General features: G+C 42.1%; 4 protein-coding genes across 5 annotated transcripts; 2 read left to right on the top strand and 2 right to left on the bottom strand.

Moving 5' to 3' along the window:
• Positions 1-262: 262 nt before the first annotated feature.
• On the bottom strand, positions 263-17,300 carry akap10 (A kinase (PRKA) anchor protein 10). Of its 2 annotated transcripts, none has more exons than XM_036525582.1 (15): positions 17,093-17,300; positions 14,992-15,039; positions 13,051-13,236; positions 7,784-8,293; positions 7,282-7,380; positions 6,856-6,940; positions 6,073-6,196; positions 4,848-4,984; positions 4,164-4,308; positions 3,748-3,918; positions 3,457-3,566; positions 2,806-2,888; positions 2,105-2,157; positions 1,719-1,814; positions 263-1,307 (listed from the first exon to the last, which is right to left on the bottom strand). In XM_036525582.1, the coding sequence occupies exons 1-15, from the start codon at positions 17,112-17,114 to the stop codon at positions 1,302-1,304; spliced, it is 1,875 nt and encodes a 624-aa protein (XP_036381475.1). In that variant the 5' UTR covers positions 17,115-17,300; the 3' UTR covers positions 263-1,301. The 2 variants fall into 2 exon arrangements, with proteins under 2 accessions (XP_036381475.1, XP_036381476.1); XM_036525583.1 differs by having other exon boundaries at positions 2,806-2,885.
• A 3,989-nt stretch (positions 17,301-21,289) lies between these two features.
• c3h11orf54 (chromosome 3 C11orf54 homolog) lies at positions 21,290-25,320 on the bottom strand. Its single transcript, XM_036525415.1, has 8 exons — positions 25,118-25,320; positions 24,610-24,708; positions 24,418-24,491; positions 24,176-24,277; positions 23,591-23,767; positions 22,434-22,583; positions 22,150-22,266; positions 21,290-21,585 (listed from the first exon to the last, which is right to left on the bottom strand). The coding sequence occupies exons 1-8, from the start codon at positions 25,182-25,184 to the stop codon at positions 21,412-21,414; spliced, it is 960 nt and encodes a 319-aa protein (XP_036381308.1). The 5' UTR covers positions 25,185-25,320; the 3' UTR covers positions 21,290-21,411.
• An 839-nt stretch (positions 25,321-26,159) lies between these two features.
• pho (phoenix) lies at positions 26,160-34,465 on the top strand. Its single transcript, XM_036523294.1, has 6 exons — positions 26,160-26,553; positions 26,736-27,024; positions 29,767-29,909; positions 30,098-30,149; positions 30,298-32,689; positions 34,392-34,465. The coding sequence occupies exons 1-6, from the start codon at positions 26,399-26,401 to the stop codon at positions 34,463-34,465; spliced, it is 3,105 nt and encodes a 1,034-aa protein (XP_036379187.1). The 5' UTR covers positions 26,160-26,398.
• A 2,608-nt stretch (positions 34,466-37,073) lies between these two features.
• Positions 37,074-44,088, top strand: aspa (aspartoacylase). Its single transcript, XM_036525569.1, has 6 exons — positions 37,074-37,397; positions 39,814-40,009; positions 40,446-40,539; positions 41,924-42,031; positions 43,424-43,533; positions 43,822-44,088. The coding sequence occupies exons 1-6, from the start codon at positions 37,156-37,158 to the stop codon at positions 44,014-44,016; spliced, it is 945 nt and encodes a 314-aa protein (XP_036381462.1). The 5' UTR covers positions 37,074-37,155; the 3' UTR covers positions 44,017-44,088.
• The last annotated feature ends 16,860 nt before the right edge of the window (positions 44,089-60,948 follow it).

The following is a 60,948-nucleotide window of genomic DNA, read 5'->3' as shown; positions in this document are numbered from 1 at the left end:
AGTACTTTCTGCATCTGCGGAAGAATTATATCTGAGTACTTTTAAGTTCTTTAAAAAAACAAATGACACAAGACAGATGACAAACATTTCAATAATATATGTATTTTTAAATCAAACACAATTTAAATATATTATAGATTAAGTACACATATCCATCAGAAAACATAGTAGAGGTACATAGTACCAAAAGTCTTTTCTTTCTGGTTCTTATCCACATCTCAATGTGTTTCAAAATAATGACATTCACTGAGTACACGTTGCCATGAAAAAGTCCTCACTGAGATTTGTATTGACGTTGCTTTGACATATTATACAAAAAATAATCATTAAACAGTGGAAATAACATTAATATATGGGATAAACCAGAAAACTACGACCATATAACATGGAGCCTGGAGTATTACTTGCAGCTCTTGCACTTCAATCCAAGGGAGGTTTCCATTAACTGTTGAAGGACAACTTGCAATCGTATACAGTAACGACATGGACAGAGTGCCAGGCCTTGCTACAGATGATGGGCAGGTCCATTCTGGAGCAGTGATTGGTGGAATTTCCAGTTTTATCACATTCCCATCTGGTCTACTGGACACAGGAAGAGGACAACTTACTTTCACTGTCAAGACTGTTTCACAAAATACACAGGAGGCCAGGGAGAAATGCATTTGTAATTAAAACTGTACACAGCCATTCAGTAATGTGTGCATCTCATCAAAGATGGCCTCTTCAGTTAAAATGAATGTGACCTTTTAGAAGCAATTCTTCTTTAAAACAAACAGGAATGGGAGGGAAAAACAGAATGTGGTCTTCATTGTCACAACTTTGCAAAGTCTCTTTCAGGTCCTGGGCTTCTTCTCAGAATCGGCGGCAGAAAGGTATGGGGTACAGGGGACAGGCTACGGGGTACCAGTGCAGACACTTTAATGCACTGGATTTCAGCACTTCTTCTCGCACCAGTAATCTGTGTCTTTGTCACAGGTAATTTGTTCGCATCAGGTCCAGTTGCTCAAGTGTCTTGTTTGTTTTTCCACTTCATACGTTTAAAAGCCTTCATAGTGTTAGATAATGGGAGTGATGCCACACTCCGCTCACACGCACGCGCGCACGCATTTGCGCACCACACACACACACTCACGCACGCTCGGAGTGTGATGCAGGAAGTCAAGGAATGTCTGTTCTATCTTCATTCACACAGATTGGACACAGGATTAATGCAGTGTGCAGATCCTCTCTGACTCCTCTGGCCCATGATTCCATGGGACACAGCACTTCAGCAAGGAGCATCCTTTGGTTCTTCATGAAGGTCATAGCTGGAGACAAGAGAGAAGCCTTCAGATACTCATGCACAAACACAGCAACAACTACACATCCACAATAACTAAAAGGAAATTGTTCATTTCCTATTTCTGGGTGGCATGTTTGGACAGCTGTGTAAAATAAAGAAAAGCACACACAACAAATAAGTCTCCATCTCATCTTGCACAGGTTTAACGTACCTCTTGACCCAATTACAGCCCCAAGCTAAGACTAAATTTTAAGATTAAACAACGATGACATATTCACGTTTTTGTGACTGGCCAACTGTGAAATTTTGAATCTTTTTTTTTTTTTTTTTAACTAAAGCTGAGCACACTGAGAGATCACACATCTCTTGGCCTGAGGCAGCGGGACACTGTCAGCACTAGCTCCAAATCGCACTGACATTTGTAGAAATGCAATACCTTAGTCGCCTTGTCACCAGGGTTCTCGTAGTGTGCCTGATGCATGACGTCATTCACAATCATCTTGGCAATCTTCCAGGCCATTTCTTCTTGGGCCTGCATAGCACAGAGAGAGAGAGAGAGAGAGAGAGAGAGAGAGAGAGATACTGTAATAACCAAATGAACACAACTGAATGTAGAACTGAAGCAATATACATAAACGTGTTAAACGTATACACATATTACAGTAACGTGATCTAATGTTAAAAATAAAGTTAAAAGGCATGAATGAACGTGACTTGCTCCAACAACTGAGCAAATTATAAATAATTCTGAAAGATGAAAGGAAAACAGCGTTATAGATTAAAATACTGAACAGAGTAAGATCATGTAAGGTCTTAACATACCTCATCTGAATTTCCTTGCACCCATTTCTTCATTGCTTGTGAAAACATGGAACCTGCGAGAGATGGAAGAAGACACACGCGGGGTGAGAATTACCTAATCATGTCCGAGCCCTCTGCTGGCCCCGCACACAGAGTCAACATTAACAGCTTCCTCCCAATTATCACTGCTGTGCTACTTTCTCACTGCGTCTCAAGGAGACACCTTTCTTCTCTTTCTCCTTGAGACCAACAGCTGAAAATACAAAATGGCTCCTCACCAAAGGAACAACCCTCATATCCTGAGTCTGAAGACACACATTTCCATTACATATACTTTGAGGAAAAAAATCACGAGTCCTATTATACCACAGACATTATATTTAATGAGAAGACATTCCTCTTTCTGTTCAAGACACAAAATTCTATCACTCCCACCTGCTGAAGCTACAAGCTTTTGGGCTATCCCAGTGGGCTATCCCAGTGAGAAGTGTGAGAAGTCACAGTTCATAGCTAGCACCCTGGCACAGACAGCAGCCCCCTCTTACCAACCGAAGTCTTACAGACACAGAAGCACAGAGGACAGAGGAAAAGCAGTGTATGTACACCCCAATATTAACTGTAATATTTTGTGCAATACTGATGCGCTGGGCTCATGAATTCTCTATTACTAAATTAAAGCAAATGTGAGTGAGACACAGGGAACATTAACTATTGTGTGTTACCTTTGGATTTCTTCACATCAGGTTCCGGTTCAGCCTCCCTGATAAACTGTCCGAGCTCGTTGACTTTCCCAAATGTCATTCTTCTGAACCAAAGGGAAACATGTTAGCTGTTGGCTAATGGCTGAACACAAACACTCAACCCCTTTTGTACTTGACCGTTGGAGAAGGAGCCCAATTGTCTGCAGTTGGAAATCACGCCACTGGTCTGATAGCGGTCTAGAAAAGGGTCTTTCACTTTAACAGGTCACATGGCACACATTGACCGTTAGAGTTTGTGTAGATATCAAAAGCAAATGCACATGGGACGGGGGGGACGGGGGGGTTGGGTGGTTAGCTGAAACAGGAATAGCTACTGGACTGCCCTTGAGGCCATTCATGAGACACGTGACACAGAGCCAACACGTCCTATTACAGTAGAACAGGGAGCAGCTGAAATGCACCAAACCGACCTCAGAAATCATTAAACACTGGTAGGATTTTACAAAGGAAACCCAAGAAACATACATAATTTCACAGGCTCACACATACATACATACATACACACACGCTGAGCTGGAACAGTTCCCAGAATATGCTCCCCAAAATTGAGTGAGATCTGAGAAGCATTAACATGGTAAGTGAAAGCAGAAGTCATGTAAAAAGAGGACTCACCCAGCATACGGGCGCTGGTAGAGCGACTCCGGGTCCAAGCTGGCAATGTCCACTGTTATCGCCTCGTCAAAGTTTTTCAGGATTTTGACTGCTGCTTTTTTGGTGCCCTGCTGCAAAATGAAAAGAACAATTTGCACACGCTAAGCCACCTCCAAGCCGTAATGGCACCACCCGGCCGGAGAGGAGGAGCTGCTCAGACACACGAGGCTGAACGACACAGGGCCTCAGAAACACACAGTGTCCGCAGGGTAACACAATGGCATTAAAGAGGTGAGGGTCCGGGTGGGTTACCTGGGCTTGCGTCTCTTCAGAGGTGTTAGCGCCGCGGTCGCCGTCCTGAGACAGACCTTGTCCTGGGCCGATCGTGTTCCCGCCGCAAAACTCATCCGCCCGAACAGAATTGATCAAGTCGTTCAGATACTTGTAGTAAAGGTTACTGGAGAGGAAGCCCGGCATGTAAACCTGCGCAGGCATGGGATGGTGAATAGATTAATACCAGCATAGAGAGCAGCCGACTCGTAAAGTAACGTATTTTACTACATAATCGTGTCGCACCATTTAATTCCAGTTTAATTATTCAGTTCCAGACAAGAGTGATGTCAGTTGTAATGTGCTGTAAAATGACATGCAGAAGTGTTCTGTGGAATGCAGGATTCTGGGGGGGGTGGGAGGGTTTACTCTGGCACACGCCCACTGTGGCTGCGTACCTTCTCCATGGTGGTCCACGCCTGCCTCAGTGGAGTGGTGAAACAGTCCGGGAGAGGGCCGCCCTCCCGGCAGATATTGGACTCTATCTCTAACCGCACGGAGTCATCAAAACCCAGTGGGTTTGTGGCTTGGAGAGAGAAATACCTGCAGGGAAACACGATGGGGTCAGGAGCTGAATGAGCCGTGGCGGCAACGTCACATGTATGAGCCCTAAGGATACACACACCCTGCTGTCACTCCCCCTTCTACCACTGCAGGAGAAAGATGGCACACAGATAAAGCATTTTTTCCAGCGCACTGGTGAACGGGCGGCAGTGTAGCATAGTGGTTAAGGAGAAGGACTCGTAACCGAAAGGTTGCCGGTTCGCTGGGACACTGCTGCTGTACCCTTGGGTACAAGGTACTTCACCAACAATTGCCTCAGTAAATATCCAGCTGTATAAACGGATAACATTGTAAAGAACTGTAACCTATGTAAGTCGCTTTGGATAAAAGCGTCTGCCAAATGAATAAATGTAAACAGTGGCATAGGTAACAATCGATGCCAAGGGAAACCCCACACCCTCTGGAGTAGCGCACTGAGTAATCCATTACATGCACGTGTGTCAGTTTACCACAGCCTGCGAAGGCACTGTAAGGAGAGAGCGCAGCACGGGCCAGCTGACGGCAGACAGATGGCTTACTTGTCATACAGGATCATGGCGTCGTTCTGGGCCTCCTGCCCGTCGTACTGGCCCTTCTTAGCAGCGAGCTGATCCTGAAAGTTGTCTGCAGCCAGCCAGAACTGTAGAATGTTCACAGCTTCCTCTTTCTCCATGTACTGCGGATACACACATTACGTCTCACGTGCCACAATGTTCCAATCAGACATGCTGCTAGAGCAAGAACTGCCGAAGCTCTATGCATACCTTTAAAAGCAGGAGACCATTAAAGAAGTGGTTTTACTGCGTAATTATTGATTTTAAGGACAATTTAAGATATAATGCATCATGTCCTTTTGTCTGACACACTGCTATAACTCACGAAGCACGGATTTCATGGCCTAGATCTTAGAAGCATTTACAAGTCTGTCGGCAGTTTATAAGTATGTTTTAGAGTTTAGAAGTTAGTTTTACAATTTTAGGAGAAAATCACAGATCAATGTGAACAATGTGGTGAAATGTTAGCGATTGCAACTGATTATTAAAGAACAAAATTCCCTTGAAAGGCACCCCGCCTTGTGAATCTCCAAACACAGTAATTGTTCCTAGTAAGGACCAGAAAGCACCACTACAGTGAATGGGCCTCAACAGCTAGTAATATCAGCTCTTTTCAGTCTTCAGCAATAGTAAATGATGAATGCCAGGCGAGGAGCCCTATCAAAATGTACACTTGACCAAAACTGTAGGATGTTATTTCACAAAACAGAATACAGTTGGTGAGACATGAAATCCGCTGAATTGCTGAGCTTCCATTTTAACTGCACTTTTGCCGGAAGACCTCACGATTTTTGTCTATTTTCACTTCTGCGTTTCTACAGGGTACTAGGATGCTAGTACCCATTACATGGAAAAAGTCATGAGCAGGCATACAGACACCCTTCATAGCAGAAGGGTTGTTAAAATTTTCAAAGTGAATGCCAAATAATTGACAGGCTTGGCAGGTCTGGTGTTATATCGCTGCACAAGCTGCATGTGGCTGTAGTGACAGAGCTAGCGTAACTTGTTGACATTCAAAACGATTCCAAAACCGCGGTTTATGCGCCAATTCTGTACTCAGCGCCAGGCGTGAAGTCTTTTTCCTTTGATAAATTTGATGTGATATGGTTTGGGCCCAGGTTATGACACAAAGACGGGCTCTGTGAAACACCGTGATAGAGGCCGAACAGCAGGAGCTGCAAGCCAATGCGCGTGTAAACGGCGCCCTCACCTCTGAGAAGTAGAAGAGTGCTGACTCGCAGAAGAGGATGTCGGCCAGGAAAACAGTACCGCTGGTCAACACTTCGATCTGGTACTTACAGAAATGATGGCTCCGTAAAAATTCACTAAAGTGCCTGCGAGAGGAGAACAAGAGGTTTATGGAGTGAAAAAGAGGGTCAGGCCTTTCTTTAAAACACAGCCCCCTCGGGCCAAGGCCCTCCGCACGAGTCATTAGCTCCTTCCAGCTCCTCCATCAATCGGGCGTCCCCAGCAGCTGAGCATCGGACAGCGGGGGATCTCGTGAAACCCGCGCGGGAACTCGCCGTGACAAAGCATTGAGACAAGATAAACGGCCGCTGGGTCCCACGTGACGGAAACCAGCCCTGACTGCACTGATGCTAGCAGATGATGGGGGACTTGGGTGTCCCAGTTTAGCCTGGGATGTCAGAGAGGAAAGGCACCTGGGATCCCTCTACAAGGAGCTGAAATCCTCCGTTGGTGCAGAGCTGGACATGCCGTGCCGATCATTTTTAAATAAACCTTTTTAAGGGTCACCGTCTGGATGTGTGCTAGTTATATCCAACCAGTCACTTTCCCCAGGGGGGCTCCTTTTCAAACACCTATTCACCGTTTCCAGAGAACTGAAGATCGATTTCAAGCTCCAATTACGTATTTGTGCACACGTACAGAATGTGATACACACAAAGTACAACTACAGACAAGGTAAGGCAAACACTCTGAAAACTGTAAGCTAAACTCTGAAATAAACGGGACTCTGAGAGGAAAAACTCACTGTTGTTCCATGATACCGAAGACTACCATCTGTGCTGTGACGAAGCAGTTCGGGTCCACCTGTCCATCTTCCCCACAGATTTTAGCTGTCAAGACAAGCACACATTTAGCTTTACTACATAACCGAGGCTCATCTGCCAAAAACTGGAACTGGTCACAGTCATTGGTTTGGATTAAAGAGGAACAACACATGTATTCCCTACAAAAAATTTATATATTGAGAGTGTATTATTGTACAAAGAGTGTACAAAATTTATTTTTAGCTCAATAAATATATTTATAATATTTATTGTCATTTTGGTATACTGGGATATATTTCTGATTTGTATTAACATAATTAAAGTATGTTTCCAATATATTCTTGGGCTGAACATCATATTTCTCACTATATTGCATATCCGTATGGGATCAGCACTGGGCTCCTTACCCACTATGTCGTTTCTCATAGACTCTGTGATGGGGATGGATCTAGCAGCGTCCGGTGAGATGTACTTGGTGAAAATATTCACCGCATCTCTCTCTATACCTAAGACAGTAGAAGAAAAACTTACATTATATACATACTTTGGTTCTCGCTCCTCAGAATCGTCTGCAAAAAAGCATGCAAAGGCATAAAAGCCACTGAGAAATGAATTTCTTTATTAACTCCACCGATAAGAATATGCTTTCACATACTCTTAGGTTCAAGGAAGCCCTCAGGCTTTAAAGGATTAATATAGCAAACAGGAAAACACCACTTCTCAACATCCCAGTACTATGAAGGGGTGATTTAAAGAGGAAATGGGGTTTATGACCATCACAGTCACCTGACACAGAGGAAATCTGTTGTTAAAAATCAAGACTACCGCTATCATGACCACCCTCTCCAGCTTGCCTACTAATCTAGTCCTCTGTGTGAAGTGTGTCTCTGAGCAAAGCCTGGCACTCACTCTTCATGAGCTTGTCAGACAGCTGTTTGAGTGCGTTGGTGGGCTGGAGTTTGAACGGCGTGCCCGTCTTGGAGGAGGGTTGCCTGGTTGGAGTCTCGGCTCTGGGGGACAGCTGAGGCCCGCCGGGCTCCCTGCGGCCATCCGAGTTCAGGGAGTTGGCGTGGGCTGCCGGCCCCGGGCTGTGAGAGTTTGTGTCGGGGGGGCTGGGGGTGTGCGCGTGCGGAGGAGACTCCGAGGAGTCCTCGCTGTCCGGCCTCCTGGCGGCGGGCGAGGCCGGCTCGGCGAGCGAGCTGTGCTTGACGGAGTTGAGGCTGTGCGCCCGGACGCGGGACCAGCTAGTGGCCCGGAAGCTCTCGGCCTCCAGCCAGAACTTGACAAGGTGGTCGGCCCCCTGCGTCTCCATGAACTGGATGTAGTAGGGCATGGCCACGTTGTCCCTCAGGATCTGCTCCACCGTCTTGGACAGCCGTGACCGCGTCTCCTGAGCCTGGTAGTTAACACTGGAGCGACCTGCAATATGCGTACAGACATTACCATACAGTCAGAAATAACCTGCTCATACGCTTACGATGACAAACGTTCCATTTGTACTTATATGAAAAACAAAAATTTACATTACATTACTGCCACTTAGCAGTCGCTCTTACCCACAGCGACTTACATAGGTCACAATTTTATCCATTTCTACAGCTGGACTGAGGCAGCTGTGGGTTCAGTACCTTGCCCAAGGATACATTGGCACTTCCTCAGCAGGGAATTGAACCACCAACCTTTCGGTTACGAGCCCTGCTCCTTACCACTGCTGCCACACTGCAAAAACATCCCAACTACTTCAAAATGATTATGAATCTGACTGACACCACACTTTATAATGCATAGTGTTTAAGATCGGTTTTCATGTCACATGACTGACTGACTGTCAGTCTGACCCCGCAGTCAGTTGAAAACCTCTGACACTGTTTTATGGAATTATGTATGATATAGAATATGTATATACAATACAGAGCATAATACTATACAATATATAGTGTTATATATTGCAGTAGAATCAATATGGAACAATACAAAACTATGAAAAAAGTAACAGAGCAAAGAGAATTCACTAGTATGGGCAGTGTGTTTAATAGTAAGGAGTGACTAATAGCCAGGGACACTGCTCTGACCCTACCCATATGCAGATCCCACACACTATCTGATGAAACCCATGAATTGACTTAGCATAGTGAACAATCATTTCTCAATGTTTCCGAATAAGCACTAAATCCAAAGTAACCATTTCACTGCAGTTTATGAAATCAAGATGCTTCAAGCATCACCCTGTCATTAAGTGTAGGACTGCATTGTAAAAGGAATTTTGAGCAGACACATTAAGTTATTTGATCAAGTAAATTCCTCAATGTGTGTCCTAAATTACGTTATAGCCCCAGTTATAGCTCCTATTAGGTAAAATGGACAGCTCAAAGTACCTTAGCATGCACAACTCACTTTGGTCTGAATAGTTACTTTAGAAACCTGCTGCAGGAGGTTTCCCCACTCACATCACTGTTCACAACTTTCAAAGAAGTGTTTAACAGCTCATTGTGGTAACACTGAGCGTGTTACTCAAGGCATTTAGAAAACTATTTTCATCCACGCTTGTCTTTTTAAACCATGGTGAGTATTTGTTGCATTGCAGGTTGCACCAACAAGAGCAGAGAAATGTGACACCTAATTGTATAAATTCACGTATATATAAAAGGAGCTATTTCTAATTACAGAAATGTCATACATGATATGTAAATTAAAAAAAGGTTTTTCTTTCACTTCAATAACAATGCTAAATAAAAGACCATTTAGCTCTCTTTACAGGTTTGAAAGACGATGCTGTCAAATACCCCTCTATCTTACACAAAGTTAAAAAGGTGTGTTCAGTGTCCTCACTTCAGGTCCTGTGGGTGTACACGTGGGAGAAATTATGAGCTTGTTCACATTCGGAATTTAATTTCTCACCTAGTTTCTAGCACCTTTTGAGGTGTCACCTTGCACAAAACAAGGTGTGAGGAATTAGTTTGCTTTGGATATTATTTTGGAACGCTGTGGGCAAATGTGACAGTCCTCTTCAAGAGCTTTCCCATATAATCACAGTATTTAATTGTGCATCCAATGGAACTCAATTACTAGGGATAATGTGAAACCTTAGCGAACTCTAGGCACTAGGAAAGCAGGACACAATTAAGGACAATCCGGAAAAATGCAGGCATTTTCACGACAACTGCTTCTGCCACAGGGTTCGGCCAGACGTTCATACCAATGTAGGATGACTGCGTACATCTGCCAGCTCCGATGACGTACAAAAAGGGCAAAGGTGCGTGCTTTGATCTGATAGCTAACACACTGCTTTCACCCAAAGTACCAATGCTAAAACAAAACAAATTTCTCACACCTCATTTCACACCAAGACAATGCATCAGAGAGTGAAAGACGAGCAAACGAATGCCAAATGTTAAAGTGTGTGGAGGAGGTAACCGACACAGCCTCACATGAGCTAGCAGACACAGCCAAATCCATCTGATAAATTAGAAGAGGGCACATTCCTCTCTGCCAAATAACAGGAGCACTTACTATCATTATAGAAGTAAATGGAGAATTTAATTAATCAATTAATTAATTAATTAATACAAAGATGCCAAAAGAAACCTACTCAAGGACCTATAAATGCATTGTTGTAATTTATGTATGAATTCATAGGCATTGATTTCTCTGGTAGTCTTTACCACCAATTAATATGTAAATACATCTCAATTCTCATGCCAGGCACAATCTCTTAAATTCAAAATATGGCATTAAAATGCAATGTCATTCACAGCCTTAGTTTATATGTTGCTATTACTTTTTATATGCAGATTTTCAGAGGCAAATTATCTATGATCCCTTAAACTCAGTTCATAGGTCTGGTTTGGCTTTGTGTGTAATTCAATATACCCTCCCCCACTACTGTTTCTTTACTTCTTATATTGCCCCAGCTGCCCCTTTAGTCTGTCCCATGTAACCATGAGAGTGAACATTTCCTGCTCAGGGTGTAGAGGTTTCTGCAAATATCCACAACACACCCACATGTCAAACGTTCAGCCCACTTCCATTCAAAATTCAAACCGCCCTGATCGTCTGCGTTTCATCCCTTTACACACACCCACGCTCTGCATTCCTCAATGTTCACAACCGTCAGGTCAGACAATAAACTGGAATGTCAACAAATGTATGTGGATAGAAAAAAGCACAAAATTAGCACAATAAAATATAATTGTCACAAGACAGAAGAGTGTCTGATACACACTGCAAGTTCACCCGAGGACATACTTCCAGACTGGAGAGCCCACAACTCCAAACTGAACTCCGACAATCACATCGCCACAAGAGCAGCCACTGCCTAGTACCAAACACAACAGGGCAGAGCATCAGACGCACTGTCTTAGCCAATCCTACCCAGACCAAAAAACAACCCAGCCCAGTCACGGTGGTGTTATCACGTGGGCAGTCGAGTGCAATCCAACGGCTCCGGTACTGGGCCACGACCGCGAGACGATAACAGAGACTACTTGTCCTACGCGTTCCATCACCGGGAACATGTGCGGGCAGGCTGCTACTGGTACTCGCTTAGCGGGCGGTCGGGCTGCGGATGTTGCCTCTCCGTCTGTCTGCGCTGGAGTGACTCTGCCGCATTCCCCGGCATCAATGCTGTAACACAGGTTCCACCGCACGGCTGACTCACCAGAGGGCCTCCTGCCTCTACGGGTACCGCCAACACCTCCACCAGAGTTCATTCTCACACACATACTAAGAGACAGTAGCTAGGTGTGATTTTTTTTCATCTATTTTTACACTTTGGCTGCCTACACCCTGTTTTATAACAAACACACTATATAGACACACACACACACACACACAGATAATACAAATTGAGACAATACAGACAAGTACACATAAAAATATATTATATGCACATATATGTTTGAATTACAGTGGCTCCTGGGAAAAGACAACACCCTGACACATATATGAAACATATAACTAAACTGTGCAGGTCTTATACAAGCAGAAAGAGACAGGAATCAATGGTAAGCTGAGATTTATGGCACATTTCCCCACAGGTGATGGTGTTAGCCAGCGATTACTCTACAGGATGTGCCAGTGGGTAACACATGGCAAAAACTGTCGTCTCAGTGGCGAGTAACAATGTGTCTGTGTGTTACAGGATTAGCACAGATTCTGGAGGCTTTGGGAGAAGTTAAACCTATTTCCACACCACCTCCCATGTGCAGGCCTCTCTGTGTTCTCGTTTTCCCCATTTCAGTTCTGATGCCTGAGCAGACCTCAGTGACAGTCGGTTTAAATTTCATAAGCATCGCAACACACATCAGTCAGTCTGGGGCACAAAAGGACAGACTTGATCTTATTTAATCGGTACCAAATGGAATTTAGGGACTATTGTGTACTAGTAAATTCTGTAACTCTGAGAACCTCCATGTTGGAACACGAAGCACAGGACTGTCTCCTTGTACAGAGAATCACTGCAACCCTGTAGAGCACAGATTCACATAATGCGCACCTAGAACAGATCTCAAAGAAACAAACCCAGGGATAGAATTTGGTTGGACAAAACTTTATCAAACACCTTCATAAGGACTATCTACTTTGAGCATGCTTTAAAGCAAATGGTTTCCATGGTGTTAAATTTCATATGCTTCTTGGCTTTCACATTTATCTAAAATTGCAGATTACACTCTGTCCCCTGAATGTCATTGGGGCCATTGATGTGAAACGTCAACGTCACATCGACACAGTTTATAATTTTATTAGCTGTCGGCCTCTTCTGGGATGATGGCAAGGTAAATTAATTATGGACAAAAGGTATTTTTAATTTTCCATCTTCATTCAGGCCGATGTGTAAGCCACTTCAATGTCACTTCTGGGTATTTATAGTTTTTGCGAATGAATATCACTGCTTTTTAAACTGGGCGACTATCAAACATTGCCCTTGTCACTGCAATTTCAGTCCAGCACCATAGTAGTTGCAAATGATGGTGTATAAACTGTGCTTAAAGATATACAACTTAACTAATGATCACAAGTCTGAGTGTTGATACTGACATTTGTCTTGCCAATAACATTATTATGCCTTGCATAATAAAATTACGGACCTTAAGGTTTTTCCAGAGAGCAACACTACATGCGATGTAAGCAGGACACAGTGCAGGACACAGTGAAGGACAGTCAGTTGAGGCCCATACCTAAGTCCCCAAAGTGTGCAGCCTCCATGTGACTGGGCTGCTTCTTGAGGATGGCAGTGCGTCCTCGGGCGAATGAGTCCATGTTCGCCGAGATGGCGTTGATGGCCACGTGGCTGGGCCCCGCTGCTTCCAGGATGGCATGGTGGTTACGGGGAGCCAGAGAGGGGGAGTGCGACGTCGCTGGAGCTGGGCAGGGCGACAGGGCGGGGGGGGAATCACTTCAACAACAAAAACTCTTCTACATTCTGAATCAGACAAAGAACCATCTGATGAAGCCCACAGCGCCACATGACCAGACCATTTGAGGACTAAGCTGTGAAGCTGCCTGATAAACATACAGTCAAGCATTCCAACAATGTAACAGCTTACATCTCACACAAGCTCTATGCAAAACCAGGTAAATGCAGGACACCCGCCGTCCAGTCATGAACAGAATTAGTCTGAGGCCTTCAGGGTTTTAAGAATCAGCTCAGTAAAGAAGAAAATTACATTAAATTTTGGCCTACATCAAAAAGTCTACAGAGAAAGAAACAGAAGGTCATTGGACAATTTAAAACATTACAAGAGAGAGCAAACACAAACATGCAAGTAAGAAATGCGTGAACAAAAAAAAAAATCAGGCTAATCACACCTTTTAAATGATCTGGGTGTATGTCTGGAGACTGGATACATCCACTCAATTCAAAGAATCAGCTGTGCTTTCAAGGACATACAGTATACCAATACTTGACAACATAGACCAGATACAGCTTCCTCTGGGGCAGGCCTGTTGCTTTTTTCCTTTTACTTTTTCTGTATTATTTCTTAAAATTTCTTCATGTATTCATGTCTGACACCATGCAGTAGCAGACATATATGGCCACAACTTTATCTTAAAACGAATCTGTTTCAGCTGCCGGTGGACGCATTTCCTGGCTCTACTCTGCACCTTCGCTGGGCCATGAAGCTGTGGGAGGAGACATTCAGCAAGCGTTCATTCACCAATAAACTCCACAAAGAAGACCTTGCACCTTGCACTCGACTCCATTATAAATCATATACCTCTCTCACTACTCAATAAATACTGAAACACTTAATGGAAATATAATTAAGTTGTGAAAGCAGTGCTCTTGACATTTTTCCCCACATTTAGGCCTACACCACACTCTTGTTCCTGAGGCTTTTGGATGTTTTGTAGTGTCCACAACGAAAGAACACAAAGACACAGACTCTGAAAGATTTTTTTCTGAAAATTCTACTTGTGTAGAAACTGGTGTCTTCTCCAATACTATACACGTGCATGTCCAAATATGAAAATAATATTTAGGAATCATTAATATGAAGCACATCTCTACAGTTCCTTAAAACATGTACACACCACATCCATGAAACTCCATTACAGTTACACTGACTTTCCTGTTACTGCAACGAAGCAGCTGCAACACAGCTGACTCACAAACATGGCTTTACTTTTTCCTCTGAACTACTACTGTAACAGTTGCTCACCGCCTCCAAGCTGAAAAATGTCAGCAAAATAATGTGAAACCACAAAGCACTGTATAGGAGGCAATGAAAAACCATGTTGGTGCTTTCTGCTATGGGATTCTCCTTTGACGTCAGCCTTCTCGTAGTTTACTGAGATGACATCTGTGAATGCTAGTGTTATACAGGACCATTTGTTAAAGTCAATGATTACATTACATTATTGTCATTTAGCAGACAATCTTATCCAGAGCAACTTACATCAATTACGTTATCCATTTATACAGCTGGATATTTACTGAGGTAACTGTGGGTTAAGTACCTTGCCCAAGGGTAAAGCAACAGTGGCCCAGTGGGGAATAGAAACAGCAACCTTTTGGTTAAGAGTCCTGCTCCTTAACCACTATGCTACACTCTGCCTCCAAAAAGCGATTCCTGTGTCTACCTGCAGTGATGAAATCAACATAATGAATTTCTTACCCCTGGCCCCTTTTGCATCCACTGGTCTCTCGAGTTCCTTGCCTTTTGCTGCAGGAGAAAGAGAAATATATTGCTGTACAATACATAAGAGCTGAAAACATGGCCTTTTGGTCTAGAATCTATCCCAACAGGCTGCACTGATTGTGTGCAGAACATGGGCTTATTTTGCAATGCCAGGGAAAGGTATGATCAGAAAATTACAACTCACAAGCTTTTACAAGCTGACATGTCAAAATAACTTGCACACAAAACTGGTATTCGTTGAGGTGCTCAGACTTAGGTCTGACGGGCGTGGACTGAATGACACTAAGAGTTGGCATTTTTACTAAAAACCTTCAAAAAAGCTATTGTGAAAAATAATGTGAAATAATGTGAAATCATCATCATAAAAAAAAAAAAACATGGACATGCAACCTGTAATGAACCTGTAATATAAACCTGTAATGAACAAAAGCAGTCTCCACAAAACTTGGCTGATAAGATCATTACCTACCCTACATATTTTAATGAGAAGAGACACCTCATTACATAATGTAATAAAAGACCAGACACCGTTATGATGGGCGAAACAGTATCGCAGATCCCTTAACAAAGGAAGGTTCTGGGAGTGACACTCAAATGTCGAAGGAGGGCCAGGGACAGAGGAAACACAAGCAGACCCCTGGGACTGCTGCTTGTTCATCAGGTTACTCAAACTGGCATTGACACCATGCCTGATGATGCTGCCCGAAAGACTAGGCCAAAACATTTTTCTTCTAGCCTGCATGTCATGCCAAATCGCACTTAAGACAACCACCAAAAATTACATCCAGGAGCAGCAAGAGCAACCAACACATATAATCTCATTGTGCTACACACTGATCAATGCACGAACGCACGAAGAGCATAACATAAACGAGGTCATGCCGAGTTGGTACACTAGACGCTGGTCTGCCTGTACTGACATGACCAAGACAGGAATAACACCAGCACTTTTTGTTCACGTTAAAATCTGTGACACATATGCTGATGCAATGAAATATAGATTACAGAATCATTCATAAACTTAATTATACTTGTCCAACCTAACTACCTTAGCCCATCGTGCTAATACATTTTGTTTTCTTCCTAAATGTAGTGTGCACTGAGCTGTTACATTTACCTAACCCACTAGCTCTTCCTGGCACTGGACACAAGTTACAGTGTGATAATGCTGAGGAAAAAAAACTCGAATCTCCCTATACTGCCAAGTTGTTGAACTGCTGTGTGATAGCTATCAAGCTAGCTAGCTAAAAATGAACAGACAGACAGCTAGGCAAACTAGTGACACCCACCTACTGGATTTGGATAAGTGTTCTTGAATGGCACTCTCTAAGAATAGTCACTGAATGTAATTATCAAGCTTAATTTAATTTTCAGGCTAGCTAGGCTAGAAATATGAAGCCTTGCGTTCAAATTTTAAACACTAGGACAGACTAGCTTTAATGCGTCGAACCACAAAACTTTGCTGCGAGGGTAACCGAGGCTATACGCTGCTAGTCTAGCAAAATAACGCTATTTGCGAATGTATTTTGGTGTTTATGTCGTAGCTTGCTAGGTACATCGGGTAAGGATAGCTAGGAAGCCATGTCATGACATTTTGTTCGTCTAGAAATTAGTTAGCTAGGATGTAGCCTGTTGGCTACTAACTTGGGTAGCTAGCTAATCTAGCTAACGTTAGTAACCCTGGCTCATGTCATGAGAGAAATCGCATCCTGCCACCGAGGGTTTGTTTTCAATCTATGGACGAACACAGGACCTAGCTAGTTAGCAAGCTAAGCAGCCATCTGGCTCATTTAATATGCCAAAACGTGCAATACCAATCCAATTTTATCAAATGATACAGCGGTCACTGCACCATTGGATAACGTTATAGAAAGCCTCCGAGGCATTCATTACACACGGGCCCTGCCCTTCATTTTTTTCTTTCGTTACCCATTAAATACAAACATGAAGTCACACCAGTACTCTCAAAGGCCTTCAATTCACACCGTGCTGTCAAACGAGCCCGCATCGGTCACCCTGCGTTTCCTCCAATCTCTCCCGCTATCCCTCCGGCTCCTTTCACACCCCACTTCCTTACCTTTCCTCCTAAAAAACGACATGGCTGATCTAACGCTCTAAATATATCCTCAGCTCAATGACTGCATCCCGCGGAATCCCAAGTCCCCTCATTCATGGATATGTTTTTTCAGCAACCGTGAAAGATGTATGCCAGGGTCTTATACTGTCAAAGCAAAGACTTCCTTCTTCCCCGCTCAGCAAAACGATCAGCCATATTGTCAATACACGCACAGCTCACTTCCGGAATGTTGCAGCAGCATTCTGGGTATCGCTTGCTTTTCGCATCCTTGGATTGGGAAATCCGCACAATGTTGCGAACTGCTGTGATTGCGTCAATGTGAAACCCAATGTGAAAGCCAGTTTAAAAACGCAACATCAGACCCTGTGTCATTCAACAATTTCTCATTACCTTTCAATTTCGTGTTCAGCTAACTACTACATTTTGCGATTTCATCCCACAAACCAGTCATCTGACCCGTAATGTCTCCACATTTTATGTGTGATGTAAATGAACACATACTGTATTTTGCGATTCATTGTGAGAGATATTCTTGCCCATAGTCACTTACAAGCTCTTTGACATTATACTTAAAAGACATCGCAGGAGCGAAAAAACGACAAAAAGGTAAAGTACACACCAACCAGAATAAAAACTTAAGTGACAGTGAAGTCAAATGTCAGTGATCTTATTCATAATCATGCACATATCTCTGTTTCTAGTGTGTGAAACACAAACTGTCCTCTACATGGGCCCAGATAAAAAAGGAAAGCCAAGGCCACTGATGTCATCTTTCTGACAGAACAACGAATTCCGCGGATGAGGTTTTAATTGTTTTCTTTTGCGTCACGTAATAAATTAGTAGAATAGCTTATATTACCTGAACAGTGTTTGTCTCTAATAAAGAACATTTTCTTGAGTGTTTAATTGATTTACAAAATTCCATACATTCTGTGATATCAAAACTTATCACAACGCGCTTGTCCAGCATCCAGCTGCTCTCTCATTCCCAAAGACTGTCAAATAAAATGATTCAGCCGCTGATTTGATGTGACGGTATGGTCCTTTAGTTAAAAAGTAAGTGTAACAAATAATAGTGTTATAAACATAGAAATTGGAAGGTAATGTTTTGAATGAGGCACTGTTATGAATATATATTATGGTTACAGCAACACTAATAAGGACAAATAGATCATTGGACTTAAGGTTCAGTGTTAGTTGTCTATAAAATAAATAATGGAGGGGGTGCACCACTCCTATTGTGCTCGACAGGAAAATAAGCATTACCTACATAATCAAATCACCAGTTCCTTTAAAATCCGATGGGACAGGGTTACAGACCTCATGTCTCCTACTTTTGAGTGGTGGGCGAGGAACAAGGTGGAGGTTCCAAGGGTTACAGCACTGCTGCACAGGCATACAGACAACTCCTGTGGCTATTGTTTAGGCTCCAAGAGATACAAACAGGAAACAGGAAATGTTAGTGGTGGTTTCAATTATTTGAAACATGCTGCCACTGAAAAAAGATAATATCAGCTAGTGTCATTTCAGAGCAATTCTGTGTTTTATATGGAAAAGGGAAGCCTTACTGTAACTCTGTATGCAACTGTGTATAACTTTAAAATATGAGCAAGGTTGTATAAAATAAGGCAAAGCCAAACATCCACTTTCAGTGATTATGTTATGTATTTTCTTATTTAGATCATGGAATTTATGGCTTTCCATTATTGTGTCCCTTTGTATGACAGTACTTACCCTAAAAGCCAGACTTTTATCTCTGTAGTGCTTCTCCAAGCTTTTCCTCAGACACATCATAAGACTGTCCTTTCTGCAGTCTTTCATTCATTATTCTATAAACAAATTGACAGTCCAAATTAATGTAAATGACAAGGTTACAGTACGATTGTTAACTAAAGCTACCTGGATAGCAACTAGATAGCAAGATATCTAAATTTAAACAATATCCTCAGCTAACCAAAGCTAACTTTAATTTACAATAACTTTTCTGTGTGTATGAATCATACTGAAATAGGGGATACATAACTCCTTATGTTCGTATTTCACAAATGAATGAATCTTTTTGAACAAATCTTTTAAGTGTACAGTAAGTACTAGTTCACTATTCTAAAAGATTTGTTCATTTGGCTCACCAGTCAGGCAACCTCCCCACTATGCTTTGAGCGACAACTATATCAATCTTAAGATTGCAGCATGCAATAAAAACAAGACTCCCACTGTCATGTCAGCTACTTACTAATGAAGGTATTGACCAAATTTGGGTTATTACAGAATTAATAACCACCTTTATTTTAGTGGTATAGAGTAATTATTAAGATACATGTTATGACTGTATCGAGAAATGTTACTAAGGGATATATAGGCCTACTGTAGTTTGGCAGTCGTTTCATAGGGTCATATCATTCTGTTCAAATGGGAACGACCTAAAATGAAATTACAGCACTACTTTGACATGGTGAAGGTATTTATTTGATTGGGTCTATTTATCTTGTTTTATCACGCAGACAGTGTGTGAGTTTTGCAAGGTCGTCTGCTGCTAGCTAGAGAGCATTCTGTGCTGCAGGCCTTTTTCTCCCTTTTCTGACTTCCTTAGTGGGCTTTCAGGCTGAATAGAACAATGGCAGTACAGGTTCAGGGCCAGCCCAAGCCTTTATGGGGCCCCAAGAAGATTATGATTTGGGGGCCCCCCACCGCCGCCAATACTATTGACTATTGTTAACGTAATATTGTATTTTTGTATGATTGCCATTGACATAATATAATATATCCAAAAAAAAAAAAAAAACATGTCAAGCGCTCTTGGGGGCCCTCTGGTGGCCACGGGGGGCCCCAAGCGGCGCTTAGTTCGTGAATCAAAACACGCGGAGATGGGACTTGCATAGGCTAACATCGTATCTATCTGGTAATTGCTCCAAACAGCTGGTAATTAAGCGCAGAGGTGGAAAACTCCGGCTTCAGAAAGTAAAAGTCCAGCCACGTATTTGTTCCACCCATGCGTTACACCAGCTGAATTTAATTAGCACAACTCTTCAGCCAGGTAGAGGAGCTAATTAGTGAAATCACCTTGTTTAGTTAATGGCTAGAACAAATACATGGTAGGACTTTTACTTTCTGAAGCCGGGGTTTTTATTTTTTTTTTACGTCTACGTGTCTGGTTGAATCTAAAAAGCATGTCATCTGCCTGCGGTTTAATAACAGAATTTGTCATTTAGGTCCGAGGTATCCTAAGTGGAACGACAAAGTATCGTCACGTCGCCACCCTATGGCCGGTGAAGGGAACGGACTGAACGAAATGAACGGTTTAGCGACCCTCGTAGTTACTTCCCGAGAGAAGTGAAGCAGTGTTGTTCAAACAGCACTTAGTCACGTGCAGGGGGTGGTGTGTGTGTGTGTGTGGGGGGGGGATTCACTAATTCAGTGAATGAATCGTTGCACTGAACTTAAGGAAATTATTCAGTTGAGTCAAAAAAATTGAAATGCCGGTCACTAGTCTCTCCGACATTGCGTGGTTTGTTCTGGTCTGTACTTGCAGAACTACCATGACCAACAGCGGTTATGTCGCTGAGTCGAATATCAGAAGAAAATCGAAAGGTGGAAGCGGCTGATCAGCAGAGAATAGGAGTTGTCATTTCTGGGAAGACTGCCGCCTCACCAGGCGTTAAAATATGAGGTTAACGTGTGAAGAGTCACAATCAGAACATCAAATGAACATTTTTTAAAAAAAAAAAGAAGAAACATTTGATTTGATAATTTGACATTTTTCTTCATTACCAACACCCGCCTTTTAAGATGATGTTGATTTATAATCAGGACAAGAACTCGCCTGTGATCCTGCAGCAAAATGTTTTCTGCATTGCTGGACTTAGTGTTTGTTACAAGTGAAACGTCCTGGGCAATGCACAGGTGCTTAAAAAACAGACAATATGGAGTGTTCTAAAATAAATCAGCATTTAGTTGTTATAGCATATTTTAACATTATATTGTGAGTAAATTCTCCAGAGGAACCCAGAATACAATGTAGAATCCTGATCTGTAGCAGCTATATTAAAATGGTCCTGTTCTGACTTGCTGAGTAGTGACCTTTATGACTCACCGACATACGGCTACATGCATAACTACAAACATCTTACAGATACTTAAAAAGGAAAGGGACAAAATAAACGGTTTAATGCTTTATTTTTTGACAGACTTTATTTTTTGCAATATTTCATAGATGATACAAGATGAATGAAAGAACTGAAGGTCAGAAAGTTTTTTTATCACTACACTGCACTACAAATAATTCTCAATGTTGGTTGTGGGAGAGTTGTTACTTTTGATTTTCAGTACCGTCCAATCACGTGGGTGTTCTGGGGACGATCAATACGGTAGATGAACTCTGCAGGCATGAAGTAGCCCAGATATTCCACGGTGTCTGGCGTGGTGTCTATGTAGTAGTGCCCCCCCTCACCATGGTGACTGAAGCAGTGGGTGTGCTCCACACGCAAATCCAAACCCTGGCGAAAGCAAAGGACAGCATACTCCGTACGGGGAAATCTACACAACTGAGCTCCCAGATATTTCAGCTTTGCTTGCATGCCTTCAGTCAGTCATTTCACGTTTATATTTACAATTTTATCGCTTAGCACCGCGTTTCCCAACCCTGCTCCTGGAGGCACACTGTCCTGCATATCTTCTATGTATCCTTCCTGCTTGATTAAATCAGGTGTGCTCAGCTAATCAAAAGTGCCACTGATGAGTTCAGTCAGGTAGGTAGAGCAGGGATAGATAGAAGATATGCAGGACGGTGTGCCTTCAGGAGCAGGGTTGGGAAACGCTGGCTTAGCAGATGCTCGTCTAGAGGGATGTACAAGATGAGTAAATTCCAATCCAAACAATCTCTCACCATCTAAAAAATCTAAAATTTGTGCTTATTTGAGTGAAAATGGTTATGATTCATACAGAATGGTCCCTTTCAATGTGAATCATGTCATGTCCCGTGATGACATTAGAATGACTGTTGATCTGATGTATCATGGATAACCTGGGGTAATGGGAAGGAGGGATCTGCTGATACTCACAGGGTCCCTGGATACCAGCACAGATTGGCAGATCAGAGGGGCGCTCACAGTGAAGTGTTTCAGCCACTTGTTCACATCATCGTTGCTGTTGAGAGGGCAGGCTGAGAACTCCCTCGGCTGCACACGGGGGACACCAGGAGAAACGGTGAGACACGAGACAGAGTTGCGCTACTGCCTGCCAAGTGCAACGTTACCATATAATCAAGACACGAGCTTATTAAACACACCCCACGCCAAAGGCAAAGGTGCTTTATCTCTGAGTGATTAAACACTTGCTTATTTACCATGATGTGAATTTTCGCTTGCCCTTTCTGAATGACAAAAGTGCCCCCAAGAGCCAGACTTTTATCACTGTAATGTTTCTCCAAGGTTTTCCTCAGGCACGACACCAGACTATCCTCTCCAGTTCTCCTGCTGGCCTTCACTTCAATGACCTGTTACATATTAAAAACACAGGCATTAAGCATTTTCTCAGAGCTCATGAATGTTTTACTTTAGTAACTTTCACCACTTAATGTTTGTTGGCTTTAAGCTTTGCAGCCAGTGTAGCCAATCATGTTATCATGAATACATACTTTTCCATTTTAATAAGGACAAAACACACTTCAGTTATCTTAAATGGACTTTTAACAGGCTGACATTAGGATCCATGCTGCATAGGATGTGAAGAACTGCACAGCAGCATGCAGGAGGAAATCATTTCAAATTTAATGATCTTTTTAAAAAGCCCATGTGTTGCATTAAGCCTGTACTGACTGGGCTAAATTGAAAGGCATGCTATTTCATAGTAGGTCTTATGTTGTTGCTAATGTCCTTACTATTCATAGATTTGAGACCCAATGACATGCAATGTTGTATTAGTCATATTGTTCACAAATATAAATTATTAACTACTGCTTTTGATTAGTCTGGATTCTGTGCAACAAAACATGATCTTCTCATAATACTCTACATGTTTTCATATTAGTTACCTGTGTGATGCATCTCCTCCTGTGTTTCATTGATACATGTGTGTTTGTGTGTGTGTGTGCGTGCATGCGATTTACATTTCCAGGACAGATGTAAGACTTTTACTACTCTTCTAGCACAATGTGGAATCTCAGGTGATACTGCCATATTGTTCGGTATTCTGTGTGATCCACCTGCCATTTCCTTTAAAGTTCATGCAGAAATTGCTGCAGAATTTGACAAGAGACATGCAGCGTGATCCTTTAGCACATGGCCACAGCACGGTCGTTCCTGACAAGATTACAACGCAACAGGCTCGCCACTCCAGTTTTACAACACAGTCAAAGTGATGCACCCCAAACCTCAAACCCCAAAAGCAAATTTATATGCTGCATGCCCAGGTTTGCCCGATGACTACTTATAATCAGCATTCCTGATAGCCAAATTAAGTGAGCTGACACTCCCTCCTCCAAGATGCCTCAAGGTTTCTCACCTTTCCAGGTTTACCTTCACATGCATAAAGGTTGGCCAAGAGTCCAAAATCGCAGTCAGGGAACTTATCGCTGTATTTCTCCAGCAGGCATTTCCCGTCAGATGGGTTAATGGAGGAAAAGTAGCTTCCATTCACCGCTGCCTGTCCCTCGCCTTCAGTGAGGACTAGAGGCATGAGCTGGAGGGACAGAGAAAGTTACTGTGAAAAACGAATCTTACCATTAACATCAGACAATACATTAAGTTTGCTGAGCAGAGGCACTAATTCAGAGTCATTCCCATATTTTACTTGCTCCGTTTATACATCGAGATGTTCAAACGTTCATCTTAAGCACCTGTCCCAAGGGTACAACAGCCGTGATCCAATTGGGAATTGAGCCAACCAGCTTTGGGTAACAACCTTCGCCCCTTAGCATTACAGCACACCCCTGCCTTCATAAGTGCACAGTGTTGACAACATCTGAATAATGCTGGCTGTTGTATGGTTAGGATGTTGCCAGGACAGCTTGCACCCCTCTCATTGAAGTATTACTGAGCCTGGAACACCATTTAATTTAAAGTTTATTATGTGAAAAAGAAAGTTTACCTCAGCATTCATTCCTACAGTTTTGGAGGACACTGCCCCTGCCCCCAGAATGAAAGCTCTCGGCAGTTCTAACTCTTTGGCGACAGTGTTCATACTATACACCTTTGAAAAGAAATGCAGTGTTATGGCATAACATTTCCTTCCTATCCATTGTCAATTTTGCAAACACATCATATACTGTGCTCTTTGTTTCCTCTACATGGTACAACGAATATTTTTACAGACTTATTTTAAATTCTGACCTTGTCCAGCTGCACCAGAGGAACTAAGTAGGGAACACCGCCGACATCCGTTATGCGAGGTTTCCCGCACAATCCTGTCGGCACAAAAGAGACAGAGACTAATTTCTACTTACATATACATAGTAACCGTCCAATGCACGTAGGTTAGCCACTTAAGACGGGATCAAACACAAAAAATATGAGATAATTTACCCTTGACAGGAAATCCAAACGGATGCTGGGACAGATCTGGGCAGTCCACCACACTGACTTGTGCATCAGCAAAATTAGTTTTCAGACCATCATGCAAAACTACAAGATAAAAGGTACAACAACCTTACAGGGGAGGCAACCAAGCTTCCGCTTGAGCACGCACACGTCTGAAATGCCCAGCTGCTACAGGGACTTTACATAAGACACATTTGCATGTTGCATGTTGGTACATTTGGAGAATGCAGACTTCACGTTAAAGGCGTCGCTAAAAATCACACTTTACAGATGAGCACTACCTTTGACAGCATTGTATGAGTACAGCAGTTTATGTAGCGTCACAAACACTTAGCTGGCTACTTGTAAATATGCCGTATTGTACTTTGACCGTGCACTGTCCCTTGCCAAATAATGACTATTTCCACAACTGCAATCACAATTACTGATCCTTACAATTATTGTCGAGCATGCTGAGATTGAATTAATGGTATCAGAATTTTCAATAGGCTACCTTCACATAGTTCTTCCAGTTTCGGAACATGTAGCTCAAACTTCTCCGTCTGGCCGCTGCATGCCATCCCTCTCTCTCTGTCAGTGCCTCAGCTGTGTAAGATCACATGAAGTGTCTACTTAAATCGAAATACAAACTCCCGCGAGATGCCTGCGACACATCGTTTCAACTCACAGGAAATTCATAGCTGCACTACGAAGAGGAACTACTCCAGACTCAAGAGGGACAACTTGGACGATATCACGTGAAATAGCGGAGAGTGGCGATTACGTCCGATTTTCTCTCGTATCACCGCCCCCAATTCGAGTGCACACTTATTAAAAATCAGATGCATGTACATAGGCATGCAATTAATATATTAATTGGATGCCTATGTACTAAGAGTTAATACACGACTATGTGCCTTTGGACTGCGATCGGTAGACGAAAACTAAAACTTTCCAAAACGGAAACATTGCAGACATCCGCTTAGGGCTCACACTGTAAGCCTTATAGTGTGAGCGAGTGCTCTTGTGTTATGTTCCCTTTTATGAAAAAAACGGCAAATGATGAGTACAATATTAGCCTTAATATTATTATTATAATATTATTAGCCTACCTGCCCATTAATAATGAATGGGAGTGTAAATGATTTAATTTGGTATGTCAGGCTACTTGTATATACAAATTACACACACGCGCGGTTGCCATGCCATCGGGATTTTTTTCCCATTTTTTTAAACGCAGGTGCATTATGAGTTTGTTGCAGTGGCCACCCCTAAGATGGCCGACATATATGACCAAACACTGTCGCCATATTGGCATGACCATTAAAATAAAAAGAGTTAGCCTAGTTCAGAAAAGTGTTGAAAAGCGCTGAAAACAGCTGAGCGTCAACTGATCGTTCGAGAGCAAAATTATCACAGCGGTCCGAAAAGCATGAACCACTCGTTTAATTTTGTGTGATGCCTAAAATCGAGACCTTCTTTAGTCACGTGATGCCGTCCCAGTTGTCCCTTTTAATTTGTAAACTTCCGGGTATGCCATGCGACGCGATCGAAGCATGGATGCAACGGCGACTTGCACAGTCCAGTGCTATTTGTAACAAAAAAAACGATTACGTTTCTCAAAGCAGAACCAAGCATTCCCTAAACATTCTGGAGATAACAGAAAGAGAACAATAAAATGGCCAGCAATAGCATCATTTGATAAAGAGGCGACCAAGATCGTCTTCAGAAAACGAATTGGACCTAAACGGTCAGTTTGCATGTGTTTGCGAGGCAAGACTTTTTTGGGAACGCAATGGACGACGAAGAAATCGTTTTTGACACTCCACCATCCGATGGAATGCGTACCGTCATAGAAGTGGAAGATGCTGCAAATCAGGAAAATGACAATCATTCTGAGAGTAGCCCTGGACCTCAGTCCCAGAAAACAGTAACTGAATCATCGGATAGGTAAGATGTTGTTCTGCTCAATCTGTGTTACAAAAGTTCGTTGAAAATTGTGTGATGTGTATGATGTCCTTATAGATTGCTTGGCTGAGTCTTTTGCACAGTCAGGGAAAAAATTATAATGAAGCCTTTTTAAGTAGTACTGTGGATTTTTTCCGAAACTAAAGTTTGGATGTCCTTTTTAGTGATTCTGGAGACAGCTTGTTTCTGACTCAGAGCGTGGTACAGCCAGTGAGAACTGTGAGAAGACAGAGATCACAGGAGTGTCCAGATTCTGTGGAAGAGCCCTGCTGCGAAGGAGCTGGGCCAAGTAGTCCTGACAGTACTTGGGACACCCAGTTAAAACCAAAACGGATATATAAGGTCAACAAAGAGAGACAGAGAAAGCAGAAGTGGAAAGGACATGTTTTCCCATTCCTGGATAAGTTCTACAAAAGGAAACACTTGACCCGGCACAAGTGTTTTACCTTTGAGGTAAAATGTACTGGAGACTCTTTTGCTGTCCTTGTAGTCATTGTGGAACAAAATGAATTCAGTGCCAGTAGAGATGCCCTCTAGAAAAGGATCCGTAGTTTCACATAGTTATTGTTTGTCCTGTATATGTAATTGGAAATTGAAATTGGTTTTCAATTCATACCCCTTTTCCACCAACGCGACCAACATCCTAGTTCTGGGCTGGTGCTAGTGCCAGTATGGAGTTGCTTCAACTTGCAAACTATTCTCAAGTTCTGTCTACAGCTGAGACTACCTCCTAATTAGTTAATGTGCATGGACTTTACAAACGATTACATTCTTCTGAATAGACGTCACGTAGCAAGTTTTATATCATCGCGTTTAATGCAGCTAGCTAGCTAGGTAGGTACATCAGCGGTCCTGAAGTTCCCTTTAACGCGGCAGGTAGCCAGCCAGGTAACTAGCTTGCTTGCCTTGATAACGGTACACAGCTAACATTTAAAACTTGTCTCGTTTTATTTAGCGTTAATTAAAAGTATAGCAGTGACGATGCAATATTTTAATATTAATATTTAATATTTTAACAGTGAAAGCATTCATGAAATTATGGTATCTTGTTATTGAAATAAACGTTCATTTTTCAGTCCTCCCAATTGAACCATTTCATCAGATGATAGGCTAATGAAGTAGAAAATGTCCGCATTCTGAGTGACTGAAAGATGAAGTCTTAGAAAAAAGGAGCTACTTTTATTAAATACAGATAACAGAGCAGACATTTCAGCCCTCTGGCTTTTCTCAATGCTCATAAGGCTGCAACTACAGACATTGACTAAAAAAGATCCAGTGGGATCTAAATTAACAAGAAACAGGATTATGGATTATGGATTTTTTGACAGTCCACCGGGCCACCGGGATTTGTTGTGGTATGCCCAGTGGCCAGTACACCACTGGCAAGACAGTATGGATTCAAGCCATCAAGAGAGAGGAAGGCCTGCTGTTTAACGTCTGTGATGACAGTTGTTTGGAGCATGCACTTTAGCAGCGACGACCTGTTTACAACAACTAGTGGTCTAAACAGAATTTAAAAAGATGCAGTGCCTTGTATTTTTCCATGGGTCTCTGACAGAACCCCAGCCAGGAAGTCCGTTTTTGACAGGTCTGCTGAAAGACTGGGGTTTGATGTTCGGCAAACCTTGCTGTGGCCGAGAAAACGTTGATGTTGAAGCATCTCCTTCAACAGACTGATGCAAACATTAATTTATTCTGCGCTCTTGTTCCCTTTGCCCACTAACAGATTCAGTTTTATCTTCACTACAGCTCCAGTTTGTGTGGCTCCTCATTCTTTTTAAGTGATCTGTAGCACCGTGCTCATATTACGACACTACCGTCTACTACATAGGCCAGTATACCAAAAAGAACATGCGCGTAACAAACATGACTGAATATTAAACTATCATGACATATATTATGACAATGAACAATTTGATAATTTCATCACACAGCTTTATTGAAGTGCATTTACAAGCTGCTAGGTGGCTTGATCTAATGTTAGCTATCTCTCCGTACCATCTCTTTGTTTTGCAATATATATCCACCGTTTCAGCAACCTGAGAGAGCCAGAATTTTGGCAGATTTGCCAAAGATCTGGAGAACATCAGAGAGACACACACATCTTCACCGAAGGTAGCCATTGTTGACCGGAAATAACTTTACCCCCTGTTGCTTTCCAATATGGCGGCGTGAAAAAGGCCTATTGGTGTCGATCATTCTGTGAATTATTTGTTTTATTGTTAATCAAGGAGGATAAAGGGGAACAGGATGAAAGTAATGATAGAATTAAAGTTAGTGTTTCCGCTTTCCCTGTTTCCAGCTCACCAGCTGCCACTGTGTAACACTAATAATTTTACGTTTACAAAATTGCACTGCTGAACGGCATACTGGGTACAGCTCGCTAGCTAGCCAGGTAGCATAACAGTCTGTTAACAGCTGGGAAGGGCTCTGTCGCTACGGTAGATTAAAGAACAGAAAAGAAAGATGGAGGATGAAGAAAGTGAGACCGGAGATGCACTAGAAGAACTTATGCCTAAGAGAGGAGCTGTGTCTGCAGTTATAGTTTATAGAACTATCTTAAAATATTTTGTTTTGAAAAGGAAGCAATGTTAAAGTTGTTGGCATATCTATTTTTTTAAGTTCTGTTTTTACTACGTTGCAGTTTGCACAATAAAAATTGTTTACATTCTGCAACTGTTTCATTAATACTGATTCCTTCATATATTGTGTCATTTTGTTGGGCCAAGCAAACCATATAGTAATCAAAGCCTTCATTTTATACATGATGAAATTAAAATGTTTTTATATTGTATGTACTCCTGACAGTAGAATAAGCCACAAACCTATATAAAGGTCATACAAAAAACAAAAAAAGTGAAACCACCAGAATCTTAAAAAATACTGTGATACAAATTTGTGGTCATACCGCCCAGCTCTAATTATATAGTTAAACAACCCAACATAGAGAACATATAGTTCATGGCACAAAAAGCCTTCTGGTTAGAAAATGCAAGAGTGCCTCTTGTTGGTCATAAAGTGTTGGCCATATTGATGTCAGTAATTTTTCTTAGCACTCTAATTTTATGCAGGAAACAATAGCTAAGTATGTCTAAGCAAGCAAAAAAAGTCATGATATTGGTTTATGACAGATAATTCTCTGCAACTATTTTTTGACTATTGTAAGCCGCATTTCTTTTTATTTTTTCTTTACAGCAAGCAGCACTTGGTGGCTTTTTCAAATGCATGAAGGAGAAGTCAAAGGAGAGGTCATGTAAATGCTTCTTACCTCCAGTTCCACTCTCCGTGTTACTAAAACAATGGTACATGGACGGTAGCAGAGGGGTGTCTGATCCAGAGTGAGTCGATTACATTGAAAATATCACCGGAATTGGAAATCCAACTTAATAGATATGTTGTTAATTGTGGTAATTCACACAAGGGGAAAAGATCATTCACTAATTAGTAAATTATTTTTTCTATAAAATGTACATTCTCCATTTAGTGTATTTAAAAATATTGCATTGGGTTGTTTTTCTACTTCCAGGGAGAATGAAGACTTTGAAGACAATGAGAACAGCTGTGACATCAAAGTTGTGGTGGGTATGAAAACGCTGAAGTGACCTCTTGCTCGGAATTATTTCAACTGACATGAAACAATGAAGAATATCTTTTCACCTTACAAGTGAGGATACTGTGCATAACGCTTCTGAATACTGGAACGTGATCAATCTTTTCCTTTCACAGGAGCGGCGCTGTTTTAGTCTGGAGTCTAAAAAGAGAGAGAGGGGACACAAGCCATGGTTTGAAGGGTATATTCGTCATGATGCTAAACTAGATCCAGTTACTCGAAAAGATGAAAATTCTCAGAAAAGAACTCACAAAGGTAGTTCAAAAGTGCCTCAAACTGCAGTCTCTGTTAAGAGAGCTCAAAAGCTTCCCGCAGTCCCGTCTTACTCAGATAGTGGTGGGCTTTCAGACACTCACAACAGACTATCAGAATCTGAAGATGAAGGCAGTAGCCACAAGAATGAAGTGGACACCAGTTCAGAGAGTGAAGTGTTTAACCAGTTGAGCGGTGGTGAGCTGGAGCAACACAAAGGAAAACAGCGTGGTACTGTGGAAAGAGGAAACCTTAACATGGAGATTGATATTAATGAAAGTGAGAGCGGAGCTGAAGATCTCACATTGCAAAAGGTGACAGAGGGGCAGCTATTGGATGCAGGAGATCTATGGAAGCCACAAACCAAGAAAAGGCGAGAAAGAAGAGAGCACAAGACCTCAGAAGCAGACAGTGAAAAAGGGAAAAGGAAAAAGAAGAGCCAGAAAAGAGGCGTGGTAGAGGAGAGAGGTGATAGGCAAAGCAAAGAGATGATACTCATGTCAGAGAATGTAGAGGAGGAACCGGGCACAATGAATGGTGAAGGAGCCATAGACCTACAAGACAGTGTGTGTGAGGAGAGAGGCACGGCAGCAGGCGTGGTCCACGTAGAGACTGATGACAGAGAGGAAGACCGAGCTGAACATACCACAGCACAGAATCTCACAGAGGGTCATCCAGTGGGACTGCGAAATGAGAAAATATGTAGAAAAAGTAAAATGGAGGGCTTGTTGGACAATTTATGTGAAGTGCATGGGAAACATATAAGTGAGGTGAGAAGCAAAGGACACCTGACAGAGCTGAATGAACTTACACCAATGAATGACGGCTTTTCTGGGTTTCTAAGTGAGGAGCTGGAAAAGGGTACAAGTGAACATGAAGGAACATTTATTGTGCGGGATATTGTGTCCAATGTTAGAGGAACTGTAGGACATGGGACTGGCCCACCCTCACAGTCTGTTAGTAGCAGCCAGCACCAGACCCAGAACAAAGAGGGCGATTCAAGAACAAGTGTGCGCCAGAGCTCCCACATCAACTCCTGTGTTCCTCATCCAAATGATACTCCCAGCTCAGACGCCAGTGATTTACACCAACTAAGAGGTGGTGAGTTGGAGGAACTGACATTAAAACAGAAAACATCATCCAGTAATACAGAATCAGAGATAACAAACTCACTCGCTTTAAGAATTCTTGAGCCGCCAGCTCCTTTGGATACAGACATGTTGATGCACACTGATAAGATACCAGATCAGGATACAGAACTGAGCAGTGAAGTGGAGCAGCCAAAGGAAAAAAAGAAACACAAAAGAAAAAAACATTTTGCTGCTGTGGAGATCGAAAACCTTGACACGGAGCAGCCCCTACCTGCAGGCTTGGCTCAGACTGACTTCAGTGAAATTGAGGGCAAAGCTGGGCACCTCACATTGCAAAACATACCAGAGAGTCGGCTGTTGGATCCAGGAGATGTGTGGAAATCACAAACCGAGAAAAGGCAAGAAAGGAAAGAGGACAAGAGCTCAGAAACAGACAGTGAAGAAGAGAGAAGGAAAAAGAAGAGGCAGAAAAGAGGCATGGTAGAGGAGAGAGGTGATAGGCAAAGTAGTGAGGTGATATTTGTAGAGGAGGAACCGGGCACAATCAATGGTGAAGGAGCAATAGACCTACAAGGTAGTGTGTGTGAGGAGAGAGGCACGGCAGCAGGCGTGATCCACGTAGAGACTGATGACAGAGAGGAAGACCGAGCTGAACATACCACAGCACAGAATCTCACAGAGGGTCATCCAGTGGGACTGCGAAATGAGAAGAAATGTAGAAAAAGAAAAAAAGAGGGCTCAGAATCGAGAACAAATTCATCATCTCTAACAATTCTTAAGCCGCCAGATCCTTTGGATACAGACATGTTGATGGACACTGATAAGACACCAGATACAGAACTGAGCAGTGAAGTGGAGCAGCCAAAGAAAAAAAAGAAACAGAAAAGAACAAAACATTTTGCTCCTGTGGAGATTGAAAACCTTGACATAGAGAAGCCCCTACCTGCAGACTTGGCTCAGACTGACATCAGTGAAATTGAGGGTGAAGCTGGGCACCTCACATTGCAAAACATACCAGAGAGTCGGCTGTTGGATCCAGGAGATGTGTGGAAATCACAAACCGAGAAAAGGCAAGAAAGGAAAGAGGACAAGAGCTCAGAAGCAGACAGTGAAGAAGAGAGAAGGAAAAAGAAGAGGCAAAAAAGAGGCATGGTAGAGAAAAGAGGTGATAGGCAAAGTAGTGAGCTGATATTTCTAGAGGAGGAACGGGGCACAATCAATGGTGAAGGAGCAATAGACCTACAAGGTAGTGTGTGTGAGGAGAGAGGCACGGCAGCAGGCGTGGTCCACGTAGAGACTGATGACAGAGAGGAAGACCGAGCTGAACATACCACAGCACAGAATCTCACAGAGGGTCATCCAGTGGGACTGCGAAATGAGAAGAAATGTAGAAAAAGAAAAAAAGAGGGCTCAGAATCATTGAGAACAAATTCATCATCTCTAACAATTCTTAAGCCGCCAGCTTCTTTGGATACAGACATGTTGATGGACACTGATAAGATACCAGATCAGGATACAGAACTGAGCAGTGAAGTGGAGCAGCCAAAGAAAAAAAAGAAACACAAAAGAAAAAAACAGTGTGCTGCTGTGGAGATCGAAAACCTTGACACAGAGAAGCCCCTACCTGCAGAATTGGCTCAGGCTGACATCAGTGAAATTGAGGGCAAAGCTGGGCCCCTCACATTGCAAAACATACCAGAGAGTCGGCTGTTGGATCCAGGAGATGTGTGGAAATCACAAACCGAGAAAAGGCAAGAAAGGAAAGAGGACAAGAGCTCAGAAGCAGACAGTGAAGAAGAGAGAAGGAAAAAGAAGAGGCAGAAAAGAGGCATGGTAGAGAAAAGAGGTGATAGGCAAAGTAGTGAGCTGATATTTCTAGAGGAGGAACGGGGCACAACCAATGGTGAAGGAGCAATAGACCTACAAGGTAGTGTGTGTGAGGAGAGAGGCACGGCAGCAGGCGTGGTCCACGTAGAGACTGATGACAGAGAGGAATACCGAGCTGAACATACCACAGCACAGAATCTCACAGAGGGTCATCCAGTGGGACTGCGAAATGAGAAGAAATGTAGAAAAAGAAAAAAAGAGGGCTCAGAATCATTGAGAACAAATTCATCATCTCTAACAATTCTTAAGCCGCCAGCTTCTTTGGATACAGACATGTTGATGGACACTGATAAGATACCAGATCAGGATACAGAACTGAGCAGTGAAGTGGAGCAGCCAAAGAAAAAAAAGAAACGCACACAAAAAAACAGTGTGCTGCTGTGGAGATTGAAAACTGTGACACGGAAAAGCCCCTACCTGCAGGCTTGGCTCAGACTGACTTCAGTGAAATTGAGGGCAAAGCTGAGCACCTCACATTGCAAAACATACCAGAGAGTCGGCTGTTGGATCCAGGAGATGTGTGGAAATCACAAACCGAGAAAAGGCAAGAAAGGAAAGAGGACAAGAGCTCAGAAGCAGACAGTGAAAAAGGGAGAAAGAAAAACAAGAGGCAGAAACAAGCAGAAAGCTGAAAGACAAAACAGTGAGATGATACTCGTGTCAGAGAATACAGAGGAGAAACAGGACACAGTGAGTGACCAAGGAAGCAAAGACCTACAAGAGGGTCAGCCGGTGGGACTACAAAGAGGGGAAAAAATGAAGAAAAAGAAAAAAGGGCTTGCTGGACCATCATCAGACCCAGGACAAGGAGAACCATTCCAGAACAAATGTGGGCCAAAGCACCCACTTCAACTCCTTTGTTCCTCTGATGTTTTCTGTGAAAAGGGGGTTACTGAGAAAAAGAAGAGAAAAAAGGAGAAAAGCATGAGAAATGATGAGAGTGTGGAGGAGCAACTTGGTGAACCCTTCCTCTGCTGTAGGAGTGTGGCAAACCAAGAGGTCACAGAGAATACAGAGGATGGAGGGAATCCTGAGACATCCTTGGAGGGGATAGAGGCAAGCGCTGCAATACAGACTAGTGAAGTGATAGAACTTAAAAATAAGAAGGGGAAGAGGAAAAAAAAACATAAAACCAACAGAACAGACAGAGAGTGAGGCAAACCAGAAAAGTAACTCAACTGACTGGTACCATTGTAAATGTTTCCTTTCCAGGGAAAATGAGTCCAGAAAAGCAAAGTAGGTGGCGATGGACTCGGTTGATGAATGACATGAGAATCCACAGAATACCATATATTAACCTACACCCGGGGCCTCCGGTGAATGAATCTTCAGTGAGTGGAGAAAATAACTAACTGCCGCTGTGGACCAAGACATTGGCAGCAAACATCTGTTGGAACTGGTGACACAAAAGAGGAGTCCTTTGTTGTGTAACCCAGAAGAACTGGATGTCCAGCCCTCACAGAAAAGAATGCATTCCACAAAAATAAGCACACCAGCACACCTTCAAGATTGTTTGCTAGGAGAATGTCTTGACTGGACCTGTCCAAGGACAGCTATTTGCCTCGGTGTGCACTCTACAGAACAACAAATTTTTTGTAAGCACAAAAGCGTGCTTTAGATGATGTGGATGTACAGAACATTTTTATACTTAGAGACTTAATTTACTTTAGAAGAATTATTTTTATACAGTATTACAATAGGAAACTATAAGGAGGAAGAAAGGATGCACACTTGTATGGTTTTAGCTTCAAAGCTTGTTGTATTAGATGTTCTAATGTCCTTGTTCTCAAAGGGTTACTGTCATTGTCGTGCTAGGATATATGACTGCACCCTGCCATGTGATGAAATTTAAAAAAATATATTGTGCAGTGTTTTCTTTCATTGTTAATATGCAGCATCGTAAAATTTTTCACTTGATGTCAACTCATGAATTAGTTTTTTTATGGCTTTCATTTGACACTGATATTTCACAAGTTGAAGGATTCATTGTATACACATGGTTTTACAAGTAACTGCCCTGTAATTTAAGGAAAAATACATTACTGTGGGATTTAAACTACTGCACAGAGAAATTTTATTTATAGTGTCTTCACATTCTTTTTATAGATCTCAGAGCTCTTTAGAACGAGGAAGGTAACTTGCTTCAGCCACCGATGAAGGGTAGCACACACCTGAGTGATGCACAGCATTTTCAATGCTCACCTCACATCATCTGAAGTAAAGCGGCACGTATGTTTTGTTTATTAAACCGAGAGATGACTTTCAATTGCAGAGCCTGATTGGATATTTGAGTGTAGCACCTGGAAGCCGTCTCCTCAGTAAGTGCCTTTGCAACTTAAATGACCTGAGTGAGTACAGACTTCACCTTAATGCCATATTGAAAATGTGCAGTAGTCTTTGTTCACTTCAAGTCTCCCTTCTTCTTGGCCAAGAGGGAAGACTGCCCCCTACTGGCTGACTAACACTACCTCCAAGCTTGTTTTAACAGAATAAGGGTACAGAGTAGTATGATATCTTAACATAACTGGAGGCTTACCTGTTGAGTGTATTTTTTTTGGTATGATTTCTGTATTTGAGTTTCTTTTTATTCATTTATTTCTTTTTAACTCAGAATACACCACCTGTTAAACATGCCTGGTTATATAGTAAAATACATTCAGTGGATAGGTTTTCTGCGAATTTGTATGATATCCATTACAGTGCCTAGTGTGTGTCATTCTTAGTAAAACTTTTCTGCGAAAAGATAATCATATTTTTGTAATAAAGCTTGGAAAATGTGAAACTGTGAGCTTACTGGCGTGACTGATGTCCTTCACACAGCTCCCAGAAGATGGATCTTTTAATATTCAGTCTGAATAATGCATTCCCGCTGCAGTCGGTGGGCAGGGGCAATACTTGCCAACAGAGGAGTTTGCTACGTAGGAACATCTTTTCCCTGTTTAGCTTCTGTTGCTTTTAATCATGCAATGCATATTCTTTATGCTGAATGTCATCTATGTACGTTCTAATGATCTTTAAAATTATTCCAACGCATACTCAAAGATATATTTGTGACATTCGCAAAAGTATAACACTATATTATGTTTAATCCATAATGAGTTATCTGACTCAATTTTTGACATATCAGCATGTGGAATTGTTCAATTAACGACGTTAGAGGATTAATTTAGGGGCGCCTAGTAGCATTCTGTGCCAAACTAGCGTGGGAGTTAATTACACTGAATGTTCTAAAAGGAGACATTATTCAGTACACGCAATGCTCATTCACCAAGCAGAAAGCAAGTTTCGTGGTTGCTAAAATTGCATGCCTGCTAAACTGTTGCTGTTTTGCAAAAACATAAAAAATATATTCGTTTGGAAACTACATGGACCTCACTCGAAGTAGAATCGGGTTATACCGGTTTCTTTATTGTGCTGATGCGTTTCCTGCACCGAATTGAAATTTAAGCTGATTCTATTTTTAGTTCAAGTTACTCTGTCACAGTTGGTAACTCCCCACAAAAGTTTATCTCGTAAAATTAACCGAAGGAGGATCCTTAAACCCAGCCCCCTAAGGCAATGTACATGTTATGTACTCCAGACAGCGTGAGAGCTCGACATTTAAACGTTAGTATTATGTAAGTCTGCTCCAACTGCGGTGCCCAAAAGACACCACAGCAGTAACTGCGCTGGTAACTTTGTCGTGCTGAAAGAGAGGCTTGTCCCGAAGATTTCTCAGATCATACTCCTTCGGATGTCATCGCAATGACTTCGTGTCACAACGCTGTTAGCCTGCACGAAGCAAGAAAAGTTGCTATATTCGGAGGCACACATGGAAACGAAATGTCAGGCGTGACGCTGGTTAATTTGTGGACAAACAACGAAGCGGAGATCCAGAGGACAGGACTAACCACAAAGCCCTTTATAACCAACCCTCGGGCGGTGGAGAAATGTACGAGATATATCGACACAGATTTAAACAGAGCCTTCACGTCAGAAAACCTCAGGTAAATTCATCTGCCAAAACATCTCTTCTCCGTTGTGACCCCATTCTAAATTTCTTGGTGTACGCTTTAGATGTGGTACAACGTATACCATAAATCTGTGCAGAAGAATCGTGCAGCTACTTGTTTTATTATTCACCATGAAATGTAGAGATTTAAAGAACCTGAGAAACTCCGTGAAACGTTAACAAATGTTAAATTGTGCTCGATAATCAATGACTTAAAAGTAGCAGACACCTTTCCACCACCAGAAGGTCAAAGGTAGTAGATGAAGCGCTGCATTTGCAGATTGGCATGATTCAGCTGCTTGAGATAAACTCTGTACTCTTGCTTTACCGTCGATTGGAATGGTTCCCAGTGACATTACTTCATAAACAATACTTTGTCCTGTTGCAAAACTTTCCTGTTGGTGTTACTAAAACATGCATCTTACAGTTGCAAAATGGATATATGAAATGTTACATGAGATTAGACACATTCAGTTGACTTATGGTGGTTGAAGCTTATGCTTCAACATGTGAGAGGCCTAGGAACACAATTTATCTTGGATATGAGAAATAAAAAAAAATTAAGTGAATGTATGTTGGATATTTACACTATGATAGACATTTTCTAGAATGAACTGTGTCAATATGCAGGAGTTGCTGTTTGAATTGCAATTGAGAGATCAAATACTTCCTTCTGTATCCTTAAATTATTTTAAAACATAATCACCAATAACCCATAGTGCCTGTTTTGTAGATGTGTAGCAGGGCACATAGGAATTGGTGACATGTTTGTAACAATTTAACTGGGTAGATGTGGTCGAACATAAATCTAAATAAAAACTATTCTGAAATGTTTAAGTCTCTCTGCTTTATCAGCATAAAATATTGAGCTATTGACATTGCCAGTTCACACAAGGATACAACCTTAAAGGGTCCAGGTATGCAGGTTCAGAGTTTTCCCTTGGTCAGCATTTGAGTTTAACTTGACAAATGAGATGTTTTGGCTGCCTCTACAAGTAGCAGCTACAGTTAACATACTTACTTAATTTACTTACTTGAAGTCTTTCTTTTGGAGTAGAATTCCACCACCCATCTCTGCATTCCACCATCCCCCAAACCCCAACATACACAGGTGTGAACCTGTAACTTCATCTGTGTAACGATACCCAAATATTTCGCCTTACCGTTCACACACAAACATATCAAAAAAGCACAGAAAGGCTTTTTTAAGAGATTCAGGCTACTGTATACCTACCACATGCTATCTTTGTGTTCATTTACCAGGAGTTAATGTCCATGTCACCTCTCTTGCATATTCAGTTATATTTCTAATGAAAGTAAGAAGAAAAACATGTATTAAATCCACAGGAATACACAGATGATTAAATACATTTCACAGGCATTGCATAAAGAATGCCATGTCTGACAGACACATATAATGGGACCTGGCAGTTTTTTTTTTTCTGGAAGTTACCAGTTTTGAAATGAAAATGGAAAGCAAAAAAAAAAACAAAAAGCCTTCATGTGTAACATTGGCTCTATTATATGGGAGTGGCTTAGAGAACATACTGGCTGAACAACCGCGGTGTCTTTTGTTTTGGCATTGCAGGAAAAAAGTAAAATAGGAAAAGAGCACAATTGGCATGCAAGGGTGCAATAATTTTCAAAGGGCTGCATAATAAGAATGGTACGAAGTGAAAGGGTTAGCTGCTGTCCATTGTTACAAATTATCGATACTCATATTTCACATAGTTAGGAAGTTTAAAAGGGTAATAAACATGAGCTGTAATAGTCTGGTACTCCACAATGTGTCCTTTGGATGTGAGAATGAATATGCATTGACACATCAACACACATTTAAATAATTGCAGTTGTGTTCTGAGAGATTATTTTTGCTCTACAGTGATGAGCTAATGTGGCATTTGGATTTTCTCTCAGTGGATGTAAGGGTGGAAGTGTTCCAGTTTCATTTTATTTGCAAATAAAAAAAAAACAACAGACACACACAATCTGAATGCTTTTAATGGTATTAAAAAACATTAGAACTCATCATCAAATGATTTTATGCACACCAATTGCATTGAACCCTCTTCAAATGGCTTTCCTGTCTGTCACTGCATTCATTGTCTGATGGTATATATTTTCAGAGAGGCTAGGGCATTTTTAGCAAGGTGTCAAGGGGCTCATTACATTTATGCTGTTACGACGTACAACGCAAAATGCATAAAAGTGTACAGTATGTATTAAAGTAACATGAACAACAATACAGACAGACCATGCAAGATCTGAACATTTGTCAGTCAGTCACAGTGGGTAATAACTAATGCCATTCTGAATACAAGAAGTGCTGCAATGTGAAATTATATTTTAAAAACATGAATACATGATGTGGTCATTATATAGTGGGCTAGATGCGTGCGTTTTCTCCTTAGTGCACCAAGAAGTGACGACCTTCCGTATGAAGTGAGGAGAGCTCAGGAAATCAACCAGATGTTTGGACCTAAGGGAAGTCCGGAGGCCTACGATGTCATTTTCGATCTTCACAATACCACCTCCAACATGGGCTGCACTCTCATTCTGGAGAGCTCAAAGGACCCCTTTATTCTTCAAATGGTGAACTACATCAAGGTAATGACCTTCCATTCAAAAGCTGATTGTTTTATCATCATGTATGCTTGTGAAAATAACACACACAGTGCAAATATTGATAAAATAAATTGATCCATGTTCATCTTATCAAATGTAACTTTTGATAGAGTCTGATACAAACACTCATAAAATGATTTACTTATGATACTCAAAGCATTGCAAGAATTGGTACATGCTGGAAAATTGTTACCCTAATGACTGAGAGTGCTGTGAACCACATGCTGGTTTACTTAACTTGAAGAGGATCCCGGTTTCCAGTTAGATATGTATGTTAAACATTAATGGTGTCCGCAAGAAAACAGGTTTATGTTTCCAGTGGAGGACCCCAGCTGCTCTGTAAATTCTCATTGCTTAAGTGGTTGGCAGAGTGCTGTGTGTGTGTACTGAGCAAAGCAATTCTGTTTTTGTTACCCAGCGGGCCATAGCACCGGCCAGCTGCTCGCTTCTGCTGTATGATCACCCACTCCTTCAGTACGCAACCTCTCGCTCCGTCGCTAAGCACCCCATCGGTAAGCACAAAGTACAACCTTGCACCCAAAGCAGCATGATGTGGGATTTTAGCACCTGGCATGTTTGAGCTACATATGCACTCATGTTATGTAGTTATGTACTCAAGAAGAAGCTGAAGTATTGCAGTGTATTTAAAATGTTATTTAGCTGAAGGGATCAGGGAATCAGGTCTTACCTGAGAAATAAGAGCTGATTTTGAGGGATGAGGAGTCAGGTTGTTTGCAGCAAAGACATATCATTTTGTTTTGTTGTGTTACTGAGGAAAAACTTCACACAATTGGGAAAGATGCAGAGAATTGCCATTTGCAGCAGGTTTTCCAAATCTATTTAATAATTATAGCCATTTCCCCACATGAGTGGCAATGCTTAGTTACTGTCTGCATGGGCACAGCTGAAGGTGTCCATATAAACAGTTATTTTGCTGTTGTGTTACTGCAGAGTCACACACAGTCACTGTGTGTTCTCCCACAGTCGAGTAAACCTCATTCATGAAGACAGTAAAAGAGCTTGTTCTGAGCGTAGGTTGCACCCTAAAGCTTGGGTTGGAATCTGGCTGTGTTATTTGCCGGCAGTGACCGGAAGCCTACGCTGGCAGAGTGGACTGGCTTTATTTAGTTACATGTTATGTAAATACACTGTGAATAATATGTGCCATAAAAATAATAAAATAAAATAAGAACCTTTGTACTATTTGCAAGAACCTTTGTCATGCTGTAGTAACCGCTGATGTACAGCGGCAGAGGGAGGACTGTTAAACTTATGGTGCTGGAATAAAGCAGGAATATCTGCAGAATACATGCAGAAAATCCACAAAACCACTGTGGACCTTTCTGAACCATTTTGACTCCATGCTGGCATCATACAGGCCAGGAGCAATCAAATATGTCCAGTGAGAACATATAGGCATGCTGGTTTTAGCAGTATCAAAATATTCCAAATGCTTACATTTGGAATATTTGAAAGGTGTAATTTTGAATATTTGAAAGGTGTAATTTTGAAATCTGAATATCAATCCTATATTAAAAGATTTGAGGTGATTAAGTTGATATAGCAAGAAGCTATTTTTAACGCATGGCACAGATTTTTGGATGGTATTGGTGGTTCATGAAATCGCTGCTCTTAAAGGATACATTTTATTGATAAACTGACAAGTATTAAAAGAATATTCTAATTCTAATAATATAATTCTAGTCCTTCTGCCATTTTGTAAGGTCACCATATTTTAGAAAGGTCTGTTTCTCTACAGGGTATGCGCTCCGAATGTGCTTTTGTCACACAGGATTTGCTTTGCATATAGGGATGAACAGTATGTCTTATAAACAAACAAATGTTGTTCTGTATGTAGCATGTTGACGACTGTATTTGTCTTGCTGTTCCTTCCAGGTCTTGAGGTTGGTCCACAGCCTCAAGGAGTCCTAAGGAGCAACATTTTTGAATCCATGAGGGTAATCGTGAAACATGGTTTGGACTTCATTGAGCTTTTCAATGGAGGTTGGTATTTTCCAAGACGTTAATCCTAGATTAGCATTCCATCTGTAGTTTTCTTCATACTCCTTGGCAACCTATATTGCCATAATACCCCCCCCCCCCCCTCCACCACCAAAAAAAGGAAATCTTTATAACCATGTTTACTTATACAAGAACTTATTGTAGCCATCCATATCAGATCAAATGCACCCATCTCACCCAGTGTCTGGTGATTGGATTTCATTTGTTTTATGTTTCGAATGAAGGCACAGGTATTACACTGCTGTATATGTAGAGAAGGAGAGACAAATACAGATAGGACAGACATACAGACAAAAAGCAGAAGAGAACATTACAAAACACTCCAAAGGATTTTATTTATATTTTAAGTATTTATACATGTTACAGGTATTTTAGACATGACTACTTGTCATAACCGATGCTATTAATTTATACATTATACATGTTATTATTTCACATGTATTAATTAATTTGAATGAAATTTCACTCTTTTACAATTTATCTCAGCTGTCAGGGTCTGTATAGCATAATTCAGAATTAGTTTATTGAAATTTATATAGTATTAATAGGAGTTAATAGGAGTAAATGATTTGTTATGAATATTCTCGGACAGCTCTTTGCTAATGATATGAAAGGAGCCAATAAAATCCCCTTTGAGGATGTGAAACAAGACAGTTCCCTTTTTATAATGGCACACTGCAGTGTCAGCAATGTCCCCAGATTAATATATTTTCCTTTTTTACATAAGCATGCACTAGATGCTGAGGTTGAATTGCAGCCTGTTAGATCTCCGCTGCCCTGTTAGTGAATGGAATGTTTGTTGGAAGTTGGTCAGTTTCCATGTCATTAAAGACTCCCAGAGTTACATGGATTCAGTGGCCATATTGTTCCGGTAGAATGCCTTGCTTAGTGCTGAATTGCATTTTCTTTGCAGAATATTTAACTGCATGATGCCTGAAAATCAACAAACAGAATGTCTGTGAAAGCATTTTATAAAGCATTTCATAAAGAAATAGCCATTAATGCTTAGTCTTCCCTGTGTCTGTGGAAAGATACTGTCTGATACTGTAAAATGACATGGTGCAATGAGAAACCACAGAGCCTAGTTGCAGGAGAGAGCTGATGAAACAGTGTGTAGCATTTGTTGGAACACTACCTCTTTAGTCTGTGTGGGGTAATGTGACCTAAACTGTTATCTGAAATTTGGTGTCTTGTTGGCCCCAGTTTTTGCAATGGTATATGTTTTTAACAAATGTATTTGTACTTAGAGAGATATATAAAATTGCACTTGATAATACATATGTTATAGGTGTTTTGCTGTTAAAGGAAGCTTTCACTGGAAGTCAAATCATGGTTTATAGCTTGTAATGATGACCTGGTTTCTCACTGCTGTAGGTATGGAGTTCCCCCCCTGCACTATAGATGTGCATAGAGTTTCAGAAAGCATGGATTACCCCAGAGACACAAATGGAAACATTATCGCCATGATACACCCAGATTTGCAGGTATACAAAAAGAGGAATTAAAAACTATTGTTTTTAATCAATCAATTGTTTGTTTATTGTTTTTTGTTGTTGTTGTTGCATAAAGGTTGTGAAAATTAGATTTTCTCTTTTTTGCCTTCTCATTGTTATAGAATTTCTACCCCATTGTGTTTAAAATGAACATGTGTAATGTGAAGCATAAAACAACAAAGTATCATCATCAGCAAGCGGGTATCGGATGAAGTATGGGACTGCAAAGCATATTCAGTGCTCAACAAAAGCCTTTTTCCGCCCCGGCTTTCTCCACAGGATTGTGACTGGGAGCCGCTGAACCCCGGTGACCCTATGTTCCAAACGTTTGATGGGAGAACGATCTTCTATGAAGGCAGCACGGTTTACCCCACTTTTATCAATGAGGCAGCCTATTACGAGAAACAACAGGCTTTTGTGATGACCAAAAGAGAGACGTTAGTGGCGAATGGTATCAAAGCCTCCAAAATATAGACCCACTCACGTGTGTCATAGTAAGGGGGCTGCTTGCACTGTTCAGTGGCACCATTTGCCACACAGGTACCATGCACGTTTTGGTGAACAGATAAAGCAGCTGACGTTCAATGTAATGTGTACCTAAAAGGAGTAACAAATCATGATTTTTTGTTGTTTAATTTATATTTTCTTTAGTGTGTAACTATGCAAACTGTTACACAGTGACTTTAGAAACAAGGGATACCTTTTTGGGAAATATTTGTGATTTAATTCTAAGGTCAAAATCTTAATTAACTGAGTGATCAAGGATTCTTGGATTCAGAAGCTTAGTGTTTTATTAAGTGTTTAACTTATTATCAGGAAGCTCAAACCTAATCTTTCTGGAATGCCATGAGCAATATAACTGCGGGTAATACCTTCAGCAAAGTTGCAGCATTCAAGCTGTTGACATACAGAGAAAAATATGTAAAGTTATTTCCAAAATTATTTATTTTATCCAACTTATCTTATTACAGGTAAGAAGCATTTTATAATTGTCCTCAACTGGATGTGCTCCAGTGGGAGACAAATGGTCCTTCTACATATGGCTGCACTCAGAAGGTTCCCAGTCTGTGCACTGCATGACAATGTACACAAAATATAGCTTTTTTTCCCCCACACATTTCCTGCATCTACACTGATGGGTCACACAAGGATAGCAGGTTATTCCACTGGGTTACAGTAGTGCTCTTACCAGGGCTGATAGTAAATGATGTCACTAAACCTGGTGTAATGTCATTAAGCCCCCAGGCACTCACTTATCAAGCAATTACTATGACGCAGTGTATTGAGGGCAAAATAGGTTGTTAAGTAGCTACTGTGGGTCCATGCCCTCTGAACATCTGTATACCATTATGTCCTAAAGGGATGAATATACCCTTAACGCTTTAACCTTCATGCTGCAACAAAGTGCCTATCAGATCATTGTGTATTGTCTGCTCTTTAACAGAGCGTAATGAGTTCCATCTCAGATTGCAGACCCTCGCTCTTTTTTGCTCAACCTCTAGGGGTAAGACCTCTAGTGGTAAGGTGCCATTACCGCACCACTGTCATGTAGATTGACAGTCAGACAGACAGACATACATACAGGCATACCAGTTTTAAAGGTAATGTCCTCAGGGCAAGGATAGATACTCAGTGTTCTTTACACACTCACCCCAATTTTTTAAAAGGGGTAAATTGTGCAAAGTCTACAGACTTGTCCTTTCTATTCTATAGCCTTAATAAATCATCTCAAACAAAGAAACAATCACAACGAACAATTTAAATGTGTGTATTTTTATGAGAAAGTTTTTTTCATGGTGAATTTGTATTTCAGAGCAATTTATTTCACAATACCAATTCATAATAGTTGATATGCAGTGATATATGCAAAAGAACATTTCTACACTCTCAGCATTTTTTTTTGCTTTTTGAATCAAACAAATGGGACAAATGGAAGTCAAGTTTGTGTACAGAAGTTGTGCAGTGCAAATGTTTTAACATCTAAACTTTGCTATTTGCATTTGTTGTTATAAAAATTCATTAAATAATTAAACATGCCCTCGTACTCTACGTGTCAGATGTTCTCTTGTATCCTTTTGTTACTATAGAACATAACAAAGATTTTTGTCTTTTACATGACACATTCCAATAATTTTAAAGTATGTATTTAGTTATTACATGTAATGTGTTGTATGTGTTTGTTGCTATTGTTGGAGAATGAGTTTTGCTTTCAGATTTATTATAAATAATACAATGAAAATCTCCTTGCTGATATTATAGATCAATCAAAGTGCACTTGAATGTTGTATTTACCAATGTGAAATTAATTTTATAAAAGTATTTCAGTGTAAATCTACTTGAATTATATTGTTTAATGTCTAGAACTGGAGCGTAAACAATCATTGATAATGTTATGTGCATTTTTATGTCTATTTTTGAATGTTTTCATGGAAAAACACACACTTACCTGTCTACATTTCCCTTCATACTGTAAAATATTTATACTAAAATATAACATTAAATCAAAGATTATCAGATTAATATTTTATATTCTGTGTTTATGACTTAATTTTTTATGACATGTCTGATTTCTGTTTTCCATGTGTCAGTCTTAAACATAACAATAAACTAATCTGTGAAGTATTATGCAGTGGCTAATGGCATTGATTTCACAAAAGATAAAAAAGAGACTAAAAGTCTCTTAGGTATACAGTAGCTTCAAAGGGCAATATTCACTTTTTCCCTATATTTTATTAAACATTTTAGTCTGTAGAATAGTGGAACAACAGACATTCACATTCTCACACACAGGGCAACCAGGCATTCATTACATTATCATTAAATTTGTTACTCTTAGAATTCTGCAAACTAATCATAATATTGCAAGACAACACTTTGTACAATGTACAATCCATCCTTTTCTGCATCTTTCAGTCTAACGTCACACTCAGTTGAGTTTTTTTACATTAACACCAGATAATCCAAATTTGACAGAACAGTCAATACCCTGCTATTAACTATTAAGATACACTGCCACTAGGTGGCACTTGAGGATTATGGATCAAGGGACCATGATTTCTTTTCAGATACACAGCTGGATCAGCGTCCATGAACATGGATTCCTTTTTTCACTCTCACATATTATGCCTAGACATAATGCCTAGACTCAGGCATGTTTTCTGAATACATATTGTGAATACCATGTCATGTGTAATTGGAAATGTGGATTATTCCATCTAATGATGTTTGAAATCCCTGGTTATCCATAAAAGTAAAGTTTGTAGTTCATGGAACATAATTGAATGATAAATTACAAATTAGATTTAGTCATATTTGTGTTATACTATTACTCATTTACATATTTGCTCTGAAATTTACTCTAATTCGTCTGTTGAATGCTGGGCCAATTAAACTGCAAAGAGAGTTATGGCATTCCACATAGCCATCAGACCCCTTTAAGCCAATGTTATGTATAGGTTTGCCAATATTTTATCCCATTGCTTTAAAGACACTTTCTCAGTATTCTCTGTATTTGTCAGGAAAACCATATTATGTATATGTATATATGCAAATATATATACTGTATGTATATGTATATGATTACATATACGTAAACTGCTACACATTGTATTGTTCTCCATATTGCATATGGTAAAAATATTCAAGTGACTCCTTATCATTAATATCTCAGCCCTTTGTTGTAAAACTCTGGAATCACATTCATGCTCTTAGTCTCAAAATGCTCGACTTAAGGTCACAATTTTTGAATTCCACGTGTACAAATACAGCTGAGAGTTCTGCTTACACTCTTGTGTATTTCTTCTCCGCACATTTCCCTGGATAAGCTTGTCCGCTGAATCAAGAAGTAATTATGAATTACTATACCAATGATGATAATGATATTAAATATGGCCATGACCTCCTTAACAGTAGTAATAAAAATAAGTAAATAATAATAATAATAACAACAACAACAACAATGATCATCATCATTATAATCTTATGCAATTAAAAGTGCCATTTACATTGAAGATAAATTATACTATGTAATAAATTAATATCTTTTTGCTAGTTACTGTCACATCTTCCTAGTTCACCCAGAACAATAGTCTCTGCTCTTCAGTAAGACACTGGTCAATATGATCCACTGAGCTAATGACCCTCCCAAAGCTAAAAGCCTTTAGAAAAATGATCTTTCTGCTCTGGGATACGTTCCAGCAGAGCACTCAAAATCGCAGACATCCATCACCCCCACAAATGAGCAGTACTGTTCTGGGTCCTCTGAATGATATTACAGCTAATGAAACACGCAAGGAAATTACTGGAAGTGGCCTGAGTCTCTCTGTCTCTCTCTCTCTCACTCTCACTCCGTCTCTCTCTCACGGGTGAATACATCCATATCAAATTTGAAATGATCTAATCAAGTTTTAGGTTTCCTCACACAGTTGTCCATTATCGTTCATAGCTGGTTGAAATTCTTGTATTGTAGAACTATGTGGTTAATCTGTGGAAAATATTGTATTTCACAGTATTGAATGTCATGAATATGGTGAAAGTCAGGTTTATATGAAGTATCATAATAAAGATAACTAATTGCAATATTTCTTTGCAGTGCTGCCTGTAAGATGATCTGTGGCCTTTGTCGTATTTCACCGTAAAAGAGCATGTCTGATTTTCTTTCAGAAAATGGTAAAGCTACACAAAATACAATGAGTAAAGACACCACCATGTGTATTTTCAAGAGCAGACACAGTTATGTATGTGAGCTCCGGGTCATTGCTGTTCTCTTTTCCCTCCAAGGCAGAGATGGATACACAGGCCCAGACATAAGGCTTCTAATGTCAAACATGTGATCATAGAAATACAATTACCAGAATGGTTCCACTCATGAAAGCAAAGTGTTAGCAATAGCTGGTCAGCCCTGTTGGATAGGACTGGATGTGTTCAATTCAGATGTAATTCTCTAGTTGTGAATCTACAACATCAGTTGCATGATTAAGGGTGCACCTTCATTTAGGACACCACTTTGGACTTCATAGTCTTTTGCTGCTTTTTAAGCAATCTATTCTACATCTATGCCCATAACTCACTTCCCCACTTTCTCTCAGCGCAGTATTGAGCTCCAAGTCTGTCACTGGCAGACATTTGCTCCGCCCCCACCTCTCACCCCACAGTTGTCCACCCTACGTGAATGTGGGTATCAGTAGACACATCATTTAGCATGTTTTCTTATGGCTGGGTGTCCTTCCACTCACTCCTGTCCAGACATGATGATACTCATATCAAATTATTTGGTGCAGTGCTGAGTCGGTAATAGTATCGACAAAGGAGTGAGCACAGGCGTCGGCCTGACGTCCGAATGAATTTAAACCCTGTATTCATCAAAAGATGTAGATTTTCCAGACGTACACTATGCGTACACTATTTAAATTGATGTGTTAAAACAGTACGCGAGTATATATTAATTGAATCATAAATGACAAGATGAAATATTTTAAATTAAATGAATCACAGCAACAGATATAATGTGTAGAGTCAAGCCATAACAGGGTTTAGGGGAAAAAATAGCACGAATGTACACCAACAGGTGGTGCACTGTCGCCGGAACAGAAGCCAGGTTAGCTTCATTGTGCCTGAAATCAGGTAAACAGTTCGTATTGTCTTCAACTCCCAGCTCGTACGCTCTTGAGAGTGCACATTACATAGACTAGCGTATTTAATTGGTTTTTAGCGACCTTACGTCACCATGGCTCAGACAACCGGAAGCCAAAAGTTTTTTTTCGCTCAACTGATACTGTGTGTGTGTGAGAACTGATGGTAGTGCGCTAGCGTGCAAGTGGGAAATATGAAATGTTTGTCGGAATTTCTTTAGACAATCTAGGGATTTGACTGCAGAACGACACTGTGTAGAAGAGAAAACAAAACTTGCTGCGACAAGCCAGCGCATAAACCTGTAACGTCAGATATCCTAACTTACTGTGCTTCACAAAATGTGGGAGCAAGAGGAATTTGAAAAGCACTGGAGAAATGAATTTCCTGACGGGGAGGTTCCTAAAATGGACCTTAACTCCGTCGAAGACATCGAAAAAGAGCTGGAAAAATGCAAGACAAATCTGAAAAAACTTCAGCAAGCGCTATCGGAGGAAAAATTTAAGGTGATATACCTTCAGACGACAATTGCGCGGCAGAAGAAGAGCTACGACAAGGAGAGGTGGGACAGCAGAAAGGGGGAAAAGTTGAACGCCGATAACGTGTTTACAAAAGTAGAGACGGACAAAAAAGCGGAGCCGGTGGCCAGACAGACAGAGGGAGAGAGCCTGAAGGTGCCCATGCGGAAAAAATTGAACACGCTGACCAGTAAAGGTAGCGAAGATCACGGAGATGCGATCAGCGGCAAGTCACGGGACTCGACCAGAAGCAGCCAAGCAGGTAGACCTCTCCCCGTACCCCCGCGCAAAAAGCCCACCTTTACGAAGGTACGCGACGCAGCCGGGTCTGGCTCCACGCAGCCGGACGGGAACTGTGTCAGCGGAACCGAGAGGATCGATGCAGATCCTGATATCAAGGAGGCCAGCGACCACGAATACGAGGATGTGGAACTCAACGAGAATTTTGTAAGAGGTAACCTGGTGACTCCTAAGATCATCTCGACGGATAGTCTCGGCGGCACCAACCCTCACAGGGATGCTCTCCGACAATTTCGCCGAAGCAAGGATTTCGACTCCAGTGATGACGGGCGACTGTCGCCCGCTGGCGTTTTGTACAGGTCGTCCCGCGGTTCTGGTTGCAGCACTCCGGACCGAAGAAGTGACGGGTACCTGAGCTCTGACCATGAAGACTCATCCTCAGTCGGTAAGGAACCCAGGCGGGCGTGCATCCGTGGCTATCCATGGTGTGTCTCTCACCTGTTCCGTTAATTGCACCTTTTCATGCATACTTCGTCAGTCTGATTTGAGGAAACATGCGTTTGACGTTTTCAGGTTAATTCAATTGTAGTTCTACATTAATACTGGGTGTGCAAATCAACACATTTATTGTCATGAGAGTTGGTGCTAATTAGCTGTTCAGCGTTGCTCAGCAAGACATCACTGAGTATTCTGATAGTTGCCTACGACACGTTGGATGGTGAGCTCTTATTCTTCATGGATGTACAAGTTTATTAAGTCTAGGGATGACTGACAGCTCGGGATGAGTTTCACGTCCTTACCTGGGCCAGTGCCGTGATATTCTACCGGGGAATGTGTGCAGTCACCGGCTGGTTCTCTCCTGTCAAATTCCAATGTAGGACTACACTGAGAAGTAACTGTTGACCTATGAACGTTACATGAAATTTATTTAAGTTTAATTATTTTACTGAAGGACCCTCAGTTACTTGTATTTGGCAACAATGTTCAGGGGAACTAACTAATGAGTGCAGAAAATATATCACCACTGGTGCTTGGTTTCTGAATGACAGCTGACATGGGCATAAAACCTGTGTGCTCCCCTGATTGTTTTACATTTAATTAGGGGAGTCTGCACACTCATAACCAAAACTGTCAAAGCGTTCCTTAAAGGGATTGTACTGCTGCTGTAAATACTTTGCTTTAAATAACTTTGCAGACCATGCCCCAGGAAGCATAAAACACTAGCCATGTAACAGCACAAGCAAACACATCCTCCATCTTAATCATCCAAGGGAGGCAACACCTGAGTGAATTACTCTATTGTTAAGAGGACACTGATTAAGTTGTGTATTGTGTTGTTGCTGGTAAGCCGTAAAGTTTACCAGGCACTGCTGAATTCACAGCAGGGGGACCAAAGACAATCAGGCACATTGTGACATTGTATTATGACATTTTGGAAACCCCAGCTTTGGGATGGGACGGTCTAAATGGGTGACCTGATTCAGTCCTTCACAGTGATGGGCATGGCACATGACATGACCAAAAAAGGAAGAAGGAAGGAAGAAGAAAACTACGGAATATGCACATTGGACATTTTTCATGCCACGTGTTTGTATGCCTGTGTCAGTAAGGTTTAAAAATCTCCACAAATCATTCATGCTGGTATCTTCTGAGGATGTTCTTTCTGTTCTGGTTCTAATGTGCAAAATGTGTAGGCACTGTGTCAGGATACAGAACAGTCCACTTTGATAGGAAAAATATCCAGTTTTCTTAGTGCTACAAAAACACTCTTCTGCTATTGATGAGCTCTATCACACTATATGGCTTATAGTGTGCTGTATAAATGCTAACTGACTGTGCCAGTTTGCAGCTGGCTCAGGTAAACTGTCCTTTTAACTGCAAGATAATTCTTACTTCGGTTTTGCTTATCCAAAAAAATGTTTTCTAAATGGGCTATTAGTTATTTGCGAAGAACTTAGAATCAGTGAGTTAAAGGAGACTGCTTCTCATCAAAGGGCAGGTGTAGGTTATCTTGAACATGTTTCGCGATAATCATTCTGTGAACACTGACACTTTCAAGCACCCGCAAAGCATGCTGTCAGCTGGAGTTGGTCTGATTCTTGTTATCAGGGTATGTCAGTTATGTGGATAAAATGGCAACCAGGAAACAGTTTGAATGCAGAGTGGGGGAGAGTTACTCATTACTCATTGTGTGAGTAGCGTTGCGTCATAAGGGCCCGTCTTTGTGCTCGCTCTGGGAAGGCTCTGGTTGCGGCGGTGAGTTTCTTAATGAATCGGCAGTCGCCGAGCTGTCGCTTATTTCATCAGAGAGAGCAAGCGTGAAGCGTTCTGTGATATTCGGGGTGTGCATTTGCGAAGGTGTGGTGTGTCCCAGCCGCCTCGGCCGCTGCCTGCTGCAAGAAGGAAGTGCGGGGGTCCGGGTTTGCAAAGCTCCGCCGGGCGCAGGTGCGAGTGTCCGGCGCGGCTTGGTTCAGCGCCACACGTGTCTGTTGCGCAAGCCTGCTTGGGACTGGAAAACATTTATTGCCTGTTGTATCTCGTGTTGCAGTTTTCTTTCGTTTCCAGTCCGATTTTCATTTGCTGTCAGAGCAAACATCGGCCTTTCCACGCCATCGCAATGTGCCTCCGTGAGCCACGTTTTTAGCAGGATTTGGCGTTTACGGTCCAAGGAAGCCGAGACAGGCGGGAAGACCAGAGGCATTGTCAGTGGAGAGGAACACGGTGTCCCCAGAGACACTGATGGCACAGAATGTGCAAGTAGTTTTTTTTAGAGGGCTTGGATAAAGTATCAAAATGAATTTTTGCTGGGTGGTTTGTAGGCCTCAGTGATACAGTGTTGCACTGAGAGGGGAATGGGAGTTTAGCTGGTGAGTTTGAAATCTAGCAAACGGTAGCTTATCTGTGGTACGTGCCTGTTTTATGACTTTCAAAAACTATTAACCTGTATCCTTGTGCCATTTCTACCATAAATCTTTTTGAATGTTCTCATTTTTTTGCATATCGCATTGAAACAGGAGGACTTGAGTTCCACTTCCCTGGGTACATTAGAAAGACCACTGGATTTAGATAAGACCTGTTTTTTTTTTTGGTCTCTCCTAAAAGAAGCACTTATACTTGGCTCACATTATTGGGAATAAGATTTTGATCGCAGTGTTTGTCAGTGCCAGCTCGGGCGGAACATCTGCTGGGACGTGATTTGGAGAGGGTCTTGAAGGACAGGATTGACCTGGAGGTCAGTGTTTTTAATTTGCCCGGCACCGTGGGGCCTGGTCCCACAGCATATGGCCCGCTAGGACAGATTGGCCCACGGCAACTTTGTGCTTAATCCTGCTTCACCCTGCCCTCCACCCGGCAGCTCTGAACAGACCATGTCAGAGTGTCAGTGGGCAAACAGTAACGGTTGGTCTATGAGCTTTGAAAGGAACACGTCCTTCCCTGCGCCGCTCGAACTGTCCAGCCACCAGCGTGGTCATCTGAACGCCCTGGGTCTTCCTTCTAATCCCTGCACCAATCAGCAGTTCTGCTTCCGCTTCAAATGGGAAGTGGGGTGTTACAGTGTGAAGGTGCAAGACAAGGGGAATTTTATCAGAGGTTCATACAGCTCTGTACTGAAGTGCTGAACCTGAACGCAGCAACAAAGTGCTCGCTTCCTTGTGAAGTACTGCGCTCTCACTTCACACACCTTGGGTGTGATCGCTGAATGTCAATTTTTTTCCATGATTTTTTTATGGGGTTCCCCTGTTTAACCACCCTCCAACAACCTGAAAAGATTTTTGCAGACATTTTGACATCAGTTTGAGGGAGATGTTGGTTACAGTACACACAGGTCACTCAAAGGTTGCACAATCTGCAGTTAATTGGTGGTGAAATTTCGTGATATTCAGGAACTGAGATCATGTGGGGGGGGGGGGGGCAGCTCTGGTTGATGATATGTTACAATATTTGAATAGTGGGGAATGTGAAAGTTTTCAGTGAAGTTATAATTCATTGCGTCAATGCCTTTCTCAGGATGTGTGAACAGCTGTCATATCACCAAGGTGACCAAGCAAGACTTAGTCATACTTCCTACACACATGGGAGTAGTGTATGTGTAAAATACGTTTGAAAACTTTCATGCATAACTGAATAGTTGGTCTTACTGACATCCTTGTTCAAAGGTTATATTACAGTTCACATACCGTCGGTGTGTAGAGTATGCTGGATATTCAGCAAAAGCAGCATCCCTCCCAGGATCTGAACCTGTGTCCGCCTGGCAGCTAATCCAGTTCCCTAACCACAAAGACATGGCGGCGGTATGTTAAGTATGCCTTGTGCGCTGGAGTAATTCTGTGACATCACGGGGGGAAAGCGATGCCGTTTGCCGCTCGGGAGCGCAGCCCACGGGGGCCTGCGCGGGGCTCCTGTGTCATCCCTCATTTGCAGATTCCCGATGGCAGATATGAGGCGTGCATGTGGGGACCTGCTCGTCTGCTGTGCGCTCAGAAATGCTGTGCGTGCCCGGGCCTGCAGAAGCCGCCCCCGAGAGAGCAAAACGGCAGGCTACGTGTGTCAGACTCAGCTGTGACGGCGTCTTGTTTCTGTTGCACCAGCCCTCTCGGGTGGGATTTCGAACCTGCGAGCGGCTTTTCAGTCGCGCTGCCAAGGCAACGCTGCAGATGGGTCCAAACTGACTACACCAAGGTCTTTTTTTTTTTTTTTTTTTGAACCATTGCATTTCTGCTGGTTCCTATCAGCTTTTGGTGCATCTGAGATTTTCTGATTTCGAGGAGAAACTCCACCTGCCAGCCTGTTTTGCTTATCTTAAAACGCTTTCACGTGGTTTGCCTTGTGCAGCCATGCGAGCTGTCAGTGATGGAATGGCGCATTTAATGAATTTGTGTAGCTTGATTGTTGTGACAGAATGCATTCCAAGAGTGTGAATTGCATTCTCAGGAAAGTTAAGTGGGCCAGTCCATCTCATCTCCAGTCAGTCTCCGGTTACCTGGGTTATTGAGTCAGATTGCAGAGTGTGTTGCCTTGACGACCCCTGCTGCACGACGCCAGGCCAAGGTAATGCTTGCACTGGTGTTCAGAGTGCAGAACAGCCTGCGAGCAGGAAGTGTGAGTGGTGGACGGCTTGCTGTTGCAGCCATGCACTCGAGCCCAGAGTTAGCATGCCACTGCTGAAAACAATCAAGCCTTTGCAGAGAGTGTTACCCTCCAGATTAGTTGTGGGATCTCAATGCAGCTGACACAGTTTTGTCGATGCAGGGGTTGCAAGGGGTTGATTTAATGCACCTTTGATGGCCAGTCCTGTGCAAACTTGGCAACACATTCAATCCCCCACATCAAAGCAGGCCTCTCACCTTTTTATCTTTTTTTGAAATTAGACTTCCTGTCACCGTAAGTTTCTCTCTGGTGATTCAGTAAACTCTGCAGCAATAGGATACATTTTGACCATTTCTGCTTGTTTGAGGGCCTGTGATGACACAGTGGTGGATGGATGAATTCGCGCTAAAGCCGTTCGAGTGATCGTGGCCCGAGATGGCCGAGTCTCCGTTCAGTGGTTTGAGGTTGAGGTAGGGCAAGCTTCAGGCCGTGTTGCTGCAAGTGAGACTTGCTAAGTGAATTCTGACATGTCTAGCACCTTTTTTCCACTCCTTATGTAAAGAATGGCACCCTGCAGATTGTGGTCTCTGCTGAGCAAGTGGGCAGAACATATGGAGAGCAGCAGCAAGGTCCCTACTCGCCCCTTCTCAGAAAGCCTTCATCTTACCTGATGTATTTACCAAGACCGGTCTCAGTTAATTCGAGGCAGACCAGAACCCCGCGAGCTCCTCACACGCGCTCAAACTGCTCTCCGCCGATGTTTGCTTTCCTTGCGCGCTTTCCTTCTCGTTGCAGATAAAGATCTCGGCCGCGTGTTTGCGATGGCTCTGCGACCTGGGTGGTCACGCGAGCGCCGGTCCGACTCGTTCGCTGCGCTTACCGAAGCTACAGCTGTTGCGGTGGCCGCTCGGCTTTTTCCAGGTGCGCTCCGCGGAGCGTGGCACCAGCCGGGCCCTGTCACCTGTGGGTTCCACCAGCAGGCACCAGTGCTTTCCCCGCTGAGATTACTGATGCCGGCCTTACAGGAAGCCGTAGTTTCATTAGTGAGAACTCATTAGCTGATTGTTGGGGTTGAGCCAGGGGTCAGGCCATTCTCCGGGTCCCGCTTTTGTTCAGGTTCTCCTCCCGATGTCCGATGCACTTCGAGGTCATGCTTACCTCGTCATGCCATGCTTCAATAAGGATAAGTAGATTCTATCTACAAACAAAGCAGTTTTACTCATTCTTCACAGTATTCATTATTTTGTTACTTTCCCAACAATGCCTAGTGGTTGTTGTTGTGCTTGTAATTTAACAGAACATAACACTAGTTTAAATGTATTACCCTGACTTAAACACAGAACCCACTTCTAGAGCAGGGCCTTAGTAATGTATGCACACAAAAATTAGACCACAAACTGCCATTGCTTCCAGTGCAGGTGCCGATCTTTGACGTCTTTTGTTGTAATCAATGCTTTACCTTATATGCAACATTATGAACAGCACTACCAAGGAGAAAACCTCAAGTACACAATCCTCAGTCACATTAATGATGCTGTCAGATGTGTTAAGCTCAGTCCTTTTCCAGTAACAGTAAACATTTCAAAATCTGTGTTTGGTGCCTACGAAATGGGTAGACTGCCAAAAGGCAAGAGTACAGATCAATATTTTAAAATTTCAAAATGTCATTTTTCAGAATGTTCCCTTAGTGCAGTAGTGTCCACATTACTTTGTTGGGTCATACTGAGCTCTGTGAACTACGCTTATTGATATGAACCCAAACTGAAATGCTTGTTAGACAGAATATTATGCTATATTAGTTTACACTACTGTTAAATACACCTCATGAAACAGTTTTTAACAATATGAAGAAGAGAAACCATTATATTAGGGATTCTGGAAATCAGCCAAGTCAAGAAAACAATTCTGTCTGTTCAGTTGCTGGCTGGTTAGCTAGGTTTGGTAATTCAGGGGCTGTAGTATAGTATGGAGCTGAATTTGGATGATTCCTGTTAAACCATTTGCATGTTACGTGCGATAACAGCTGTTAGAAGAGTTGCATAGAGAAGAGTGAAGGGTGCCATTGCGTGGTGTCGTAGCCATGCGTTTCATTCTGAGAAGGTGGCTGGAACAAAAGCTCAATGCGTGAAGGCGAGAGCATAGCTCCCAGCCAGCTCATTGTGCTGTCAAGCGTCAGCCTGCGGTAAGAAGCGTCGATGTGTAACGGCTCTCTGTGCGAAAGCTGCTGCTTCACCGCCAACCAAGAGCGTCTTTACCCTGTCACCTTGCAGGTCGCGTTAACATTTACCTGCAGCCCCACTGTTTCCACCTGCGAAAAGCGGAGAATAAGTTAGGATTCCAATTCCTGTAATTAGCATAAGTATATTGAACGAACTGATATCTTTATTGGCACGCTGTTTCGACACAATGTGCCATTAAATTCCTACACCACTGGGTTTGCCTCGAGCTGAAGTGATAGTGTTGTGTTAGAAACAAGAAATACTACAGATCCAATCTGGGCCTGGATATCAGAAGAAACAGGATTTCCTATGTCAAGCTTTCTGTGACAGGAAATTATGGTTTCTGGTCAGACAGATTTTAACTGTCACTTAACCACTTGCAGATTATTCATTTCTGATCACACCTTTCTCTGAGGAGATACAGTAATTGATGCTATTTAGGCCCCTCTGTGTTTAACAGAAAAGATTTAATATGTAGACTCCTGTAATGGAACACAACTTCCTGAATTTAAAAGCTTAATGTTTCAACTCCATTGCAGAAGTACTGCTTTGGGCACAGTGGTATTTTAGGCCTGCGTGTTGAACATTCCCATGAAATCAGCACACCAAATCTCTGTCCCGTCATGTTCTTTTTTTTTTTTTTCTTCCAACTAGACTTTTTGTAGCCGTTTAAGCATGCAGGAAGTGACTGCAGCTGATGTGGACTTGAAATTCCTGTGCCCTCGGTACAGTAGACATGGAGCACAAACAGTGCTTCATTGTGCAGGGTAAGTTTTGAGAGCCGCCCCGCCACCGCCACCACCCGTTCTGAAACCAGAGAACCTCAGCGAGCGGTGATTGGCTGCAGCCCTCCGGCTGCCATGGAAACCGCAGAGAGGTGCAGGATGTGCAGGGCAGTTGTGCGGTTTGAGTGAACCAGGTTGTGATTGTGTCTGTTTCACAAGGAATCCAGCTTTTGGTAAACTCTTAATCTCCTCTCAGGCCTCCTCACCTATGTGCACAGTATGAACAGCAATGAGTCTCTGACTGAGAAATACATATATATAGAGTATGTTTTCAATTAATTCATATATAGGTAAGTGCATGCAGGGAGGAAGTGTACTGTCTTTTTGAGGTTGCACCCCCCCGCCTTCCCCCAATGATGAAAGAAAGGAGGGACAGGTTATACTGCTGTGAGTATAAATGGCTGGACCTGGTGTAGCTGTGCAGCTTCTAATGAATTCAGCAGGAGTGTTTCAGTGTGTTTCCTGTAGAGTAGGATGTGCTTCAGCTCGTGAAGCCTTGCAGCGATCTGTGCTGGGAGATGCCACCTCAGCATGCCCACAGTACCTAACTGCTACCTACCAGTGCCCTGTATAACTGAAACCTTCATCCAAAATTATATTATATAATAATAATATCTAAAAAATAAAAAAAAAAACTGGTGTTAAAAGGTACATTTATCCGTTAGGCTCCACATCATGAGGTATGCTTCTATCAATTGCTTTTTGAGAGCTTTTTTAGGAGTGATGAGGACCAGATAATTAGCGCGGACGTACTTTGTCACAGGGAAAAACCCAGTGTAGTGTCACAGTTAATGCCCAGTGTGATTCTTGATTTGAATCACTGATGTGATACCAGCAAGAGAAAGTCTTCCATCTTTTGATATTTTGTGTAACCACCGAACACCCACTGGAATCTAGTAGAGAATGTAGGAGGAGGTGTAGAGACACAGCAGAGCTGCAGCCACCGATGACCGCTGCAGAACCTGGTGTTGATCTCATAATGCTGATGCTGATGATGATGAGTGCAGTGATGACGATGACGGCGAAGGTGCGAACGCCGATGGTGGTGGGGGCCGTGATAATGACAGCGACGGCAACAGTGCTAATAACGGTGATTTTGACGGTGGGGATGATGCTGGCGGTGATGGTGTTAACGAATATAGTGGCGGTGTCGAGGATGGCGGTGGTGGAAGATGATCGCGTGGTGGTGCTGAAGCTGGTGGCGATGTTGAGAGCGGCACTCGTGCTCGTGATCATTGTGATGTCGATGGTGAAAATGGTGGCGATAATTATTATGTTTATGGTGGCGATGGTGATGATAGTGGTGATGTTGATGATAATAATGGTGATGATGATATTATGTGGTGTGGTGGTAAGGAGCAAGGCTCGTAACTAATCGGTTGCTGGTTCGATTCCCCGCTGGGGGCATGTACCCTATGTAAAAAAGTTGTAACCGATGTGATACGCTCTGGATAAGAGCGCCTGCTAAATAACAGTAATGTAACGTCATGTAAGGTGATGATGACCTTCCCTCGCTGGTGGACTGACTGGGTGTTGCAGACGGAAAAGGCTAGTGGTGTGGTGTGAGGGACCTTGTCTCTGTCAAAGTCAGGTGTCACATTCTGACAAACAGGAAACCCGCTGCAGATGGAGATGCATCTTAAAGAGCCTTTTTCTGTTGAGGCTCACGGTAGCCTATTAATAGAGTTCTGCATATGACTTGTGCTGCTTTGTGTATAGGGGATATGCACTGACTGCACCTTAACGCTCAGTTGGCTCTCAATTAAAACCCGAGGGATATGCATTGCACTGTTAAAGTGACGAGTGAAAACTATGTATTTTCTTAAGCGGTGAATCAACTTCACTTACACAAACCATACATTTCTCAGCTTTGTCAGCTGCTACACTGTATAGACAAAAGTATTTGGCTACACCTGTTTTTCAGGGTTTGGGCTAGGCCCCTTATCTCCAGTGAAGGGCAATGTTAATGCTTCAGCATACCAAGACATTTTGGACAATGCTATGCTTCCAACTTTGTGGCAACAGTTTGGGGAAGGCCCTTTTTTACTCCAACATGACTGCCCCAGTGCACAAAGCAAGGACTATAAAGACATGGTTTGATGAGTTTGGTGTGGAAGAACTTGACTGGTCCACACAGAGCCCTGACCTCAACCCCATCGAGCACCTTTGGGATGAACTGGAACGGAGATTGCGAGCTAGGCCTTCTCGTCCAACATCAGTGCCTGACCTCATAAATGCTCTACAGAATGAACGGGCACAAATTCCCACAGAAACACTCCAAAATCTTATGGAAAGCCTTCCAAGAAGAGTGGAAGCTGTTATAGCTGCAAAAGGGGGACCAACTCCATATTAAAGTGTATGTACAGTGCTGGCCAAAAGTATTGGCACCCCTGCAATTCTGTCAGATAATGCTCAATTTCTCCCAGAAAATGATTGCAATTACAAATGTTTTGGTAGTAATATCTTCATTTATTTTGCTTGCAATGAAAAAACACAAAAGACAATGAAAAAAAAATTAAATCAATTATCATTTTACACAAAACTCCAAAAATGGACCGGACAAAAGTATTGGCACCCTGAGCCTAATACTTGGTAGCACAACCTTTGGACAAAATAACTGCGAACAACCGCTTCCGGTATCCATCAATGAGTTTCTTACAATGCTCTGCTGGAATTTTAGACCATTCTTCTTTGGCAAACTGCTCCAGCTCCCTGAGATTTGAAGGGTGCCTTCTCCAAACTGCCATTTTCAGATCTCTCCACAAGTGTTCTATGGGATTCAGGTCTGGACTCATTGCTGGCCACTTTAGAAGTCTCCAGTGCTTTCCCTCAAACCATTTTCTAGTGCTTTTTGAAGTGTGCTTTGGGTCATTGTCCTGCTGGAAGACCCATGACCTCTGAGGGAGACCCAGCTTTCTCACACTGGGC

This window comes from Megalops cyprinoides, chromosome 3 (assembly GCF_013368585.1).
Source record: "Megalops cyprinoides isolate fMegCyp1 chromosome 3, fMegCyp1.pri, whole genome shotgun sequence".
Lineage (NCBI taxonomy): Eukaryota > Metazoa > Chordata > Actinopteri > Elopiformes > Megalopidae > Megalops > Megalops cyprinoides.
This window is presented reverse-complemented; position numbering and strand designations above follow the sequence as displayed.

Excerpts from the sequence above, each read along its gene's own strand:
- c3h11orf54 (XM_036525415.1), bottom strand. The coding sequence starts at position 25,184 with ATGGCATGCAGCGGCCAGACGGAGAAGTTTGAGCTACATGTTCCGAAA. Across the intron at positions 23,768-24,175 it reads CTGTAGGAATGAATGCTGAG|CTCATGCCTCTAGTCCTCAC; the intron begins GTAAACTTTCTT and ends CTGTCCCTCCAG. Across the intron at positions 22,584-23,590 it reads GTGAAGGTAAACCTGGAAAG|GTCATTGAAGTGAAGGCCAG; the intron begins GTGAGAAACCTT and ends AATATGTAACAG.
- pho (XM_036523294.1), top strand. The coding sequence starts at position 26,399 with ATGGACGACGAAGAAATCGTTTTTGACACTCCACCATCCGATGGAATG. Across the intron at positions 29,910-30,097 it reads AGAGGGGTGTCTGATCCAGA|GGAGAATGAAGACTTTGAAG; the intron begins GTGAGTCGATTA and ends TTCTACTTCCAG. Across the intron at positions 30,150-30,297 it reads GCTGTGACATCAAAGTTGTG|GAGCGGCGCTGTTTTAGTCT; the intron begins GTGGGTATGAAA and ends TTCCTTTCACAG.
- akap10 (XM_036525582.1), bottom strand. The coding sequence starts at position 17,114 with ATGTCGTTTTTTAGGAGGAAAG. Across the intron at positions 6,941-7,281 it reads TATGAGAAACGACATAGTGG|CTAAAATCTGTGGGGAAGAT; the intron begins GTAAGGAGCCCA and ends TTGTCTTGACAG. Across the intron at positions 3,567-3,747 it reads CTGAAGAGACGCAAGCCCAG|CAGGGCACCAAAAAAGCAGC; the intron begins GTAACCCACCCG and ends TTCATTTTGCAG.
- aspa (XM_036525569.1), top strand. The coding sequence starts at position 37,156 with ATGACTTCGTGTCACAACGCTGTTAGCCTGCACGAAGCAAGAAAAGTT. Across the intron at positions 40,540-41,923 it reads CGTCGCTAAGCACCCCATCG|GTCTTGAGGTTGGTCCACAG; the intron begins GTAAGCACAAAG and ends TGTTCCTTCCAG. Across the intron at positions 42,032-43,423 it reads CATTGAGCTTTTCAATGGAG|GTATGGAGTTCCCCCCCTGC; the intron begins GTTGGTATTTTC and ends TCACTGCTGTAG.